Raw genomic sequence first — 67,162 nt, 5'->3', positions numbered from 1 at the left:
GATGCTGGCCGCCAGGGAGGTAACCCAGGAAAGCACCGGGTTTAGCCCAAACGAACTGGTTTTTGCGCACAACGTTAAGGGTCCGTTGGCTGTGGTAGCGCACGGGCTTAAAGAATCCGTTCCACCGACAAACTTGTTGGATTATGTAAATGGTTTCAGAAGACGCTTGTATCTGGCGCGGGATCTTGCTAAAGAGAAGCTGACTGAAGCGCAGAGGAAAATGAAAAGTCTGTTTGATCGCCGTGCTGAGGTTCGCTCATTTCTGCCTGGTGATCAAGTGTTAGCTTTGTGTCCAGTCACGACTTCTCCTTTTCAGGCGAGATTTACTGGTCCATATACGGTCCTGGAGAGGGTTTCCGACCAGAACTACTTAATATCAATGCCAGAGCAGAGAAAGAAAAGCCAGTTATGTCATGTTAACACGTTAAAACCATATTATGCTCATGACGTTTTATTTTAGCCTCATGGCGTTACCCCGGTGTGTACCGTAAACAGCCTTGATGGGGGCAGCGAGACTTTCAGCACCACGGATAGCGCAGTGTCACCTGTGAGGAATGACTGCGGTACAGATGAGTTGGACAACGCTCTGATTCATGGGCGTCTTAAAAACTCAGAAGCGTTGGTTAAATTGGACACGTTGTTGGCTCACTTACCTGTAGGTCATGCTAAACAGTTAGCAGACTTAATAGGTGAATTTCCTTGTTTGTTTTCAGACACGCCAGGTCGCACTCATCTCATTGAACACGATGTGGAGGTGGGAGACGCTAAGCCGATAAAACAACGGTTTTACAGAGTGAATCTGGAGAAGCGTAAGCATTTGGATGCAGAAGTAGATTACATGCTTCGAAATGGGATCGCAGAACAGAGTATGTCCAGTTGGGCATCTCCATGTATTCTGGTCCCAAAGCCTGATAACACCCTACGTTTCTGCTCGGATTTTCGCAAACTTAACGCTGTGACAAAACCAGATTGTTTCCCGTTGCCGAGAATGGATGATTGTGTTGACCAGGTGGGTTCTGCTAACTTTGTTAGTAAGTTTGACCTCCTGAAGGGTTATTGGCAGGTGCCTTTGACACAACGCGCACGTGAAGTGTCTGCATTTGTTACTCCAACAGGCTTGTTTTCTTACACGGTGATGCCGTTTGGCCTGAGAAATGCGCCAGCGACATTTCAAAGATTAATGAACAGAGTGGTTGGTGACATGACTGGGTGTGCAGTCTACTTGGACGACGTGGTGGTGTATTCTGATACGTGGGAAGAGCACGTGGAGCGCATCAGGGAGCTTTTCACTCGTTTGGCGGGAGCGAGGTTAACAATCAACCTGGCCAAATGTGAATTTGGAAGGGCAACTTCATTATATCTGCTCACGGCCTAAATACACCTAAATAGGTGTATTTAGGCCGTGTGGTTGGCCAAGGTGAGGTCCGCCCTGTTGCAGCGAAGGTTCAGGCAGTAGGGCAGTTTCCTGTTCCAGCTACAAAAAAGGAACTGATGCGTTTTCTTGGGCTGGTTGGATACTACAGATGTTTTTGTCAAAACTTTTCGTCTGTGGTGGCGCCGCTAACAAATTTGCTGCGTAAGGATGTAAAGTTTGAATGGTCTTCCCTTTGTCAACAGGCTTTTGTGCAGGTGAAAAGACTCCTTTGTGCTGCTCCTGTATTAGCTGCACCACGTCTTAACCGTCCGTTCCAGCTTTACGTGGATGCCAGTCACGTGGGAGCCGGAGCTGTCCTTACACAGACTGATGATCTGGGTATTGGCAGACCGGTGAGTTATTTTTCAAAGAAGTTCAATAAGCACCAATTGAACTACTCTGTAATTGAGAAAGAGACGTTTGCTTTGATCTTGGCACTGAAACATTTTGATGTTTATTTAAGTGGTGGCATTAATGTTGTGGTGTTTACAGATCATAACCCACTGACATTCTTGTCTTCCCTGAAATGTCCTAATCAGCGATTGATTCGCTGGTCATTGTTCCTGCAGTCCTACAACCTGGATATTCAATACATTAAAGGGAAAAACAATGTAGTAGCCGATGCGTTATCTCGCGCTCCAGTTTAGTAGTTTGTTTTGTGCTCGTTTTCTCTTTGCTTCCTTTTCTTATCCTTAAAAGAGCTTCTGAGTGCACCAGTTGCTGGTTTGGAGAGTGGAGTAAGGAGAAGAGAACCTGGGCATTGCATATCAACTTTGCTAAGTACGACTGGTGAACATCTTAAATGGTGGCTGTGTTTGTTTATGCACGGTGAGTTAGGCAGGAGCAGGGTTCCTTATAGGAACCTGCTTTTTATGGGTGGGGGTGTGACGGCCCTGGGCCTTGTAGGCTGGTCTTGTTGTCCCTCTTTGTGCTCCTCCCATTTGCAGGTGTCCCTAATCGGGTGATTGGAGTGCAGGATACTTAAACCTGGCTGTCTCCGTCTTTCAGGGCGCTGGGTGGCTCGTCGCTGGTCGTTGGTCACTGGTCGTTGGTGGTTTGTCGCCTGTGGCCCTCAGCGTCCACTCTGCAGAGGCAATGTTAGTTGCCAGGCCCCAGCTCCCCGTCTTTTGCACTTTTGAGTTTCTTTTGTTTTGATAGTTGTTTTTGTTAATAAACATTTACTTTTATTCACTTTAACCATGGTATGGTTTCATGTTTTTTGTTACGACCCTGAGCCAGTCGTAACAATTCTTATTTGTATATAACACTTAATCAAACAGAAGGTCAGGTCAGGAGAATCATACATAACAATCAGAATTGATTTGGGTCAGTCCCTCTGAGTGAAAATGTCATACTCTGTGATGTATTGAGAACCCAAAAGGAGGAATGAGGAATGTTTTAATAAGATGACTGAGTTCAAAGCTTACTGAAAGTTAGTCAGGTGGAATAACAATCAACACTCAGGAACATGAGGGACAAAGAGCTACAGGAGTTTGACGATCTGACAAATACACTAAGGAGGTGATTATTGGATAAAACATTTGAGTAAAGGAAAACAAATTACTAAGAATTACTAAATAGATACACACTGAGCAGAACACTAAATCAGTCTTTAGACAGAAATCTTTACTATAGTAAAAGGCCAAATAATTATCGAGTGATGAACAGAGGCACAAAAAGGTCCGCTTGTAACTAAAACTACATTTTCCTAAAATCAAAGACAAAAACAGTTTCTGGATTAATTATGTTATCACACAATGAGCATATTCACTCTTCCTTCCAGCATTATATTGGCCCATGTTGCTTTTGAAGGGCTCTGCTTTATGCTCTGTATCTTCCCAAGTGTTGTCTTTTCCCCACAAACATCTAACATTGGTGTATCATTCCATCTTCAGGCTATCCTCAGTCTCTTCCTCTTCGTTGTGTTACTAAAGTCTGACCAGTGGAGGTATGTACATGTCACAGCACTGTAGATTTGCTACGATTAAAAGCTTGCGTTTCCATTAATGAAGAGAATAAGTGGTGAAACTTGTCAAACCGTTAAAAAAATCTTATGAAGCCAGAACTAATGTTGTGGCTTAAGTCATGTGCAATAATGCCTGCAGGTATTAATATTATTTTGCGCTTGCTTGTATTCATCTTACCATGGCATTACTGAACAATCCAGTCACTTAAAGGTTTGCGCTACAAGGTTAGTGAGTTAGTTTTAGACATGCTAAGAATCTTGATTGAACTGAACAAATGCCAGAAACTTCTAGATAGAAGCTACCTACAGACTGTGCTTTTTAAAGGTCAGCTCCTCCTTGTACGCTATGTACGCTATGCCAAGTGGTCGCATGCCAAAGCAAAACAATTTTTATAAGATGAGGAATCATAAGGCAGCAAACAAGGCCGTTATTATTTTCATTGATCTAACTAACACAGCATTGTGGCCATGAGATGCCTGTCACTTAGTTTGGTTTGTTTGTAAAATCTTCTTTGCTACTGAAAACATTTTGCTTGTCAATTTACAAATACATTATGCACAGTACTGCATTATTATGCAGAAAAAAAGCTTGTTTTATTATAGTATTTTTCTCTTAGTTTCTGTAGCAGAGATGTTTTTCCTAGTCATTTCCTCAAGTTGTTAATCAGAAAGTTAAGTCAGGGGTCTTCAAGTCCAGGCTTGGAGGGTCGGTGTGTCTCCGGTCCAACACAACTCAATCACCTCCTCAGTGTCCAGTCAACCTCTCCAGAGTCCTGCTGATGACCTCATTATTTCACTATGGTCTGTTGAAGCAGAGATACATCTGAAAGCTGCAGGAAGCTGGATGCGAGGACCCCTGGTCCAAGTCAAGTCTCAAGTATTTCACTACAAGTCAGAGTCAAGCTTCAAGTCTCTAACGCCATTCTGTTATTACATTCACAACATTAGTGCACCTCCAAGTCTGTGGTTTAGGGTATCGAACCAGTTTGTCTTTAGGCCTACATCACCTCATGAACATTTGATAAATATTTTTTATATTTATTAAAATGTATATTTTGATAGCATTTTATTCACCATCCAAATTATCAGCTAAAAGCAAAGTGTTACTTTGAAAATTGCTCAGCTATGATATTTTTGTTCCTTGGCCTCTGACACACTTTGAGAATTTTTCTTTTGCATCAGTTTGAGCTTTTACTGATTTGATTATAGTCTATTTTCTTTTATCCTTTGCATATTTTGAGTATTCTGTGATGTATTCTATACAGCACTTTGTTGTTGTTTTGAAAGTGCTTTATAAATAACGTTGTATCACTACTACTGGGGAAATTATGTTGTTTTAGGGGCGCTCTGATTGCAGTTTTCTGGTCAATCACCAGTGACTGAGTTTTAAAATACCTGACTTGCCGATTCCGACCGATACTGATTTTTTTGTCTAAAATGTTGCTAAATATAGCAAGACATTCGGGTAGATGGCATCAGTGGGGTGATTATTATTAACTGTGAACATGCAGACATGACCTGGTGGACAGGTCAGTCAGTCAAATCTCTAACAGGAGAACAGAAGAGGACAGTGGCTTATTTTTAGACCTTTGCTGAGGAAGATCGGCTTCCCATTAGGGCTGATTTATCACTGCTATGTATTTTCTCTCATAATTGATTCAATCACTGAATTCAGTATTCACTTGTCAAGCTACAACTAACATGAACAGATTTCTATGAACCTTTAATTTCCATATTCTACCAGCGTTACTGTCCAATAACACCATCATCCTTTCACAGTAAAACATGCGCCAGATGAGCAGTCTACAGCTCACATATTGGCTTCATTTCAGTCTTCTTTACATGACATAAAAAGTTTTGGTCCGAGTCTTTATCTCAGACCAACAGTCAGAGTCAAGCCTCAAAAGTTTGCGAGTCTGAAATCTTTCATTTTTTTCCAACTTAAGGGCAACTCGAGTCAGTCTGAAACTCTTTTGTCTTTAATGTATGTAGACATTTCTGCTTAACAATAATCCAATATATGAACAGTAGTCACATATTTGATTTGATACAATTCAGTTCAACCACAATTTGTGTATGATTCAACAGAATGTGACCAAATGGAACACTTTTTTTGTTCTTACTTGCGCTGCCTCCTGAAACAGGAATAGAGTGTTTGAAACTAAACCGTTTTCAAGTCTCATCTGAACAAGTCAGTTTTTTTACAATTCAAGCAATACAAATTCAAAATTGGTCTTCACCGTTCATTGTTTTTGGTTATTTATTTTCTTTATTTCAGAAATGCTTTTTGCACATGAACAGCCAAATGCATACAATTCTTAAAACTGTACTTCCTTGACTAAAATGGCTTTAAATTGAAGAGACAAACTTATGCCCAAACATTGTATTGTAAACTTAACTAATAAGTTTCACTTTTAAGAAGTCCTCTTGAACTTGTTTGCTCATAAGAAACAAACACATGAAATGTAAATCAGAAAACTGTAAGGAATTTTGAAAATCAAGCATTGCTCACTCATATCTTTGTTTTGAGTAGTTTTGACATTTTCTGGAAATCAAAATGTGTGATGCTTTAAATGTGCCTTTAAAATGTTCTAATGACAGTTAATCTGAACATGATCATCAGATGCAGGACAAAAATATTGCTTACTGCAAGCCTGTAATTGGTTTGATGGTCAGTCTGTCTTCCTGTCTCTCTATCTGTACTTCCGTCTTGATTTGTGTTTTTCAGGGCGAGTTCTTCCAACTTTTGTAGTGGACAAAAGAGCTGGGAACTCTTTTGGCCACTACAAAAATTTGTAAAGAATGTTTGTGTTTTGCTCAATATGATTTCCTTTTAAAGTGTTGTTACAGTTTTCTTAAGAATCTAAACTAATATAGAGGATGTAGAGTGAAAATATGTTAAAATATGTTACTTAAAACATTTTGTTGTACAATGCAAAACCCCACTTCAACATAAATATTTTGTTTGGTCAGCAGTGTGCCACCTCCAGTTAGTTCAGTAATATAATGGCAACTGACAGCTTGTCCTGTCTCTGTCTGTCTGTGTTTGTCTCTCCATCTTTGTCCCTCCATCCATCTGTCTTTCTTTCAAAAATCCTTCTTTCACTCTGGAACATGTGTTATGTGTTTCGCATTGGGTTTCTTTGGGATTACTTTTATTGATTTTATACTTTATTTCATTTTAATATGTTTCTGACTCTAACAAATGGTTTATTCTTGCTGTATTTGATGTGCAATGCTGTCATAACATAACATCTATGAAAACATTATTATTTATCTGTGGTTTTCCATTCCAAACTGTTTGTATATAATTAACACCCTCACCTTCTGATATCTGTTGTGAATCATCTTCACCCTGATTTAACCATTACCTTTTGGCCTGTGCATGTCATGTAGTCACAGGTTATGAGAAGTCACGCAGCCTAAATAACATTTCCGGGATGACGGGGGGTCCACTGCGACTCACTCCAATCACCAACTCCACCTTCGAGACCTTTGAGCCGTCTGGCCTCAGGCGATGTCACTCCCCCATCCCATCCATCTTGTAGCTCACCCAAAAAGAAAAGACTACATGCAAATAACACAAAAGCAATAACAATGAAGAAGTGCTTATAAGCTTATAATAATTTATAAGCTGTTCTTTTGTCCTTCATTGCATTCTCTAAAACATTTTCTTCAGAAATCCTTAATTGTAGAGATTAGCTAAATCTAAGACAAAAAATTACATTTTGCAATTGTATTTGAAAATACAATTTCCACAAACACACTTTACCTACTAACGGTTCTTGGTTAGTTAATACTGAGAATAACTTAGTTGTCTAGTTACCCTATCCTTGCCTGTTGCTGATTGCCCTGTCACTTTAATGTGTTAACTAAATACTAAAAAGTAGCTGTGAAGAAAAATACTGCTAAAACTTCAGCAAACACAATAACTATGGTATGTAAACTGTGCGTTCTTGAAATTACTGCATATAGAATTCCCGTTAGTAAACTAAATAAAGTAAAAGCATTTAGTCATACATCCTCAAAACTCAGCACCTTAAAAACAGCTAGCTGGCAGAGTACATTTTTTCCTTGTAATATAAAACTGCTGTAAACTGAGAGGCCAGAGAGAGATTTGATCAACTTAAAAGCCTCCACCACAAACTTGAGCTCTGCTTCTACTTCCTCCCCATTTCCTCTGTAGATGTACTTGATAGCTGCTTCTCTAGAGTCCCAAACTCTGAGGGGTGTAAAATATCTCTGAGTTAGAAGTTATAGAAACTAATATATTGTTAGTCATGTGACGTTTTACAAAGATTCCATATTGAATCAAGCAATAAATGATTAATAAGCAAGGGTATTATGTTTTTTCTTCTAAAGGGTCACAAGACAATTGTTGTTGGGAATCACTGTCAAAAGGGATTAACACTGTAGAGCTGGTGCATGTAACATTCATTTTATTCACTTGGGGAAACGTGATCACAACATATGAACATGTTTAGCTCGGCCTTCATTGTAACAACAGATTTCTTCCAGAACTTCAGCCACCATCTGCTGTCCTCTCACCTGAGCTCTCCTCCATACACTGAGCTGTAAAACCTGCTGGTATTATTTCTTTGTAAACCTTGATTTGTCATACAATGATTAGTTTAGGTTTTAAAGAGTCAGGATGTCATCACCTGGATGGATCTTTCATACAGTATAAAGAGATGGTATTAGTCAATCTGCTGTTAATCCAAGATGTATTGCCATATGAAAAATCTTATAAAATCAAGTAATGTTTAAAGTTAATTGGTCAGTTTGTGAGTTTGGGGACAAAGTATAGTTTTGGTTAAAACAAGCAACAAGGAGATCAGTTTTCTCATGAAGTACTCTCTTACATCTTCTGTTTTGTGTTGTAGTTTAACACTTTCAGTGCCAGGCAGTGTAAGCAGAGTCTAGATTTGTGGTTCAGGACAGATCCTGTGTTGGAGCCATCAGCTTGAGGTTGGACGTTAACAACAGAAGCCAGTGGTTGCCCTGGTTACCCTTGACTTTAACTGACTTTATGTTATGTGTTCAGTACATGCAGCTCAGCATCAGGATGAGAAGCTGGGTTTTCCTCAGGTCTGAGTTGATTGACATTTCACTTACCGCCATTGCCATCCATAGCATTACTACTTGAATCTGCAAAAAGAATCAGTATTTTTAGTTTTCTCCCTTTTTGGCTTCTCTGTCTTTCCCTGTTTTTATCCCAAACTTTACCCCAAACCCTACCCTCCCTCTTTTGTCTGTCCATCTTGTCTTTTTTTTCGGCTGCGACCACTTAGTCGGAGGCACCATGAATGGCTACTGGAGTGACAGCCCATGGTAGAAGAGCAGACGCCAAATACCAGAAAAGAAGAAGGGAACAACGAGGAGGAATATTGAAAAATGGCTGAGATTAAAAGGATAGCAGAGTTTGCCCTGACCTGCATCTACCTCTCAACAATGATGCATCCATATTTTCCAACCTGGATTTGTTTCTTTTGCTTTTTTAGTCTTAAAGAAAGACACCAAGAGATAATTGTTTTCACGTTTACTTTGGCATTCATTGGGATTAATCTGTCTAGGTTACACTTTTTACACAAGATTGTTGTGCAGAAATTCTGCAACAGGCTATGAAGTAATGGTGATGGAAGGAAGCTGAGCTGCCCCGACTCCTGCTCTTACATTGATCACTCATGCTCTTATGCTGTTCTGGGAGAGAGAGAATAAGGAGGATTCCCGGTCCGGGTCTTTCTACATGGAGTTTGTATGTTCTCCCTGTGCATGCGTGGGTTTTCTCCGGGTACTCCGGTTTCCTCCCACAGTCCAAAAACATGACTGTCAGGTTAATTGGCCTCTCTAAATTGCCCCTAGGTGTGTGTGTGTGTGTGCATGGTTGTTTGTCCTGTTTGTCTCTGTGTTGCCCTGCGACAGGCTGGCCACCTGTCTAGGTCCAGGTGAACCCCGCCTCTCGCCCGGAACGTTAGCTGGAGATAGGCACCAGCAGCCCTCCCGACCCCACTAAGGGACAAGGGTGTAAAGAAAATGGATGGATATATATATATAACTCAAATTTTATGAAAACAGTTAAATAAATACAAATTTCTTCCTTATTGACACCTGAGTTTAGGATGATTTGATAAATGAAGAGCTTGAATGAATTTATTAAAGCAGAGCTTTTATTAAATGCATTTAAATGCAGATCTTTAAAATCCAGTTAAAGCTGCATACTGAGGTCAGAGCTACGGCTACAATGTGATTTCAACATGTGAAGAAAATGAGTTCATGTCTAATTATAAAGATACAACCTAAAAAAGCTACAGACTTTGTTGCAGAGGACAGTTAAATGTTAAAGGGCAACTAATTCAACACTGACTGACAAATAAATATTCCATTAGAAAACATGGAACTACAAGCAGAAACAGGGACCCCCCAATGCTGCATGCATTCATTAAAATAGCATCACAGCCAGTTGCATCATATGATTAAATAAGAGAAATTGTGCAAGAAAAAATGTAACTTTTTTATATACATTGTATGTTATAAACAGACATATACAATTCCCACTCTTCATTGTCTCTTTACGGTCAAATGTTCCTTATGACTGCATCAGTCACTTGACCTGAGGGTTCTGCTTGTCACAACCCTGTAAATATGTAGATAATTTGCATGGTCTTCCAACGCAAGCAGCAAGTACAGATATGTGAATAATGTATTTAAGTTTAAAACATAAGCAATGTATATAAAACATTTAGACTGCTCTAAGAGTGTGTGCGTCTGGACGCATACACATAGCATACGTTGGCATGCAGAACAAAGCTACAGTAATCTCAGTGAATGCAGGAGGAAACAGGAGGGGCTGAAATGATATATGTTGGTGGGAACAGATGAACCTCGCTACTGTAATGGGGATGGGTGAGGGAGGGACAGATTATTTTTTCAGGAAGGGAAGGGGAGCCATTTCTAGTAACTGCTATGAACCTGCTTTGTTATAGATGTTGAGATACTTCATTTTTATTTGCTTTTCTATTCAAGAGCTGTTGTGAAAGCTATGTATTTTTCAGATATATGCAAGTAGAAGCAGAAGTTAAACAAATTCAGTGAAACTAAAAAAAAAAAAAAATTATCTCAACTCCTCTGCTGCAAGTGTAAAAAGAAAACTCTCTCTTTCCAAGACTGGTTCTCACCAAAGTTTCTGTATTCATAGTTTGGACACATCATTCTAACAGTTATTCTGTAATGCCCTGGTGTCTGTGGTTTCACTTAAACTGCAGAAGATAAAAGCATCTGTAAGAAAAATTACATTTTTTATTATTTTAATGCAGAAAATACTGTATTAGTGTATGACTATTCACTAATATTTTGCCGCAATTGTAATTTAACTTTTAATTCATATTCCAGAAGTGAGTATGTATAAGAGACAGAATTTAACTAAGAAGACAAATTATGAAATGTTTTTGTTTGACATTAGTTTGTTGAGCTTCTTTCCCTTTCAGTTTTTTTTTTCATTCATTGACAACTCAGGTATCTATTTTCCAATAATTTCCTTGTGATTCCTTTCTGCGATGTTTTCCAACTTTATGTATGTATAGAAAAAAGACTGGAGAAGAAGAAATTAACTCTTTTGTGCATGTTTCTACCACATGCACACCTCGCTCCAAAATGCTATTTTACATTCACTATTCAACTATGTATCCTGGCTCCTTGCTCCTTGTGACGTCCCCTTGCCTTCACATCCCAAATAATAGAAAATCACTTTTGTGAGACACCAGCCTTTTATGCACATAGTGCATTTACATAAAATGGCTAAATGAACTACTTTTTGCATATGAATAGAAAAAACTGACTTAAAAGGGGATTTAACTGAGGAGGAGACAGGAAAAGAAAATAAACTGATGAAAAAAGTAGAGTGAAATGTTATTGAAGAGGTGTAAGTGCTTTAAATGATGTGTTCTGAGTAGTCTATCAACTGAGCAACATCGAAGAGAGGAGATGGAGAAGGAAAAGTTCTGGGCAAGACAGAAAAGTGTGATGAAATGATGGAGGACAGAAAGAAACAAAGGAAAATTCCCTTCATCATGTAAGAATGTGAACTCCACAGTTGTATTGTGCATTGTTTGTGTTGTTTGTCCTCACCCCGTGTTTGTGGTTGTGTATCGCTGTAACACTTTCTTTTCCGTTCATTTTGTTTTATGTTTCATAGTTCTTTTCTTTCTGATAGCCTCTGTTTGTTCCTCATCAGGGCCAAACTGCCTTTCCAAACTCCACTTCAGCTTTTTCCATCTCACACAGGTGCAGGGTGATTGATTGCAGAATGTCATGTGAGCAAACACTAACTGTAACAAAATCAAATTAATGATCACTGATGGATTGCAGCTAAAACTGTCTGTGAGGTCTGAACAAGAATTGTGGGAAACACCAACAGAGGTTCACTACTGTTTGTTTGTTTGTTTGTTTGTTTGTTTGTTTGTTTGTTTGTTCTTTCTTTTTTCTGGACTTCAACTTGGTCCTGGTTGGCTGCAGTCCTCTGGTTTAAAAATTAAACTCTGACAATTTAACAATTTTATGGATTGAACTTTATTGCCAATTGCTATTTGTTTCATCAGAGAACTGCGCAGCCTCCTCAATGACTTCTGCATTTGAATTCTTGTTGTGGGTTAACCAGACGTAATCTGTGTCATAGTCAAGCTTTGTTTATAGTGTACTTGCATGCTGGGTTTGCTGTGGGAGTGTCATACTAATGTCTCTAATTTTACTGTACTGACACAAAGGACACACACACACACACAGAGACAACTTTTACATTGGAAATTACATATTAAGAGGAATCAATTTTCTTTCTTGCAATCTTGCACAAATTTAGGGGAATTATTTGAAAGCTGAATGCCTGTGGTAAAGTAAAAATGTCTTTCTATAATTTTTAGCATTGTAAATATCACAATGGACTCTTTGCCAGCAGCATCTTTGAAGCCTAGCAACCACTGACCTGTGGCTTGCATTTCATTTGGTCATCCTTACAAAAGGAATTTAAAAAGAGTGTTATTGAATAAAGTAGATAAAGATGTGAAACAGCCTTAAAATAAATTAATATTTTGCTGTAGTTGCATAATATCAGCCTGTAGAAAAAAGAAGATTCCAACCTTTAATTACATTTATTGGGGGGAGGAAAGTAACTGGGAGGGGATCTGTGTTCAGAAATAATTGGTTTTAACATTTGATTAAAACCAAATATTTGTTTTGTACTCTAATATTTTCAGTGTAGAAACTGAAAGAAAGACCAAGAGGGAAAAAAAAGAGTTTTACTTTCTCAAGAAAACACTGAATCCCTTAAAAACATGTTACATGACCTACTTGCTTATTAATTGTTATTCTGGAACTCAGACACACACACGAGCAAGAGAACATAAGTGAATGTGTTGACAGTTACAATCTTTTACTTTGCAGCTAAAGATGCAGCTATTTTCTGCTTCATTTACAAGTAGTTACATTTAAAATCAGTATCAGCAAAAAAAAGTTGTTTTTTTAAAAAAAAAAGGATGCTTATTTATATTAAAGCAAGGCGAGTTCATTTCTAGCAACATTCATACACAGGGCAATCTGAGGAGGAGAAACCCGGACCACAGAGACCCCTCACTCTGAAAAAATGTTACTTCTCCTGTTTGGAAAAGGAAGTTTTTACAAAGTATCACTGTATTATTTGTTAATATAGGATTATTGTCACCACTAAACAAATGTACTCTTTCAAAAAGGTTGGATTCTTCCTTTGGGTGTTGAGATTATGCTGCTGCAATAAAAGATTCTAAATAAAATATTTTACTTTCATGCTTTTTCATGCATCTAAATTTGTCTACATCTATATATGGCAAGAAAACAAATCTAATTTAGTATTGTTGCTTTTGGCAAAAAGACTTGCATGTTATGTGGTTTCTTACTGGATATTAGTTTAACAGCAGGGGAAATAAAACAGTAAACTTCTTTATGTGAGGGTGGATAAAATAATTGCAATGTTGCTCACTGATTCTCCTAAATCCCCTGCTTTTTGGCTCTCTGGGTCTAAATGACAGTTGACCATGTTGCCAGTCAACTGTGGATTTAGGATTAGATGGAGTCATAGAAACATTGATTGGTGAAGGCTGCACCAGCTGCTTCAAACATCCTACATCTGGTAGGTAGAACAGAGCCGTTTCAGGCATTTAGTTTCATTTGCTCTCTGTGACTCAAGGCCAATTCGAGATTTTGGTTTCTATCCTTCTGTGTGCTTTTTGTTCCAATAGATATGAAACCTTAGGAAAACATAGCTCCAACATTGCTTTCCAATGCTCCTGATAGTGTTTAACTTTTAAAATAAAATGCTGTTATAAGTCACAATCTATTTGATATTAGTAAAGGTTGGTGCTGCCAACTCAACCATTTTAAGTCGCCATGTTAGTGAAAACAAACCAAAACATTATTTTACCCACCTGCATCATCACTAGTGACCTGACCTGACCTTTCTTTACACCAGACCTGGATGGTATTCATTCTGTGTAAAAAAAAATCCAATAAACAATAAAATGTATTAAATCATTTATAAAAAATATTAACTATTAGACTTTTGAACTATCAATGACTACCCATCCACTAAAAATGGCAATGGGAACCATAGTCTGGTGTTTGAAGGATCAAGCATTATTGCTTATAATCTTTGGATGCTGAAATATTTTTTCTCATCTTTCCTTGCAGTGCTGAGCTTCTAACTCAACCAACACTTTCTCATCATGAAGAGGACAACAGTAAATATCTCAAGTGCTGCTGTTCGACTTTTTTCCTAATATGTTCAGTGCAGAAACTGAAAAATTATCAAGGTGAAAAAATGGACTTTTACTTTCTCACTACTTCCATTATCATATTCTACAGAAAAGAGGTATGAGCCCTTCAAATCCTTCCTCCACTTTTAAAGCAAACGAAGCACAGAAGAAGCTTCACAAATGAATATCATGAGTGTTGGGTCTGGAGGTCACTATTTCCACAGCTCCATATATTTATTGCTTTACAGATTACATATTTTGTTTGAAGGATCCCCATCATATCTTTTTTTTTCTGTAGCTGTTGGATCAGTTCAGCTCCACTGAGGACAATAAAAGCTGAGCTAAGCTTCCTGCTGCTCCACTCCCAACTGATCTGTACTCAGCTACCGGACCTAGAAGAAAACGCTGAAGTCTAGTAGGTTTCAGAAAATACAAGCCATCTCTCCAAACTTGATATTTTGAATGTCTTCATGACATGTCCCTAAAGTCCTAATAATGTCCATTTTCAAAAAACTTTGACAAAATTTAACCAAAGAAAGACACTTGGATGGACAAATCAGATGGTACAAGCAGGAACTCATTCAAATTATCATAACAAGCAAGAGTCTTTCAATGAGGATTAAGATTTAACTGGATCATTTTTGCTTTTTCCAACATTATGATATCTTTCCATACCACCTCCACTATCTTCTCTGCAACTCAGCATTGAAGCTGCTCCTCATCTCCAGGAAATGTTGCATGGCATGAATTGAAACAATTTAAAACAGGAAAATGCAATCAGAGGAATGAATAAAATCCAGAGAATAGGTCAGTGGGTGAAATATTATATATTTTTCCACTTAGTAATTTTAGAAAAAAATGCATATTTTGCCTTGAACCCCACAACTTGCTGTTAGAATAAGAAAAAATATATATCCTACTGAAAACAGCACTTTCTGGAGACATAATGAATGAAGAAGCACTTCTGTGTCCTTTTTTTCAAATGAAGAGGAACAGAGATCTTGCAGACCATGCTCCTCCCGGAATGTGAAAGAAGATAAACTTTAAGACAGCAGGTTGTCAGCAATATTAGAACATCTCTGCTAAGCTATTCTAGAAACAGAAATGACAATGACTTTTCAAGACATTGTTTACCAGCATGAATATTTTGCATGACTCCTGCAAGCCACTCTGATCTCTCCTTATGAATAATAATTCTAAAAATTTAAGTGTGTTTACTTTAAACTGTGTTTAAATGCCACAGACTGTACTGACAAAACATTCATTTTTGGATGTAGTAAGATCCCTATACTCAAAAAATTCTGTGCTTGCTACAAAAATAGCTACATCATACATGAAAACCCTTTTAAAAAATGCAAATATATGTTCTGGTATATTAGAATATTCTAGTACCTTCTTCTGTTACTCATACTATTTCCAATATGGCTGCTTTTGTACTTCCTCCCCACAGCAGTTCTTCCTTTTTTCCTTCTTGTAGCTTTTACTCAAACTTTGGACTATACAATGGCAGCTGTATGTGCCTGTGCCAGTAACTGGATGCAAAGATATTATTTTAAACTAAACTGTGCTATCACTGATTCTGAGAATCTGAGCTGAAAGTGTCTGCTGTCCCATTATGTGGATCTTTCTGTCTGACCCTGCTATCTATGGTATTAACCTGTTCCATGCATTTCCGAAGGGAATTTTCCCACCACAACTTTTCTGTTTGTTTATTTGACTTTATATGTCTTTGTCAGGAACTGGGATTAATAACTTGAGTACAATAATAACAATAATATATGTTATGCAAGTAGCATAAGAAAAGACCCTGAATTAAGAACTAACACACAGATGTAGGCAATATTTTAGGCAAATCTAGGTCACAAAGCTGGCATAGTATTAACATTTGAAACTTTTAGTTCAAATACTTTTCCAGTCCTTCAGTTTCACTGCCAAAGTACACTGCTGGCCACAAAAAAACAATCACCACCTGCAAACAGGTCTAACTAAGCAAACAGATACGAGCCTCCTATAAGATAATTACTTCATGGGCAATTATGTTTCAGCTGGCAACAAGTTATTTACTGCTGCAATGAGTTGCTTCTCATTTCAAACTGGAGAGACTCACACAGAGAAAAATAGCAAATAGAACGTTTTATTGACTTAAATAAATTAAAGTTCCTTGGCGCTCGGACCCTGGCAGAAGACATTGTACTGTGAACTGCGATAAGCTTGAACGAGCATTAGCGATGATGATTTGAGACGTCTTCCCCCGGGGGCTCATACACTGGTGGTGGAGGTAGCCTGAAGGAACCAGGAGTAGAGAGGTGGAGAAGGGGTGGAGGTGGGCTGACCACGGCTGGAAAGCAGATGGTATCATGGATGAAGATCCTTATCAACGGATGACTGAATGATGACTGGCTATGACCAGGTGTGATTCTATGCTAATAGGCATAGAATCACGCCTATTAGCCTCATCCACCTGCAATGACCTGCAGGTCATCGCACAGGTGATGTCACAGGTGTCACCTGTGACATCACAGGTGACACCTGCAATGTCACCTGTGTCATCGCAGGTGGATGACACAGGTCATCCACCTGGTATTGGATGACACAGGTGAGGCTAAAGAGTTTTCCTGTTTGAATTTACATCTAGCCTTCATTTCTTAAACAACCTCGTCTAAAGACACATCCTGTGGTCGTGGAAAAGACGACTGTTTGAGAAGGGTCAAATCATGCATCACACAGCGAAAACATCTAAGGAGATTTCTTAAACTACTAAAACTGTGTTAAGAACTTTCCAACGCATTATTAAAAACTGGAAGGAAAATGGAGACCAGTTGTCTTCAAGGAAGAAATGTGGCTGGAAAAAAATCCTGAATGATTGTGATCGGCGATCACGTAAATGTTTTGGTGAAATGAAATCAAGGAAAAACAGTAAAACTCCGGCCTATGTAGTAAAAGTGAAAATATTTCCACACGTAGAATATGAAAGGAAGTCAAGGGACTGGGTCTGAACAGATCTATAGCCTTAAAAAAACCACTGATCAGTGAAGCTAACTGGAAAAAAAAGGCTTCAATCTGCTAGGGAGCATAAAGATTGGACTCTGGAGCAATGGAAGAAGGTCATGTGGTCTGATGAGTCCAAATTTACTCAGAGTTCCAGAGTGGTGGGTGCATCAGAGTAAGAAGTGAAGTAATTAACCATCATGCCTATTAATTACTGCACAAGCCTGTGGGGGCAGTTGCTGCAGTTGGTCAGGTCCAGGTTCAGCAACAGCATGTGCTCACAGAAGGAGGTCAGCTGACTACCTGAATGTACTGAATGACCAGGTTATTCTATCACCCCTGATGGGAGGGGCATATTCCAGGAAGGTAATGCCAGGACTTATGGGGGGCAAATTGTGAAAGAATAGTTCAGGGAGCATGAGACATCATTTCCACACAAGGATTGGCCACAACAGAGTCCAGACCTTAATCCCATGGAGATGTGCTGGAGAAGGCTTTGCACAGCAGTCAGACTCTACCATCATCAATGCAAGATCTTGGTGAAAACATTGTTGTAACACTGGATAGAAATACATCTTGTCACATTGCAGAAGCTTATCAAAACAATGCCGCAGTGGATATGTGCTGCAATCAAAGCTAAAGACGATCTGACCAAATATTAGAGTATGTGAATTTTTTTGGCCAGGCAGTGTATAAACTAGGGTCATTAACTTGTCTAGATATCCATACATACAAATAAAAAATATAACAAAAACCTTAGAAATGAACTCACGGCATTAAGTTATCCAATAAACAAATGTATTCCCAACATTCAGAGAAACTCCTTTATTTATTGTCAAACAAGCAGTTATATTGTAGTAAGGTTTCCATTCAAATTCAGATCTTGCTCTTAGGTTTTCCCTGAAAAAGGCATGAATTTCCTCAAGCTATGCATAACTTGCACAAGTGTATCATAAATACATTTTGTAAATAAGCAACGAGTCCAAAAACAGTACAAAATTTGTGTAAGAAGTCAACTGAAGAACCTGAGAATATTCTGTGTGCAAACAAAAACTCTCTGTCAGGAAGTGGGAGTGAAATGTTTTAGAGGAAATGGAAAATTCTAGCTTTGTTTTTTTTTTTGCTTTGTTACCATCTCAGAGTGGAAACCAATTGATTTGTTTTCATTGTGTTAAAAAGACAACAGTATATTTTCCTAAAATGAGTTGGGTCTGTTAGCTGCTAATTCACTGAAGTACAGCAATTAATAAGAAAATAAATTGTGCAATAATAATAGAGGCAGAAATGTTGAGTAAAAAACAAAACAAAAAAACTTGATAAGTTGAGAGGATATTGATTTGGCCAACTACCCACAGCATTTCATCAACCTTCTGGATAGATTGAGAACGATTTATTGAACAATAGATTGAGAGCCATTTATTTTTAGAATTATTTGATACTCTAATTTCACCTGAAGATTTGTATAATTTATATGTTCTGTATCATGTAGTGTTTGGTTTGTCTGAGGGTGCTGTGTGTGAGCTGTTCTGGAGTCATGATAGCAAATTTATCGGAAACTTTAAAGTGAAATAGAGAGTCCATGTCAACAATGAGGGTGCAGGTCTATTCATCTCTTTGCCTTTGCATAATGTGTAATTTTGGTCCTTTCATAAGAACGGGGTATCTACCACAGGACATTTCATACTATGCATTCATTTCTACCCATCATGGATAGAAATGAATGTCACCAATGGTTTCAAGTCATTGATGACTTGAAATCATAATCAAAGACTAGTCCTAATCTACTGTAAGAAAATACAAATATCTGTCTGCATGAAGTAATCTACTTTGATTTGATCAAAATATTGAAACATAATGATACTTCAATCAGCAAGCCCAAATGGGGATCAGAACTAGGTTTCTATTAAGGTTTCTTTAAGTCCTTGGAAAATAGATAAATACATTCAAATAAATGTAAAATTCTCTTTATAATTCACCAGAACATTTAACTACCTAGAAGTATAACCTGATACCCAATGGTTGTGTAAATGAAATGGTGTGCTGAGTGGTATGTCAGTGGTATGTCAGGTGACTGAGTCAAAATGGCACCTCGTGTATGGATTGAGGTATAAATTGGCAAAGGGGTAAATTGACCTGGAACCTGAAAATAGTCTCAGTATTCTGTTTTGTTTTTATTTGTTCTTTTATCATGTGTATATCTTTTATTTTGCACCAGATAAACTTTCAAAACATCTTACCTAAATTTTCCTCCCCAACGTCTTGCTTTCCTCTAAGGAAGTAAATAATTATTAAAAATCTCTCGACAGTAATACACAAGAAATTATGTTAAATATTTCTTTGCTAAGGGCTATAGAAGTCTTTCTAGAATTCTAGTACTTTTGGTAAACTTGCTATAAAAGTATTTCCTAATGTTTTGCAATGAAGGTTATACAAAATCTTCGCTTAAAATATTTAAATCAGGGTTGATTTTGGTTGGGTAAATACTAAGAAAACACTCAGTAATTTGTGTCCTTTGTGTATTTGAATAATTGCAAACCTGTTCATACATCTGCAAGCAAGATGAAACTTTGAGTTTCAGAAAGACACTGGAATGATTCCAGTTTGGAAACTGGAGTTCCATTAAGGTTTGCAAACTTTAAACTATATGATATCTGCTAAACATAAACAGTAACATTTACTTGATTTGCAACAAGTCTAACTAAATGAAGTGATAAAAGATTGATTTTGCTGGTTTTGCTGTTATTTTATTTTTGCTGTTATATTTGCATATTTCTTTGTATTATATGGAGGGTTATAACAAATGGCAATTAACTAAATCAACAGAGAACAACTCTCAGGAATATTTTGTATTAAAATCAGACATACAGTGTGAAATACTATGATGCTGCTGTATATATTTTCAAGATCATTGATGCTAACTTCAGATGAATATTCTGATTATTTCAAGCTGTTAATCTGGATCTGCCCAACTTTCTTGAAGTCTTGAGGGTAGATATTTCAGTCGAAGCTGTATCGAGCTGCCCCTTCAGACCGCTCCAATGTGCTTCACCTTCTAAAGGATCTAAAAGGAAGTTCCAACTTATTATGTTAAATTTATCAAGTGAATGTCTTCATTTCACAATACTGTTCTGTATTTTCTTCAAGCAGAAAAACATCTGAACATCAGTGACATCATTTTTGCTGCATGTAATTTTAAAACTGTGATCACAAATAGAACAATAAGTGCATCTATAAAGACTTTAAACAAAAGCATGCACTGAACATACTTAAAAGCCTATGCAAGAACTAAGTTTAGCTTTTGGTTATTGCTTTCCAAGAAACACCTGGTCATGTGTCAGAAATGTCTTGGTTAGTTCAGTAAGGTGGAAGAATTTCAGATTGTAGTGACTTACAAGTGCAGCCCTAGCTTCATTTATTGTTTTCTGTCAAAAAAAATGTTCAAAGTTTCAGAAGATAAAATCTTCTGTAACTTCGTCGGTTGTAAAAAGAGCCTCACCATCTGCTGTATCAGGGGATGTGAAAGGAAGGCAGATTTCAGAAGAGTAAGTTTGTTTACAAGATTCCCATCATGCTTGTGTTTTGTCCAACTTTTATACATTTCACATTTATGCTCAATGTATTTGTGTTTAGTTTTATGTGTTAAAATGTGTGTTTGTGCAAAAACATTTAAAAAGAATTCTCAGGAGGTAACCATTAGGTTGAATTAGATAAGCCATGAACTTTTACTTTGAGCTAACCTATAATATATGTTTGATTATAATTATCATAATGGAAAAATATTTAAATAATGGAACCTCATTATTTCCAAATCACTGTAAAGCATTTTTTATAGTTTATTCCTCACGTCAAGTGAATTTACCTTATGTTTGGTTTTCTGAAGAAATACAGTGAAGCTGTCCAAAAGTGTGTGTGACCCATGCAAGTTCTCTGACATCCTGATAATAATCTAATATATTAAATGATCACTGTTCATTTAGACTCAGAATTTTCAAGTCACTGGTCAGTTGTCATTGTTCATTTAAATCAACGTATCTGTGATAAAATGGACTTTTAGTTTTAAATTTTGCAATAAGTTCCAGCAGTAATCTCTCTTCTGTATGACTTCAAGTTGAAGGAAAGGCAAAATGTTTGACCTCATCCCCTTCATGTGTCCGTCTCTTGCTCCTGAGCCATAAGTTGCTATGTTTGAATTTGTTTTCTACAAAATGCATGTGCAGGACACTGACTGAACTGACCTTAATGTAAATGTTCTTTTGAAAGGAAGTCTTTCCTCTGCTGATAAAAAAGTTGTCTCTTCTTCTTTTCGTTGTCAGAGGAGAAAGCAATTTTATGGATTAACAGGAGTACACAGTGTCAGAAAAGTGTGCAAATGGATTGAGCTTCACAAGTTTTGTGGAGATTTTAATAGCAGATTGAAATGGAGCAGATGAATGTCTCAGTTTATGTTATACTTCAGCAGTGCTTTAAGTGGGACAAAAGACATGCTGTTAGGTAGATCTGTCTATTCACATATATATCAATGGTATTATTGTACAGAAATGAGAAAGAAACAAATTTCAAAGTGTAATGGAGCCACTTTGATTATCTTAAAGCCTCATGGTGTTAAACAAAAAAAACATTCAAGATATAAAATAAAAGCTTCTTAAAGACGTAAAGAAGTGAAAGACTTGAGTTTTTACTATTATGGGCATATAAAATTTATATTACCAATGGAAAAACTAAGACTCATTTAACATTTCCAAAATTCCCATTCCACTGTGGGGTAATATTTAAAAGTGCTTCTACTGCGTACTGATGCATGCCGGCCCACTTAAAGCACTGACTTTCAGAATAAAATTTGACATAGTCATGGTATTTTTTACCTGCTTCCTTGTCCTTATTTTTACAGTCCTGCTATTATAATTTTTAAATAAAATATAAATTGTATGTTTGCCCTGTTGTTTTGTGATCACAATAAAGAGACAGAAAATAAATTACCTTAATGATGAGAAGCTTCCTTCAACTAATGAATAAGTTTATGCAATAAAGATACTGAATCTGAGTATATTGTCAAAACACTCGAGAGAAAAAAGTACAAAGTATCTTCTTCCACTGTATACAATGTATTTTGATTGAATGTCTAGCCTGGTATTTACATTTTCTATTTTTAAACATGTAAAAATGAATACAAATGTTGAAAAGAGACTTATAAAAAGCTACGATGTAATAGAAAACACCAAGTTCTGACTGAATGCTGATTTACTTGATCAACTACCGTTTTAAAAAAATAGGAAGAAAAAAGGAAATTAAGTATACAATAATTAAAAAAAATGTTTGGAAAAAAATAGCACATTCAGTTGAATGAGAAAACTTCAGACAACAAATAAAAATATGACTAAGAAATTTTCTTTATTTGTTGAGAGCTTTTTTTCTTATTTATGTAGTTTTATAACCTCATCATGTCACTGAACTCTAGCATCATAACATCCACAAGTTTCATGTTTTCCTTTTCAGGAAGTCTTCTTTCATGTCTTCTGTCTGTGAACTATCTATGATTTCGCAGCTCAACATTCAATTTTCAACCTTATTAAATGTTTGATAGCTCCGAAATGCTGAGAAGTAGTGGAGCTGGCTGTTTCAAACTGGAATCATAGCTAAATCTTAAGTATCAAGAGATAAGCAGGCAAAAAGAAAAAAAAAAAGGCTTTAACTCAGCGAAAGAAGTGAAAAATTTACTATCTGTGAATTCGCAGCTCTACATTCAACTTTCAGCCACATTCAGTGGCTGAAAGTTGCTGTCCAACCTATTACAAGTTGGACAGCTCCTAAATGCTGAGAAGCAATAGCTCGACCTGTTTCAAACTGGAATCAGAGCTAAATCTTATTTTTCAAGAGATCAGCAGGTAAAAAGCCAAAAAAGCTTTAACTCAGCGAGAGAAATGAAAAATTTACAATCTGTGAATTCGCGGCTCTACATTAAATTTTCAGCCTTATTAGATGTTGGATAGCTCCGAAATCCTGAGAAGCAGTAGATCTGACTGTTTCAAACTTTACTCAGGTCTAAATCATACGTTGCAAGAGATCAGAAGGCAAGAAGCCAAAAACACTATCTCAGCGAAAGAAATGAAAAATTGACTATCTGTGAATTCACAGACTTACCTTCAACTTTCAACCGTAGACCTATTACATGTTGGACAGCTCCTAAATGCTGAGAAGCAGTAGATTGACCTGTTTCAAACTGGAATCAGAGCTAAATCTTATTTTTCAAGAGATCAGCAGGTAAAAAAGCCAAAAAAGCTTTAACTCAGCGAAAGAAGTGAAAAATGTACTATCTGTGAATTCGCGGCTCTGCATTCAATTTTCACCCGCTTCGAATGTTATCATCCCATAGAATGGCCATTATCAGTGGTTATCAGCCCCATAGAATAGCCTCAGTTGGTCCCTGCTCTGCCTACTAGCAGGCTCAGTAGGTTGTTATCAACCATTCGTATCGGTGTGATCAGCAGCTTGTCGCCAACAGAATTTTTTTTTTTTAGCTTTTTTTAAAAAAAAACTTTATTTACAATTTATGTGCTAGTTTGAACAGGATATTAAGAATATTTACAACAAATACATGTAAGACGCATCGGTCATAATTCGGTATTTTAAAATAACTTAGTAAAGTATAAAACCGGAGGGTTTTTGTTGTGGCTGCACTTGATTTAAAAGCCTTTTTTTTAATTTACCAACTTTTTATTGAGTATGATATCAATGATTTACCCCAAATAAATTTAAGAAAAAATTAAGATGTATTTTCTTTTGTGATTGCATGCTAAACAGTTCTGTAAACGTTTTAATATTTTTGATTGAAATAATAAAAATAAGGACGGATCCCGCAAAAACCCAAGAAGAAGAATAAGCTGACGTCATCATATGCGACACTTACACTCCGGTGAGTAAAAACCTGAACCTGTCAAAGTGTTTTTGTACTCTAAAACCAAAAATAACTCCAAAGTGTCACGTTATAAAGTTACTGATGGTAGTTTTAGGACTTAATGGCAGTAGGACTGTGATGCGAATGATTGAAGACACGTTTGTAACATTTTTTTCGCCGGAAAATATGCGGTGGAAGCTAGCTAAATTAGCCTCTAGGAGGCTAATTGTACCTGTACACTGTACCTGTTCTTAATACGTTTAATTAGCCATGATAGAGTCACATAATAGTTTTCATATTCATGCTTGTTGTTGCCACTTTGTAAAATTGGAGGGTTGCTAAAAACATCAGTGCCCCTAGGCTGTGATGATCTTTAAAGTTTTGTTTATGAACCCTGTCTGAATACACTGATTGCATTTAGGTCATTTACTTGAATTAAAAACGAACTTGCATTAGTACAGGCACATTTCTTTCCTCCTGTTTATGTTATTTATTGCTGTTACAAGCCAGATGAAGAGTAGTAAAGAGCTGAGAACCTGATCTTTGAACAGACAGAGACCATAGGTCAGGAGCAGCCTGCTTACTGCTTACTGAGGAGCATCCAATGATGACACCAGAGAACCAGGAAGATAATGTGATAGTGCTTGATCTGGATCTGTTTCTCCTCCTGTTGTCCCATCCTCTCAGTCTTTTCAGAAGAAGAAAAGACCCCAAAGCATCTCTCCAGCTGCCTCTCCTCCCACTTTGTCATCTGCATTCATGTCACCTGCTGACCATGCCGTCTCCTTAAGTCAGGGTGGCGTAAGTTTTGTTTTCTTTACATTCATCCATTTTCTTACACCTTTGTCCCTAGTGGCAACCCAGGACAGGTTGCCAGTTGCCTGTCGCAGGGCAACACAGAAACAGCCAGGACACACAACCGTGCACACACACACACACACACACACACGCACACACACTCACACCTAGGGAGAATTTAGAGAAACCAATTAACCTGATAGTCATGTTTCTGGACTGTGGGAGGAACCCGGAGAACCCGGAAAGAACCCACCATGCACAGGGAGAACATGCAAACTCCATGCAGAAAGACCCTTGGCCGGGAATCGAACACAGAAGAAAACTGAACTCGCGTCTAGCCCTAAAATGTCAAAATTCTCACAGAAACAGAAAACCTATAGAGACCGTTTATAAGCAAAGACAACTTGTTTTGGGCTTAGTTTCCATTTCTGTGGCCATTGTAAAGTGGTTAAAATGAATGTTAAACTAATTTGAGAAAATGTGTAAAGTTTAGAAGGATTATAAAATATGACAGTCACCACACTAGTTTTCAGTTCTCAAGTGTACACGCTTTGACTTTATTTCTTTTTTTTATTATTGTTTTTTTCCTTTTCTTGTTATTTAGGTTGGTGGAAATGTAGTACACAAAAACAATCCCTGGGCGTAGAACTAATGCGGTAAGTCAAAAAATTTAACTAATCCACCCTGTGACAGTATATCCCCACTCCAGTCAAACATGCCTAGGTACACTGAGAGACATTGCCACGCGTGAAGATGAGTAGGTGGGGGTGGGAGCGGTGATAAGTGGGGAGGTGGTCTGCAAAAAATAAGCACAATTAAAGCCACAAAGTTTACTCATAAACTTTGTGGCTTTAATTACTGACCTAATTAAAGCCACAATTAGAAACTTGGAGAAAATTACCAAGTTTCTCCGATAGTATTTTTCCACCTTTTTTTTTTTTTTTTTTTGCAAATACATTAGGACAAACAATATCCAGTTCCCTTTCTGAGGAGTACCACCAAATTCAGTTTGTTTGAACAATAAAAACCTTTTTTTCCCCTTGGGAACAAGAAAAAAAATATATTTGTCTTTATTTTTTTATGAGGACAAAAACGGGCATCACAACAGGAATCAGTAGTACTTATACCACATAAGTCACAACATCTTTGGGTGAAACAAATTCATACAAAAAAGTCAGCATTTGCACAGAAACATAGAAATATAGAGATAGAACTCCAAATATCATAATTAGGCCGCTTATCAGCAAAGGAATGCTGATTTTGATATTTGGACTTTTTAAAGGTGATTCAACACATTATTTAACACTGTGCCTTTTATAATTCACATAAGCTGGAAATTAAATCTGAAACTGTCACTTTTTTTCTGTTTTGATTTTTAGACTTTTCTAAGAAACTGAAGTACTACGAGAAATTTTTATTGTTTGTGTAGTGGTAAAAATGACTACAGTCAGTTTATCATTTAACACTTAATAAGTCAAGATAATATTGTATCTTTGGGACAAAACAAGATATAAGTACTAGCTGGCATTTGGGTGGATGTAGGCAGAGAAAATACTTTGGCTACATTATCTCCTTTTAAAGTCAGGTACACAACTTAGAAAGAGAGATTTGTGAACTTTACAGCACAAAAAAAATCCACATCCTAATTTTATTGCTGTTCTTTTCTAGCTGAAAAATCTGGGATGATACCTGGGAACCTGCAAGTAAATCCTCTCATGTTGCTGTCCCCCTACTGCCACTTCCTTCAGACAGCGAATAAGTCCTTCGATGATGTTACTTTTTCTTTTTTGTATTACACAGTATTAATTTCTTTTCCTTTTTTTACTGAAGTTTGACCATTTTACAAAGTTTTATGTGTAATATTGTTTTCGTCCATGCACTGAAATGAATGTGGTTGTAATATAGTACTTATGTAAACTTATGTTGGGCTGTTTACTGACACATTTTTGTCAAGTTCTGTTAAAGAGTAAGTGAGGCTGATTGAGTCACTGCATCAGTCAGGTATTGTGTCTGTATTAAGTCTTGAAATTTAGAACAGAATTGTTTGTAGATTTTGTTCAGTAAATATGACCTAAAGTCTTAAAAACTTAAAACATGGTATTGTACACATTTCTTTTTGAGTGTTTTTAATGTTGATGTGGATGTACAAAGTAAAGTCTATAACAGGGGTGTACAAAGTCGGCACTCATCCTGCATGTTTTAGTTTTCTCCCTGGTTTGACACACCTGCATCAAATGATGGCTCATTAGAGGCCTAAGGAGAACATTGACTTGCTCAGGAGGTTGTTGCAAGCACTGGGGAGAGAACTAAAACTTGCAGGATGTCGGCCCTCGAGGACCGACTTTGGACACCCCTGGTCTATAATAACAAAATAAGCACAACTTGATTTTAATATAACTAATTGGAAGTGTTTTTTATCTCAAAGCTATAATTTTAATATCTTTTTTGTTTCATGGATTTTGTCAATCAAGACTGTATTTGCAAAATAGTATAATAAAATTGCTTTCAAATGCAGTACATTTATTTTCAAACACAGCAACTTTAAGTAAAGTTATTGATGAAGAGCATGATAAAAATACATTGTAATGTCCAGATCAACTGACTGTATTAGAACAACACATTTTAATAAGCCTATGCCACAAATGCCATACATAATTTTGAAGAACACACAAAAATATAAATTTGCATATATAAATATATATATATATAAAGAGAGAGTGAGAGAGATCTATATCCATAGATAAGCTGGAATACATTATGGAAGATCAAGTCTGAAACATGACATATATATATATATATATATATATATATATATATATATATATATATCTCAGGTCATGTTTCAGACTTTATCTTCCATAATGTATTATCATAAACCACACAAAATATTATAAGCATTCCAGCTCCGCATAGTTAGTTCTAGAAATTATTGTACGGCTGCTCGGCGGGAATCTGAAGTGGAACGCAGCCATCCTACGGCAGACTGATTAAGAGAAGAAAGGAACACTGACAGCACGTTGTGGGAGGTGGAGGGTAATAAGGTTTTCAATAAGATGACAACCTTTTTTGTCTGTTGCCAAATAAGATCAAGGTCAACGATACACTCAGAAATGTTACTTCAAAATGTAGTGAAACTGGTCGATTGATACAGAAAGAGTCATCATAGGATTCATAAAGACTTTGTGCCTGACAAGCTGGCCATCATTGTAGGCTGGCCAAGGTAGCCCTGTGTGTTGTCTTTAAGGCATGACGCAAGGTTAAACTGTGTAACAGATTCGTTTCCTACACACTTGTAGAAGTGTGTGAAGCTATTTGCTATGTGTTGTGTTCAATGTAATCAGGATTTACACATAAAAAAAAATCACTAATCTCAAATTGAGTGGTAGAGATGGCTTCATCTTCAAATGCTTTATGAAAGTACTGGTTTAAAGATGCATTTTCTCTAGAATTGAGCTCTGTAGCCCAACTCTAAATCTGCTCTGGTGGGAAAAGATTGATTTGCCTGATGGTGTCTCAGGCCTCTGTGGTTTATTTCATCATTTCATAAGCTTGCAGAGAAAAGGCATAAAGAATTCTTTATGTTAAATTGTGTCCATCTAATTGTAGGTGAAATAGAGGTCTACACCTTTTGGTTTGTAAATGCATCCAAATGCCAAGTTAATGTTGTACATTTCATTAAGATTATTTCACTAAGTTGGGACCCTCTCTTTTAAAAAAGAAATCATGTCCAAATCTGAAGTATTTAAACTAAAAGACACCGACAGTAAGTTTTTCTACCAAACCTTAGTCGGCTTCCTTTTTCACCTGTCAACTGTTGAACATAGACATGTTTAAATAACACCAGGTCTTTGTAGGCAATTATAACTAATTTTCATATGTCCTTAAAGAGTACCTAAAAGCTGAACAACTTATTTCTCCTGATAATTTCTTGAAACCACTTATTTGTCCAACATGTTAATATGCTTCATTACTGACTTGTCATGAGCTGAAAGATACAGAAAATGTCCTGAAGAATCCACTAAATTAGATGTTTTGTTAGATGTTATGTCATTAAACAAAATCATACCTGAATGCCGCATTAAAAAAATCACTTTGACAAGCACTGAAATTTTATTTTACTTGTTTCTTTTTAATAAAGACATTGACAGACAAAGTGAACTGCATTCAATTGACCAAGGATAAGAAATTGTTCCACCAGTACACACTTTGTGCATTCTTTGGATTAAGAAATAAGTCAGAGCTGCACATATTAATAAAAAAATTAAATAAAATTAGAAGATCCAAAGATATGTCTTGGTTATGTTAATTACTACAGAATCACTGAGACTGCTTAACATAGTACTGTAGCCATTTAGCTGCTTAACATAAGCACAAGTGTTATTATTCCACTTGAAGTAAAAATAGTAAACTATTAAATTAACTACAATTTCTCTCATTACCTAGAATATACACTAGAAGTGCAGAACAATAAGTGAAAAAGAAACACACTCAATGAGATTCCTGTGGAAGTAATTACAGCTCTAGTGAGCCCTTTCAGAAAGTACAAAGGCACAAACAAATTAACTATTTAAAAAAAAGAATCAACAAGATAAAACACTGCCCATTTGGAAACACGAAAGCACAAGAACAAATTGTAAGGTGTCTCTTTGTAACTTATGAGCAAATTATATATATATATATATAAAATAAAAAAAAACAAATTCCCTTCTCACCCTCCGCGGGTGGTCTGTTTCATCCTCTGAGCTCGGGTCCTCTACCAGAGGCCTGGGAGCTTGAGGGTTCTGCGCAGTATCTTGGCTGTGCCTAGAACTGCACATTTCTGGACTGAGATGTCTGATGTTGTTCCTGGGATCTGTTTGAGCCACTGCTCCAGTTTGGGGGTGACTGCCCCGAGGGCCCCGATGACCACAGGCACCACTGTGGTCTTCACCTTCCAGGTCTTTTCCAGTTCCTCCCTGAGGCCCTGGTATTTCTCCAATTTCTCATGCTCCTTTTTCCTGATGTTGTAGTCACTTGGTATTGCTACATCCACCACAACGGCTTTTCTCTGTTCTTTATCCACCACCACAATGTCCGGTTGGTTCGCCATTACCATCTTGTCTGTCTGGATCTGGAAGTCCCACAGGATCTTAGCTCGGTCATTCTCCACCACTTTTGGGGGTGTTCCCCACTTTGATCTCGGGGCTTCCAGTCCATATTCTGCACAGATGTTCCTGTACACTATGCCCGCCACTTGGTTATGTCGTTCCATGTACGCTTTCCCTGCCAGCATCTTGCACCCTGCTATTATGTGCTGGACTGTCTCAGGGGCCTCCTTGCACAACCTACACCTTGGGTCTTCTCTGGTGTGGTAGATCTGAGCCTCTATTGCTCTGGTGTTTAGGGCCTGTTCCTGGGCGGCCAGGATGAGAGCCTCTGTGCTGTCCTTGAGTCCAGCTTTCTCCAGCCATTGGTAGGTTTTCCTGACATCAGCCACTTCAGTTATTTGTCGGTGGTACATCCCATGTAGGGGCTTGTCCTCCCATGATGGTACTTCCAGCACCTTGTCTTCTGTTCCCCATTGCCTGAGACATTCGCTGAGGCTTTGTCCTTGATGTATTTATGGATCTTGGATGTTTCATCCTGGACAGTGGCTCTCACACTCACTAGTCCTCTGCCTCCTTCCTTACGGCTCGTGTACAGTCTCAGGGTGCTGGATTTGGGGTGGAACCCTCCATGCATGGTTAGTAGCTTCCTAGTCTTAACATCCGTGGCCTTCATCTCTTCCATTGGCCAGCTAATTATTCCGGCAGGGTATCTGATTACTGGTAAGGCATAGCTGTTTATTGCACGGATCTTGTTCTTGCTATTGAGCTGGCTTCTCAGGACTTGCCTTATTCGTTGGAGGTATTTGGCTGTGGCTCCTTTCCTTGTGACCTCATCGAGGTTGCCATTTGCTTGTGGTATTCCCAGGTACTTGTAGCTGTGCTCTATGTCTGCTATTGTTCCTTCTGGGAGTGAGACCCCTTCTGTGTGGGCGACCTTCCCTCTCTTTGTAACCATCCGACCACACTTCTCTAGTCCGAATGACATCCCAATGTCAGTGCTGTAGATCCTGGTGGTGTGGATCAGTGAGTCGATGTCTCGCTCGCTCTTGGCGTACAGCTTGATGTCATCCATGTAGAGGAGGTGACTGATCGTGGCCCCATTCTTGAGTCGGTATCCGTAGCCAGTCTTGTTGATGATTTGGCTGAGAGGGTTCAGGCCTATGCAGAACAGCAGTGGGGACAGAGCATCTCCTTGGTATATGCCACATTTGATGGACACTTGTGCAAGTGGTTTGCAGTTGGCTTCAAGGGTGGTTTTCCACAGCCCCATCGAGTTTGCAATGAAGGCTCTTAGAGTCCTATTGATGTTGTACATCTCTAAGCATTCAATGATCCAAGTGTGTGGCATTGAGTCATAGGCTTTCTTGTAATCAATCCAAGCGGTACACAGGTTGGTGTGTCGGGTTTTGCAGTCTCGGGCGACTGTGTGGTCTACAAGGAGTTGGTGTTTGGCTCCTCTGCTATTTATGCCTATGCCCTTCTGTGCCTTGCTCATGTATTTATCCATGTGCCCGCTTAGCCCCGGTAACCATCACTGTGGCAGATGTCCAAGACAGAGTCTCGGGTATGAAAAACTGGACAGCACCAGGACCTGACATGATCCATGCCTACTGGCTTAAGAAACTCACTGCCCTCCATGAGCGACTGGCAGCTCAACTGAACCAGCTGCTACAAAATGGGACTCACCCTGAATGGTTAACTGAAGGGCGCACAATCCTGATACAGAAGGAACCCTCGAAGGGTTCAGTCCCATCCAACTATCGGCCAATAACCTGTCTCTCTACAACATGGAAGCTCATGTCAGGCATCATAGCGGCTAAGATAAGCGGGCACATGGATAAATACATGAGCAAGGCACAGAAGGGCATAGGCATAAATAGCAGAGGAGCCAAACACCAACTCCTTGTAGACCACACAGTCGCCCGAGACTGCAAAACCCGACACACCAACCTGTGTACCGCTTGGATTGATTACAAGAAAGCCTATGACTCAATGCCACACACTTGGATCATTGAATGCTTAGAGATGTACAACATCAATAGGACTCTAAGAGCCTTCATTGCAAACTCGATGGGGCTGTGGAAAACCACCCTTGAAGCCAACTGCAAACCACTTGCACTATACCACTATATATATATATATATATATATATATATATATATATATATATATATATATATATATATATATATATATATATATATATATATATATATATATATTTATATATATGTCACTGACAAAGATCTCCACTCTCACACCAGTGTAGATCTTAGCAGAAATGATTACAGACTATTTATTATCAGTCACTACTGAAGTCGTCGCCAAAGGTAACACTCTCTGCTCCTGACAAAGTCTGTAGATCGGGGTGTCCAAAGTTTATCCTAGTGGCCCGGCATCCTGCATGTTTTAGTTCAATCCCTGGTGGTAATAACAACCTTTTCATCTTGTCAACGTTCTTCTTAGGCCTTATGATGGAGCCATCATTTGATGCAGGTGTGTTAAACCAGGAAGAGAACTAAAACATGCAGGATGCCGGGCCTCCAGGACCAACTTTGGGCTCCCCTGCTGTAGATAACACTCTGTTGCCTGCAGCTTCATCTGTTGGTGCTGCAGCTCTCTGAGGATGATGCTCTGGAGACCTCTTGGACTTTTGTCAGTTAGGGCACAGGACAAACCTTTAAAGTTGAACATAAATAAAAATAAAAATACAAAATTTTGATGCTTTAACTTTTTGTATGTTTATGCATTACTTAAAAACCTACTTTTAAATGTACCTACCGATAACAGGCGGGAAACTCCTTTAGATTGTCTTCATAGGATGACAGAGATTTCCAATGATGGTCCAGCAACAAGGATCCTCTTTTCCTCTTCCAGTCTCTTTACTATCATGATGTTATCGATTGCCCTTGTTTTTGTGTGAAGACTGAGAGTCTGAAATGAATTTATGAAAAGGACAAATCAACTCAGTAAAAGTTTAAATTTGTAAGTTTTGGTCAACGCCTGGAGTATCTAGTCACATTATCTGTCAAGTATGACAGTATAAAACATATTAGTGTATGTTTACTTACCACTGTGTGATTGCTGCCACGGCAATGTTGTGTCACCGGACAGGATTTCTTCCAAAGACAGAACTTCTGTGTCTGTATCAGTCTTCAAGTGACCAACATCTTCTAAAGCCGATGCCAAGATGTTTTCTCCTTTCTGATCTTGCAATGAGCCTTGGCACAAGCTTTGTGTCCATCTGTGTCTGCACAAACATGCACAAACAACATCAACTGTGTCAAAGATCTTTATTCAGTATGTACCAGCAAGGTTATTCAATGCCTGGTCAGTGTTCCTTACATACATTCATGGGCTTTGCCATGGAAAATTGAGAGAAATGGCTTCATTTTAAGCAGGTGTTGGAGCTCAGGACAGCTTTTTGTTAGTTTTCAAGTTATGTCCAGTACTTGCATGTTACATACATGGAAAAAAATTGATTGTCTGTTGGCCAGCCTTTGTTGAAAAGAACAAGGGTTATGTAAAATCTCATACCCTATCTAAGAGCACTAAGCAGCACTCCATGTATACACACCGCTAGCTCCAAGCCTCCTCATCCAGTTTGCTGTTGGATCTGTGAGAAATTTCCCTGGCTGCTGACCATTGCCCACCACAAAATCTAGAATGCATACAATTCAGTCAGGCATGCTGTTATTATAGGCTAAAAGGTTACTGTTATTATACATTTACAATCTGCAGTCTTACATTTTTGGTTGATTTATGTATACAGTCCACAAATTTTTCTACGTTTTCATCCTTGGCTATGAAAAGGTCCTGAAATATAGCCTGTTCGTCCAATCTGAAAAACAAGCAATAAAATACACTTCATGAGGTGTTATAGTCCAAAGGTAGTGAACATCACTAACATATACAAAGAATTGTTATATTGTACACATTTTACAATACCTTGCTGGATTCTTTAAATGGTAATACTTGCAATTTCCATCCACTGAAACTGAAAGCACATCTGGGTTACAAACTTGACACTTGAAGGGATCCTTCGTCAACATTTTAACTTAAACTTTCTCTTCTTATCGGCCACCATGACTTAAGGAGATGGGATGGTCAGCAGGTGACATGAATGCAGATGTGGCTGATCTTTTGGGGGAGACAGTGGGAGGAGAGGCAGCTGGAGAGGTGTTTCTGGGTCTTTTCTTCTTCTGAAAAGACTGAGAGGATGGGACAACAGGAGGAGAAACAAGAACCAGATCAAGCACTATCACAGTATCTTCCTGGTTCTCTGGTGTAATCATTGGATGCTCCTCAGTAAGCATCCCAGGCTGCTCCTGACATTTCTGTTCAAAGATCAGGTTCTCAGCTCTTTACTTCTCTTCATCTGGCTTGTAACAGCAATAAATAACATAGACAGGAGGAAAGAAATGTGCCTGCACTGATGCAAGTTCATTTTTAATTCAAGTAAATGACCTAGCTGCAATCAGTGTATTCAGACAGGGTTCATAAACAAAACTTTAAAGATCATCACAGCCTAGGGGCACTGATGTTTTTAGCAACCCTCCAATTTTACAAAGTGGCAACAACAAGCATGAATATGAAAACTATTATGTGACTCTATCATGGCTAATTAAACATATTAAGAACAGGTACAGTGTACAGGTACAATTAGCCTCCCAGAGGCTAATTTAGCTAGCTTCCACCGTATATTTTCCGGCGAAAAAAATGTTACAAGCGTGTCTTCAACCAATCGCATCACAGTCCTACTGCCATTAAGTCCTAAAACTACCATCAGTAACTTTATAACATGAAACTCTGGAGTTATTTTTGGCTTCAGAGTACAAAAACATTTTGACAGGTTCAGGTTTCTACTCACCGGAGTGTAAGTGTCGCATAGGATGACGTCAGCTTATTCTTCTTCTTGGATTTTTGCGGGATCCGTCCTTATTTTTATTATTTCAATCAAAAATATTAAAACGTTCACAGAACTGTTTGGCATGCAATCACAAAAGAAAATACATCTTAATTTTTTCTTAAATTTATTTGGAGTAAATCATTGATATTGTAGCAGGAAGAAGCCTGCCCCAGTATTCAAAACACCTGGCCCCTAATCACCTCATGAGGGGTGGAGAGTATAAAGGCAGACTCTCTCACCTTGTTGCTTATGCTGGCATTTGGTCGCGTCATTGGGAAGGTCACTTGGGTAGCGTGCATGTTTTAAAGCTCTACATCAGTAAGTAATGTTTCTCCTTCAGCATAAGACCTACAAATTCAATATTTGACTTAAATTGTTTACATCTAGAAAACCACTGGAAGCTCCTGCTTGGTACTGGGGTGTGGCTGTGATTCACCCTCCCCAGTGCAGTTTTCACATAAAACGGGTATGTATTGTTTTATTGCACCCATACAGCTCCATAACACCAAAAATAACAATTATTTATATATAGCACATATTGGAAAGCTGATCCTCCTGCTGTGGGCTGGAAAGGATCCTCTGGTTTGGGGTAAAGTCATCCAGCTCTGGTAGGTGACAATGGTTTCCTCTGCCTTCCATTGTCTGAAAATCACCTACTAACCTTTTGATTTAATTCCAGCTCTGTCACTGCTGCAGCTCACTGGAGACCCTGCTGTTTTGTTTCAGTATTTTCTTTCATTTTTTTTGGTTACTTTATCTTGCTTCATTGGTTAGCTGTTTTATTGTCGCAACTGCTTTGTTAATTTGTTTGGTTTCTTTAGTTTTGGGTCTTCTTTGGTTTGAATTTGTTACTTTGGAACATTCTATTGTTTTGTGTACCCTCCAGCTTCACTGCAGGAAGCAGCCATGGATTGTTTTAAACTATTCTATTAAAACATTGATTATTTTAATTGGTTAGGTTGGAGGTAACCTCATTTTAGTCTTTGGCCAAGTGTAAATTGTAGTAATTGTGTTTTTTTTGTATTTGCTTGTTTGACCCCAACCCCTTGTCTCCAGGCTGAGAGCTGACGGTAGTGGGAGGGGCCTCCTGGGAGACTGGAACTGTGTTGTGCGAGTGGCCGGTGTTGGGGTTTCTTCACGATTGAATGCCTGTTCACAAGTGTTTGGGGTGATTTATTTTGGATTTATACATTTATTTTAGGAACCAGTTCCCATTTGGACCGTCCTCCCCCTGCTGGTAGGCCTCAGTACTGTACACCCCCTTCCTATTGTGTTCCTTATGTTGTGATTGTCTACTTTTTAACATGAAATAATAAATGTAATCCCATTTTTTTGGAAAAGTCTTGTTCTCTGTGGTCACGAACCTCGAGCCTACTGGCAGTATATTTCCTTGGGTGCAATTCCCAAGGTGGCGTTGTTGACAACTTCTGGTTACCCTGCTGTGAGGAGCAGAGTACCAGACTCCTACCCTAGTGTTGCCACAATCTGGCGTTGTTGGCAGGATTCCTTTGAGAACAGACATTCCACTTGTGTTTTTTTTTTTTCTCTTCTCCTTCTTCGGTTTGTATTTATTGTTTGAAACAAAGCAGCAGTGTTTCCCATACGTGGGTCCAGAACTCCTGGGCATCTCTTGTGTAAAATTGTAGCTATGGAAGAAGAGTTGCAGGAGTTAAAGGAGGTAATCTTGCAGCTAAGGGCAGAGAATGAGAGGCTGAGATGTGGACAAGCTTCACTTGCACCTGGTGCAAGTGCTGAGCCTCCCACTCCATCTGCGTCGTCTTCTAATGCTGGTGTCCAACCGATGGAGAGGTTGGTGCTTGTTCCCCGGGATAGAAAATGTCCCTTTTTCAGAGGAAGAAAAGGTATCGGTTTGGTGGAGTGGTTAGAGGAAGTGCAGGCTTGTATGAGAGCCCGTCACCTATCAGAGTTGGATCAGGCCTTTTTCTTATTTGACCACCTAGAGGGAGAGCCACATGAGGAAATTAAATTCCGTCCCAGGGCAGAAAGAGAGGATCCAGCCAAAATAATTGCTGTGCTTGAGGAGCTGTATGGATGTTCAGACTCGTATGTTGCCCTGCAGGAGGCTTTCTTTTCTCGGCGGCAGCAAGAAGGAGAAACATTACAAGAGTTTTCTCTTGCATTAATGAGTTTAATGGCCGCTGTTAAGCAGCAAGCCCCAGGTGACATTCCTAATGCTGAAGTGTTACTGCGTGACCAATTTGTTGAGCATGTCATCGATGGCTCACTACGTCGTGAGTTAAAGCAGTTTGTGCGTGTAAAACCGACAGCCACATTGTTAGATGTCCGGGCTGAAGCAATCAGGTGGGAGCGTGAGGGGATGTCTGGAGGTGTTAGGGGCCGCAGTCACTCTGTTCCATCAGTTCTTGGATTGCAATATGGGGTGCAGTGCCCCCAGCAGATGACTAACTCGCATTTAACATCAGAGTTGACTGAAATAAGGGAGATGATGAAGCTACAGCAAGAGCAGCTAAACAAACTCACCCAAAGTGTCTCATCACTGCAAGGTCATCGGCAGACCCGTTCCACTTTATACCAGGGCCCTGCCATTTGCAGACGTTGCCAGCAGCCGGGTCACTTTGCTAGAGAATGTGATGGTGTTCGTGTTGCCCCTCCCCAGTCCACTCCACAAACCCAACTGTCTGCCAGGCAATCCCATCGTGGCCCACAGTCGGAAAACTAATGCCCGCCGAATTGCAGAGCCACAGTTTTGGCGGTGGACTTTCTGGCTCGGAGGCTTCCAAGCTTATGTCATCTTGTCCCCAGTTGGAAGTGAAAATGGGAGGAGTATTGGTTCCTTGTTTGTTGGATACTGGTTCCATGGTGTCTACGATCACTGAAAGCTTCTTTCACCAACATTTTGAACCATGGGGTATAGATAAGCTTCAAACATGTAACTGGCTACAGCTTAGGGCTGCTAATGGATTAGCTATACCATATATTGGCTACCTAGAACTTGAGGTTGAACTTTTGATAAAACTATGATGCACTGTGGTGTGTTGGTGGTTAAAACACCCCAGTGGGTGGTTCATCTCACCTTCCTGGTGTCTTGGGAATGAATGTTATCAGCAAATGCTACAGAAAACTTTTTGGACAACATGGTTTGGCTTTATTTGACCTGCCAGTGTTATCTCAGGCCTCTGAGCCTGTTCGGCAGGCCTTGCATCAGTGCCACCTGACTAGTGTGAAGGCCTCAGGTGGAGCTCCTGGAATTGCCAGAGTGGGTGGTAAAAGGGCTTGTCGGATCCCTGGTGGCATGATGAAACTGGTTGCAGCAACCTGCTCTCAAAAATATGCAGGCACGAGTGCATTGTTTGAGCCTTTGGAGTCTGGCTTACCAGCCGGATTGCTTGCCTCACCTGCTCTGGTTAGGGTGGAGAATGGCATTGCTGACATTCTGGTCATCAATGTGGGTTGTGCCGATGTGCTTCTTTATCCCCGAACCAGGGTTGGTACCCTGGTTGAAGTCACTATGGCAAGCTTGCCAGCTGGTGTAACAGAGGTGTCGCCCTGTGCTGTAACCATGGCCTCCCAGTCCGTTTCCGAGGTGGCACTGGATCTGCTGAAGGATGTGGACGTGTCAAGTTTGTCAGCAGATAACCAGGAGAAGGTGAGGTCTCTTCTTAAACAGTATACATCAGTTTTCTCAGCCCATGATGGAGATTTAGGTTGCACTAACCTGATTGCTCATGAGATTCCTCTCATGGATGATGCCCCTGTTCGCCAGCGCTTCAGACGGATTCCTCCATCTGATTATGATGTGGTAAAGGAACATATTAACCAACTTCTGAACACTCGGGTAATCAGAGAAAGTTGCAGCCCATATGCATCCCCAATAGTCTTGGTAAGAAAAAAAGATGGGAACCTTAGAATGTGTGTTGACTATAGGCAACTTAATAGTAAAACAAGGAAAGATGCCTTCCCTCTTCCTCGGATTGAAGAATCTTTAGATGCACTGACAGGCGCATGTTGGTTTTCCACCCTGGATTTAGCCAGCGGCTATAACCAGGTCCCAGTGGCTGAACAAGATCGAGGTAAAACTGCTTTTTGCACCCCTTTTGGGTTGTTTGAGTGGAACCGCATGCCATTTGGCCTGTGTAATGCTCCTAGCACTTTTCAGCGACTGATGCAAAGAATCTTTGGCGATCAGCAGTGCCAGTCTCTGCTGCTTTACTTGGATGACATTGTGGTGTTCTCCGCTACCATAGATGAGCACTTGGATAGGCTGAAGGTGGTGCTGGGGAGGCTGCAGAAAGAGAATCTTAAGGTAAAGTTGTCAAAGTGTGCCTTTTTCCAACAAGAGGTCCATTACCTGGGTCATGTCATTTCTGATAAGGGTGTCTCCACAGATCCAAGTAAGGTAGAAGTGGTGGCCAATTGGCAACCCCCAAGTACCATCTCAGAGCTGCGTTCGTTTTTGGGTTTCGCCAGTTACTATCGTCGGTTTGTGGAGGGATTTGCCAAGTTGGCTGCACCACTTCATAAACTAGTAGCTGAAAGTGGAAGTACCAAGCTCAAGAAGAAACGGGACCAAGGGGTCCTGGATCATTGGACTGAGGTTTGTCAAAACAGTTTTGAGGCGCTGAAGAAAAAGCTTACCACTGCACCTGTCCTAGCTTATGCTGACTTCTCTATCCCATTTATACTGGAAGTTGATGCGAGCCATGGTGGGCTAGGGGCTGTGCTTTCACAGGAGAAAGAAGGTAAAGTGAGACCAATAGCTTATGCTAGCAGAGGACTGAGACCTCCGGAACGGAATATGGCCAATTATAGCTCTATGAAACTAGAGTTTTTGGCACTCAAATGGGCCATGACCGAAAAGTTTCGTGAGTATTTGTTGGGTCATAAGTGTATTGTCTACACGGACAATAACCCACTTAGCCACCTCTCCTCTGCTAAGCTTGGTGCTACAGAGCAGCGCTGGGCAGCGCAGCTAGCGTCTTTTGACTTTGACATAAAATACCGTTCAGGTAAAAGTAATAAGAATGCAGATGCACTGTCTCGCCTGCACTCTCCTGGGGTACAAGATCTGGAAGCTATGCTTCCAGGTACTTTGCTTCCTAAGCCTTTGCAGCAAGCTTTGGGGAAAAAGGACTCTGAGGTAACTCAGGCCACCATTACAGCTTTCCCTCAGTATACGCGTCCTGATCTTTGTGCTCTCCAGCAGAATGACCCTGTATTGCAGGAAATCTTGAACTTCTGGAGGCAGAAAAGGCGTCCAACTCATCAGGAACGCAAGAATTTGTCGCCGCCTGCTTTAGTTCTACTGAGGCAATGGGATCGGCTGGTGGAACGTGATGGAGTTCTGTACCGCCAGGTTTTCCTCCCTAGAACCACAGAGGGAACACTGCAGGTATTGCTGCCTGCTGCTTTACATGAGGAGGTTCTAACAGAGGTCCACCAGAGACATGGACATCAGGGTGTCGAGAGAACGTTGGAGTTGCTCCGGCTCCGCTGTTATTGGCCAGGCATGTCTGGTAAGGTGGCACTGTGGTGCCGTAACTGTGAGAGATGTCAAGTTGCAAAGGATGTTCAGCCAGCTGTATATAGTTTCATGGGGCATTTGTTGGCTTCACGGCCAAATGAGATCCTGGCCATGGACTACACGGTGTTGGAGCCTTCTCGTAATGGTTTGGAGAATGTTCTTGTTTTGACGGATGTTTTCAGCAAGTATACATTAGCAGTCCCCACACGTGACCAACATGCATCCACGGTGGCACAGGTTTTGGTGACGGAGTGGTTCTCAAAGTTTTGCGTCCCAGCTCGTATTCACTCAGATCAGGGACGAAACTTTGAGAGCACCTTGATCCGACAGTTGTGTGGCCTCTATGGTATTGAGAAGTCCCGCACCACACCATACCATCCTGCCGGTAATGGGCAGTGTGAACGATTTAATCGGACGCTACACAATTTGTTGCGCACCCTACCGGTGTCCCGTAAACGGGACTGGTGTTCTTGTTTACCACAACTTCTATATTCTTACAATACCACACCTCATCAGGCCACAGGAGAGTCCCCATTTTTCTTGATGTTCGGCCAGGAGCCGAGATTACCAGTTGACTTTCTGTTGGGGAGGGTTCAGGATCCTGTAGGTGGCAGTGTCCATGAATGGATCCAGGAGCACCAAAGCCGGTTACAGGTTGCTTTTGAGGGTGCTAGGGAACGTTTGAAGGAGGCTGCCAAGCGTAGAGGAGAGAAGAATGATCGGTGTGTGAAAGATGCTCCATTGAAAGAGGGGCAGTTTGTATTACTGCGACAGCTCGGCGTAAGGGGGCGCCACAAGATCCACGACATATGGGGTTCTGTAGTGCATAAGGTTCTCAAGGCACCTAAGGAAAGGGGCTCTGTGTACACTATTGCACCAGTGGATGATGAGTCAAAGGTTAAAAATGTTCACCGTACCATGTTGAAACCAGTGGTTTGGACTGGGTCTCCAGTTGGGTCCGTCCTTAGCTCGCCCTTACCTGATCGTTTGCCATCAGAGGAAGATCTGTCAGGGGAAGATGATTTCTTGGTTGTGCTTGCAGAGTTATCTCCCCCAGTACAGGATGCTGCAGTGACCCAACAAACTCCTCATCCATTGGCTACAGTTCAACAAGATCAAGAACTGCCTGGTCCTTCTAGGATGCAGGGCCCCTTGGAGATGGCGCTGCCATCGTCCTCCCAGCCAGCTACTGATAGGGGAAGTGTGCGGCGAACCCAGAGGTCAACTGCAGGTCAGCACTCAAATGTGCATCATCTCCCTAGACCAGTAAGGGGTCCTGAACAGCAAGTTGGGAACCCACCTGATCCAGTGTTAAATGTGGTAACGGCTGTTTTTAGACCTTGGTGTTAGCTGGCTTTTGGCTTAATCGTCGGGGCGACGATTCTTTTGGGGGGGGTGGAATGTAGCAGGAAGAAGCCTGCCCCAGTATTCAAAACACCTGGCCCCTAATCACCTCATGAGGGGTGGAGAGTATAAAGGCAGACTCTCTCACCTTGTTGCTTATGCTGGCATTTGGTCGTGTCATTGGGAAGGTCACTTGGGTAGCGTGCATGTTTTAAAGCTCTACATCAGTAAGTAATGTTTCTCCTTCAGCATAAGACCTACAAATTCAATATTTGACTTAAATTGTTTACATCTAGAAAACCACTGGAAGCTCCTGCTTGGTACTGGGGTGTGGCTGTGATTCACCCTCCCCAGTGCAGTTTTCACATAAAACGGGTATGTATTGTTTTATTGCACCCATACAGCTCCATAACACCAAAATAACAATTATTTATATATAGCACATATTGGAAAGCTGATCCTCCTGCTGTGGGCTGGAAAGGATCCTCTGGTTTGGGGTAAAGTCATCCAGCTCTGGTAGGTGACAATGGTTTCCTCTGCCTTCCATTGTCTGAAAATCACCTACTAACCTTTTGATTTAATTCCAGCTCTGTCACTGCTGCAGCTCACTGGAGACCCTGCTGTTTTGTTTCAGTATTTTCTTTCATTTTTTTGGTTACTTTATCTTGCTTCATTGGTTAGCTGTTTTATTGTCGCAACTGCTTTGTTAATTTGTTTGGTTTCTTTAGTTTTGGGTTTTCTTTGGTTTGAATTTGTTACTTTGGAACATTCTATTTTGTGTACCCTCCAGCTTCACTGCAGGAAGCAGCCATGGATTGTTTTAAACTATTCTATTAAAACATTGATTATTTTAATTGGTTAGGTTGGAGGTAACCTCATTTTAGTCTTTGGCCAAGTGTAAATTGTAGTAATTGTGTTTTTTTTGTATTTGCTTGTTTGACCCCAACCCCTTGTCTCCAGGCTGAGAGCTGACGGTAGTGGGAGGGGCCTCCTGGGAGACTGGAACTGTGTTGTGCGAGTGGCCGGTGTTGGGGTTTCTTCACGATTGAATGCCTGTTCACAAGTGTTTGGGGTGATTTATTTTGGATTTATACATTTATTTTAGGAACCAGTTCCCATTTGGACCGTCCTCCCCCTGCTGGTAGGCCTCAGTACTGTACACCCCCTTCCTATTGTGTTCCTTATGTTGTGATTGTCTACTTTTTAACATGAAATAATAAATGTAATCCCATTTTTTTGGAAAAGTCTTGTTCTCTGTGGTCACGAACCTCGGGCCTACTGGCAGTATATTTCCTTGGGTGCAATTCCCAAGGTGGCGTTGTTGACAACTTCTGGTTACCCTGCTGTGAAGAGCAGAGTACCAGACTCCTACCCTAGTGTTGCCACAATATCATACTCAAAAAAAGTTGGTAAATTAAAAAAAAGGCTTTTAAATCAAGTTACAGCCACAACAAAAACCCTCCGGTTTTATACTTTACTAAGTTATTTTTAAATACCGAATGATGACCGATGCCTCTGACATTTATTTGTAGTAAATATTCTTCATATCTTGTTCAAACTAGCTCATAAATTGTAAATAAAGGTTTTTTTTAAAAAGCTAAAAAAAATTGTAAAAGAAAGTTCTATCGGCGACAAGCTGCTGTGATCACCGATATGAATGGTTGATAACAACCTACTGAGCCTGCTAGCAGGCAGAGCAGGGACAAACTAAGACCATTCAATGGGGCTGATAACCACTGATAATGGCCATTCTATGGGATGATAACATTCAAAGCGGGTGCAATTTTCAGCCTTATTAGATGTTAGATAGTTCCGACATGCTGAGAAGCAGTAGATCTGGCTGTTTCCAACTGGAATCAGAGCTAAATCTTATTTTTCAAGAGATCAGAAGGTAGAAAGCCAAAAAAGCTTTAACTCAGCGAAAGAAGTGAAAAATTTACTTTCTGTGATTTCACAGCTCTACATTCAATTTCAGCTGTATTAGATAGTGGATAGTTATGAAATGCTGAGAAGCAGTAGATCTGGCATTTTCAAACTGGAATCAGGTCTTAATCCTATATTTCAAGAGCGCAGAATTGAAGAAGCCAAAAACACTTTATCTCAGCGAAAGAAGTGGAAAATGGACTACCTGTGATCTCGCAGTTTTACTATCAGTTTTCAACCTTATTAGATGTTGGATAGTTCCGAAATGCTAAAAAGCAGTAGATCTGGCAGATAAAAACTGGAATTAGTTTTTAATCTTATTTTTCAAAAGAGTAGCAGGCAAGAAGCCAAAAACGCTTTATCTCATTGAGAGAAGTGAAAAATCTGTGATGTTGAAGCTCCTCATTCAATTTTAAGCTGTATTACATGTCGGATGGTTCCGACATGCTGAGAAGCAGAAGATCTGTCTGTTTCAAACTGGAATCAGGTCTTAAACTTATGTTTAAGAGAGCAGCAGGCAAAAACCTAAAACGCTTTATCTCAGCGAGAGAAGTGAAAAATGGACTATCTGTGATTTCGCAGCTCCACATTAAATTTCAGGACCCTGGGGGAGCTTAAACCGAACCATAGCCCAAACCGGCCATTTCCATTAAATAGCCCATGCTTCCGTATGTCTGGGCCCACTTCTCCAGCACCGGGACCACTCACGGAGCTTCCGAGCCTAGGCATCGGCTCCGGGTTCCCGGCCTTACCCCGGTCAAAAGTCCCCGTGGCTCTAAGACCCTGGGGGAGGTTAAACCCACCCCTAGCCCAAACCGGCTATTTCCATTAATAGCCCATGCTTCCGTAGGTCCGGGCCAGGTTCTCCAGAACCGGGACCACTCACGGAGGTTCCGAGCCCAGGGTTCGGTTCCGGGTACCCGGCCTTACCCTGGTCAAAAATCCCCGTGGCTCTAGAACCCTGGCGGAGTTTAAACCCAACCCTAGCCCAAACTGGCAATTTCTATGAAATAGCCCATGCTTCCGTAATTCCAGGCGCGCTTCTCCAGATCCGGGACCGCTCATGGAGGTTCCGAGCCCATGGATCGTTTCCGGTGACCCCGCCTTTCCCCGACCTGGGGGAGCTTAAACCCAACCCTAGCCCAAACCGGCCATTTCCATTAAATAGCCCATGCTTCTGTATGTCCGGGCCCGGTTCTCCAGAACCAGGACAGCTCACAGAGGTTTCGAGCATAGGTATATCGTTTCCAGGGACCCGCGTTACCCAGGTCAACAAACCCTGTGGCTCTAGGACCCTGTGGGAGCTTAAACCCAACCTTAGCTCAAACCACCCATTTCCATTATATAGCCCATGCTTCCGTAGGTCCGGGACCGCTTCTCAAGAACCGGGACCACTCACGGAGGTTCCGAGCACAGGGTTTGTTTCCAGTGACCACGCCTTACCCCGGTCAAAAACCCCGTGGCTCTATGACCAAGGGGGAGCTTAAACACAACCTTTGCCCAGACCGGCCATTTCCCTTAATAGACGATGCTTACGTAGGTCCGGGCCAGGTTCTCCAGAACCGGGACCACTCACTGAGGTTCCGAGACCAGGGTTCGGTTCTGGGAACCAGGCCTCACCCTGGTCAAAAATACCAGTGGCTCTAGGACCATGAGGGAGTTTAAACCCAACCCTAGCCCAAACCGGCCTTTCCATGAAATAGCCTATGCTTCTGTAGATCCGGGCGCACTTCTCCAGAACCGGGACCGCTCACGGAGGTTCCGAGCCCAGGGTTCGTTCCGCTGACCCTCCTTTCCTCAGTCTGGGGGAGCTTAAACCCAACCCTTGCCCAAACGGCCATTTCCATAAAATAGTCCATGCTTCCATATGTCCGGGCCTGGTTCTAGGGAACCGGGACCACTCACTGAGGTTCCGAGCCCAGGGTTTGTTTCCGGGTACCCGCCTTACCCCGGTCAACAAACACCTTGCCTCTGGGATCCTGGGGGAGCTTAAACCCAAACCTAGCCCAAACCGGCCATTTCCATTAATAGCCCATGCTTCTGTAGGTCTGGGTCAGGTTCTCCAGAACCAGGACCACTCACGGAGGTTCCGAGCCCAGGGTTCGGTTCTGGGAACCAGGCCTCACCCTGGTCAAAAATACCAGTGGCTCTAGGACCATGAGGGAGATTAAACCCAACCCTAGTCCAATCCGGCCATTTCCATGAAATAGCCCATGCTTCCGTAGGTCAAGGCCAGGTTCTCCAGAACCGGGACCGCTCACGGTTGTTCCGAGCCCAGGGTTCATTTCCGGGGACCCCACCTTACTCAGGTCAACAAACCTCTTGGCTCTAGGATCCTGATGGAGCATAACCCATTCCTAGCCCAAACTGGCCATTTCCATGAAAAAAGTAAATAAAGGACTTCTTGGGTTTATGACTGTCCACAGTTAATTTTAAGTTTAGTTAGATGTTGGACAGCTCCGAAATGCTGAGAAGCAGTATATCTGGGTGTTTTAAACTGGAATCAAGTCTAATTCTTATGTTTCGATAGAGTTGAAGCCAAAATCGCTTTATCTCACCGAAAGAAGCCAAAAATGGACTTTTTGGGTTTACGAAGCTCCACAGTTAATTTTCAGTTTAGTTAGATGTTAGACAGCTCCGAAATGCTGAGAAGCAGTATATCTGGCAGTTTTAAACTGGAATCATGTCTAATTCTTATGTTTCAATAGAGTTGAAGCCAAAATCGCTTTATCTCAGCGAAAGAAGTAATAAATGGACTTCTTAGGTTTATGACGCTTGTTACGGTCACTGACCTCTAGGGGCTCTCTTTTTTTTGAGAGAGCTCTGTGTTTTTTGTTTCAGCTCTGCCTGATTGCTGCAGGTGAAGTGTGTTGGGGCTCGTCAGCCGCTATATATAAGCAGCAAGCTGGAGATGCCAGACGTCTCTCTCTCTCTCTCTCCTTTTGTTTGACCTGGGCCATGAGCTGTGACTCTGCTTGAGAGCTTTGTGTGTGTGGACCGACTTAAGTTTGCTGTGAGCAACTCTGTAACTTAACCAAGAAGGTGGAAGCTGGTAGGGGTTCTCTGCCATTTTTGTTGTAACCCGTTTTCTCCTGTTTTTGTGTTAGTAAGGGAGTTTAGGTTTTGTATTTTCTTTTAGTTCTCTGTAGAAAGTGGTTGTTTTATTTTATAGTTGTAAGGGGGTGTTTTGTTTATTATTTTGGCCTTGGAGACCCTGAAGATTAAAGCTCCCCTGTGTTTTTTCTTTTTTCCTCCTGTACTTGTTTTAGCGGACTTGTAAAATAAATTATATTTTTGTTACTCATCAACTGTTCGGATTACTTTTTGTTTTATGTTAAAGCCCAGTGCCACAATTTACTTTAGGAATTTTAGGGTGGGGTTGTAACATAAGTGGGGGCTCCTCCGGATTATTTTTGAACATGGCACAGTTTAATTTGGAAGAATTTTTGAGTAATCCTACTGTACAACAGTTTGATGTCTGTAGAAAATATGATTTATATGAAATTGCTTCATACTTGGGTATCCATGTGTCTAAGTCTCTGATCAAACGTGACTTAAAATCTCTTGTCTTTAGTAGCTTAGTTGAGAAAGGAGTACTCGCAGTGGATGTGGACAAAGAAGAGACTACCTTTCCTGGAAGTCCTGATCATTCTGAGGTTTGTGTTGAGGAGGAAGGAGGAAAGACGCCACCTGCTGCTACCAAGCCAGGGGGGGATAAACCACCAGCCTCTCTCCCACGGTTTGAGCCCTTCTCTATTGAATCCTCAAATCCCAGTGTTGAGGCACGTTTGAAGGTACGTCTAGTTCGTCTAGAACTTGAAGCTAAGGAACGGGAACGGAAGGATGAATTTGAGTTCCAGCTTAAATGCAGACAAATTGAAGCTGAAACTGCCATTAAAATGCGTCAACTGGAGCTACAGTCTCAGAAACCAACCCATGTTCTCACTACAGATTCTGGTAGAGATGAAGACAATGTCGGTATTTCACCAGATGAACCTTGCTCTTCTTTAGCACCTTCTACATTTGACATTAGCAAAAATATTGCCCTGGTTCCACCATTCCGAGAGACAGAGGTGGAAGCCTATTTTAATGCGTTTGAACGTATTGCTGTTGCCCTTCACTGGCCCACAGACGTTTGGTCCCTTTTGTTGCAGTGCAAACTGAGTGGTAAGGCACAGGAAGTATGTGCAGCACTCACAATAGAAGACAGTCTTGTGTATAACAAAGTTAAAGCTGCCATACTCCGGGCATATGAGCTGGTACCTGAGGCATACAGGCAGCGGTTCAGAGCCTTAAGAAAATCAACTGCACAAACATTTGTTGAATTTGCAAGAGAAAAAGGAATGCTATTTGACAGATGGTGCCAGGCAACTAAAGCTACTGACTTTAGTTTACTACGTGAGTTGGTATTGTTGGAGGAGTTCAAAAACTGCCTTCCAGATCGTACAGTGTTGTACCTGAATGAGCAAAAAGCTACTACCTTACAAGAGGCTGCTGTTCTGGCTGAAGAATTTGCCCTTACTCACAAAAATGTTTTTGTGTGTAAATCTGACCAACCTTCTCGTGACAAGACATGGAAAGATGTGCCACAATCTCAGGTTAAGAACGCTCCAACTTCCAAATCGGAGAGACAATGTTTTTATTGCCATAAAATGGGGCACATTGTTTCTGACTGTTTGGCCCTGAAACGTAAACAGGCACCCCAACCACCAAAACCAGCAAAAGGGGTTGGGCTAGTCAAAACCCTGAGATCCTCCCCAGATCTCTCAAACCTGAGTGAACCTGATGACTGTTTTAAGCCCTTCATTTTTGATGGTCTTGTCTCCCTAACAGGATTTCCAGAGGATGAGAAACCAGTGAGGATACTGAGGGACACTGGCGGTTCCCAGTCATTTATTCTGTCCAGCCTTCTGCCATTCAACGCTGACACCTCCTGTAATGCAAGTACAATAGTACAAGGAATTGGAATGGCGTATGTACCGGCACCTCTACATCATGTTTACCTAAAATCCAAGTTGGCCTCTGGATTCTTCAAAGTTGCGGTGAGAAACTCATTCCCTGTTCAGGGAGTTGAATTTATAATGGGGAATGATCTTGCTGGAGACAAGGTACTTCCTATTCCTGAGGTGGTGGATAATCCCAGTTGCATGATGGGTGAAGATGAGATGTTGAAGTCCCATCCTGATGTGTTTGCTGTCAGTGCTCTTACCAGGTCTCAAGCTCGCAAGCTGAAGGAAGTAAGCTTGGATGACTCTGTTCTTGGTTTTGCTTTGATGGAGGACAAGCTGCCGGCAGAGGACTTTTCAGAATCGGCGCCTTTCAAGGACAACTTCACTCCAAAGACTGAGGTTTTTCTCCCGCTATCAATATCACGTGAGAGTTTGAGCCAAGATCAGAAAAGTGATGAAACGCTCACTAAATGTTTTGAAGGGGTGAGTGATTCAATAAATAGTGATAAAACCCATAGGTTTTATGTGGAGAATGGATTACTTATGAGAAAATGGATCTCAAGGCCTGCCTTGCAACAGCAGGGTATTGAGGAAGATTGGGGAGTAGTACAGCAAATTGTCATTCCTCAAGGTTATCGGGAACAAATACTGCAGTTGGCACATGACCACTCATGGTCGGGTCACTTGGGAATCACTAAAACCCATGACCGTATTCTACAACATTTCTTTTGGCCAGGCCTGAAGAAAGATGTTGCCAGGTTCTGTAGAACATGTAAAGTTTGCCAAATAGTGGGTAAACCTAATCAGAAGGTGCCACCTGTTCCCCTTAAGCCCATTCCTGCAGTTGGTGAGCCTTTTGAGCGTGTCCTGGTGGACTGTGTGGGTCCCCTGCCCAGAACAAAGGCTGGTAACCAGTTTCTCTTGACTGTCATGTGTGCTGCCACTCGTTTCCCTGAAGCCATTCCACTAAGAAAAATCACAGCGCCTACCATAACAAAAGCCCTTTTGAAGTTTTTTGCAACTTTTGGTCTGCCTAAAGTTATACAAACTGACCAAGGCAGCAACTTTCTGTCCAAAATTTTCCAGCAGACACTACGGTCTTTTGGCATTAAACACATTCCCTCTAGTCCTTACCATCCCCAGTCACAAGGCGCTCTAGAAAGATGGCATCAGACTATCAAGGCCATGATGCGCAAATATTGTCATGATACGGACAAAAGCTGGGATGAAGGACTCCCTTTTCTGCTGTTTGCAGCCAGAGAGGCTAAACAGGAGTCTATAGGTTTTAGCCCTGCTGAGCTGGTTTTTGGGCATAGTGTCAGAGGACCACTGAAGGTTCTGAAAGAACAACTCCTGTCTGCTGAGACGCAGCCGCAATCCAACGTTCTTGAGTTTGTCACACAGTGTCGGGAACGTCTATATGCTTGTTCGATAGCAAGAGAGTCTTTGTCGGCTGCCCAAGGGAAAATGAAACATCTATATGACAAAAAGACTGCACAGCGGTCGTTTGAACCAGGTGACAAAGTGCTCATGTTGGTGCCCACAACTGGGCCGTCTCTTTCAGCCCAGTTTGCTGGCCCATATGTGGTAAAAAGCAAAGTCAGTGACACGGACTACATTGTTCATACTCCTGATAGGAGGCGCCAAACGCGTATGTGTCATATCAATATGTTGAAGTTGTTTCATTCCAGAGAAAATGATTGCAAGGACACGTGTGGTGAGAACTCTACAAAACCTGCATCAATTACTCTTGTGCTTGGAGATGTCCACCATGACGGTTTGAAAAAGTGTGAAGGCCACTGTGGTAGGTTTTCAAACTCTATCATTCTTGAGTCCTTGGATGCATACCTGTCCTATCTTCCCAGGGGTGAGAAGGAGGAGGTGAAAGGACTGATCCAGCTGTACCCTGCGCTTTTTGGAGATGTGCCCTCTAAGACCTCAGTACTGGAGCATGACATTGACGTGGGTGATGCATCCCCCATTAAGCAGCATGCGTACCGCTGTCCCCCAGTCAAGAGGGAAATGATGAAAAAGGAGGTTCAGTATTTACTGGAAAATGGTTTGGCTAAGCAAAGTCATAGCTCCTGGAGTTCTCCATGTCTTCTGACACCAAAGTCAGATGGTTCCCAACGCTTCTGTACAGACTTTCGAAGAGTAAATGCCGTTACAGTCCCTGATTCGCATCCATTGCCTCGTATGGAAGACAGCATAGACAGCATTGGTGCAGCAACCTATATAACCAAATTAGATCTGCTCAAGGGGTACTGGCAAGTTCCCCTGACTGCCAGAGCTTCTGACATTTCAGCTTTTGTCACACCAGACTACTTCCTACAATATACAGTGATGGCATTTGGAATGCGAAATGCACCAGCTACTTTCCAGCGGCTGATGAACACTATTTTAGGAGACATTAAGAACTGTAACGTCTACCTGGATGACGTCGTAATTTATTCATCATCCTGGACTGATCATATTAACACCTTGAAAACTGTGTTTGCTCGTCTAGCTCAAGCCTCACTCACCTTGAACCTGGCAAAATGTGAGTTTGCCAAAGCAGTGGTGACCTACCTTGGAAAGGAAGTGGGCCATGGCCAGGTACGTCCAGTAAATGCAAAGGTGGAGGCTATCCTAAGCTACCCTGTGCCCACCACCAGACGTGAGCTCCGGCGGTTCTTGGGTTTAGTTGGCTATTATAGGCGTTTCTGCAGGAACTTCTCAATGGTGGTGGCTCCTTTGACAAATCTGTGTAGTCCAAAGGAACCATTTGTGTGGACTACTGAATGTAAACATGCATTTGACTGTGCAAAGTCCTTTTTATGCAGTGCTCCTGTATTAGCAGCTCCAGATTTCAACAAGCCCTTCAAATTGGAAGTGGATGCCAGCGCCACTGGGGCTGGAGCGGTGTTGCTCCAAGATGGACCAGATGAAATCAGTCATCCAGTTTCCTACTACTCAGCTAAGTTCAAATCTCATCAATTGAACTATTCCACAATCGAGAAAGAAACATTGGCCATGCTACTAGCTTTGCAGCATTTTGAAGTATATGTGTGCTCAACCAGTCCTGTTATAGTCTATACGGACCACAACCCCCTAGTCTTCCTGAATCGCATGTATAACCACAACCAGCGGTTAATGCGATGGGCTTTGTTGGCCCAAGAATATAACCTGGACATCAGGCATAAGAAAGGGTCTGAAAACATAATTGCTGATGTACTTTCCAGGATGTAAGGCTGCTTATCTCACTGCATTACAGATGTAACTTAAAGAAATGTCTTCATTTCATGAAGGATTTTATGGGGGAGGGTGTTATGGTCACTGACCTCTAGGGGCTCTCTTTTTTTTGAGAGAGCTCTGTGTTTTTTGTTTCAGCTCTGCCTGATTGCTGCAGGTGAAGTGTGTTGGGGCTCGTCAGCCGCTATATATAAGCAGCAAGCTGGAGATGCCAGACGTCTCTCTCTCTCTCTCTCCTTTTGTTTGACCTGGGCCATGAGCTGTGACTCTGCTTGAGAGCTTTGTGTGTGTGGACCGACTTAAGTTTGCTGTGAGCAACTCTGTAACTTAACCAAGAAGGTGGAAGCTGGTAGGGGTTCTCTGCCATTTTTGTTGTAACCCGTTTTCTCCTGTTTTTGTGTTAGTAAGGGAGTTTAGGTTTTGTATTTTCTTTTAGTTCTCTGTAGAAAGTGGTTGTTTTATTTTATAGTTGTAAGGGGGTGTTTTGTTTATTATTTTGGCCTTGGAGACCCTGAAGATTAAAGCTCCCCTGTGTTTTTTCTTTTTTCCTCCTGTACTTGTTTTAGCGGACTTGTAAAATAAATTATATTTTTGTTTTGTTTTATGTTAAAGCCCAGTGCCACAATTTACTTTAGGAATTTTAGGGTGGGGTTGTAACAACGCTCCACAGTTTATCAGTGTAGTTAGATGTTGGACAGCTCCAAAATGCTGAGTAGCAGTATATCTGGCTGTTTTAAACTGGAATCAAGTCTAATTCTTATGTTTCAATGGATGTTTTGGTGAACTGCTAGGTAACCACTCCCCTCTGTGACTCCCCTGCAACTTTCTGCAGCTCCTTTCTGCCTGTCGGTAAGGAGAACCAGGTGGACTCAATCTTCAATCTCCTAGCAATCAGAGTGCAGCTACTTTTGGTGTGACTGACTTGTCAGTCCTGGTTTGAGAGCATGAGATGCAAACAGTGCTGGAGCATTTAAGCTCAGAACTGTGGGAAAGTTTCAACAAGCTGTGAGAGACAGCCGGTAAGGCTCAATGCTGCTGCTCATGCTGAATTGTTTGTTGTATTAAGTTGTTTAGTCTTGTTGAGGTCAAGTTACTAGGTTGAAAAGAAAAATAAAAAGAAGGTAAATACACTTGGTGTTTATTGGTTAAAGTAGAAAAAGGAAATGTTGGTTGTAATGTTTGTGAGGGTATTTAACAAATATTGATAAAAATGCTAATTTATTTATTCTTGCTGAATTTACTATAAAATATTTTCTATTTATTATTCTTTTGATATAATTGGTCTGAAAGGGTAGAAGTTTGATTTCACAATGTATTTACCTTGATAAATTCAGAATGTAATGTGTTTCTGTTTCTTTTGAGGTTTTTCACCTATGGGCTATGGGCTATGGGCTCTAGAGCTATTGAGATTTGAGCTATGTGGACCATCATGAAAATAAAGATGAGTCAATGAAATTAAAGTCTCTGAGTGAAATCCAGTTCAAAGATTACAGCGGAAACGATCCCTTTCAAGTGGGGATCTCACAGTAAACCAAACCAGAAAAAAAAAAAAAAAAAAAACTTGACAGTGAAAAACCGTAGTCAAAAGACTGGAGGGACATTAAGAGTTTGTTGGTTGGACCAAAAGGGTCCACGAAGAGACAAATCAAGATTAATTCTTTTGCCCTGCTGCTAAAATCAAAATGGCTGACTCAGTAGTGGTGGAGCAGCTGAAGAGCATTAGAACAACGGTGAAGCGTCAATTCTCCCGTTTAGCCAATAGTGTACTACGAATGCACACAATGATGTCTGAGGAAGAGCTCAGGGACAACTTTGCAAAGCTCACAGCAGAAGCCAGTAAAGTTCTTGAAGCCAATGATGATGTTGCAGAACAATATACTGCAGAAAATTCACATCCAGGGGTGTTAAGTGAACAACAAAAGGCTGATTTGGATAAAACAACTATAGAATGTGAGAAAAAGATGCAAGAGCTAAAAAACCTAATACAAAAGACATTGTGGGAAAATTTTGGGGAATATGAAGTGACACAAGCAATTACAACTGCAGAGTCACATGCAGATCATGTGGACACCGTGAACCCAAGTAAAAATGCAGATGCATATGGGTTCATGATAGAACATCTGCAAAATCTAGTAAAGACTGCAAAGGCAGTGCATAAACATTGGAGGTGCTGGGCTCCTCATGCAGAGCAACATGAGTTTCAGAGTCGGATCAGAGCTCTTGAGACCATATTGCCAAAATTAACATTAAGAAAAGCTGAATTTATTGGAGAGCAAACCAAAGATGAGACCAAAAGGTTAAGCACTTCTATGAGTTTTCCTGTGGCACCAGCCATTAGATTAAAGCCTGCTGCTCTACCAAAGTTCACTGGAGTTCGTAGAGAGTTTCATCAGTGGAAAAAAGATTGGGAAGCACTCCAGATGCAGGGAGAACCTACAGGATCAAAAGAGATTAAAAAATATCATCTTCTCGACAGTGTGGATGAGAAAATAGTACGAGACCAACGTCTCACAACTTATACAACAGCTGATGAGATATTCCGGGTTTTAGAGAATCGCTTTGGAAACAAAACAACTATTGCCCTTGAGATAGTGGAGGAGCTTCAAAAGGTTCCACCAGTTAAAGGGAACCAGCCCAAGAAGATTGTTGAGCTAATTCAAACTGTAGAAAAAGCTCTGATAGATCTCAAAGAACTTGGTGCAACTGATGCTATAAAGAACCCTCTTATAACCAAAGCAATAGAAAGCAAACTTCCAGACAGCCTAAAGAAGGAATGGCTTCTCCATATAGCCAGCAGAGGGACTGAGGCTGAACAAGACAAACGATTTGACTACCTCCTGAAATTTCTTCAAGGTCAAGAAGCGATTTATGAAGAGCTGGATCAATTGAAGAATGAGGAGTCAAAACCAAGGTCTGAACCTCGTCAAGCCCGAACCAGAACTGCTATTCAGCTAACAGACATATCTCAAGGATGCGTGGTTTGTGGAGACGGGAAGCATAAGAAAAGGTTGTATTTCTGTAAAAAGTTCCGTATGCTCAAGTTGTCAGAAAAGAAGGAAGCTGTTAAAAAACTGGGAGCCTGCAAAAAATGTCTGGAGATTCACAACGAGAATGAGTACTGTAAAACTGAATTTCTGTGCAGAAGGCCAGACTGCAAGGAGCAACGCAATGCAGAGCACCATTATTATCTCTGTCCAAGAGCTGATGTGTCCAGAGAGCCTTCAATCCAGAGGCGCAAAGACACTGCAGTGGGAGGGGATGTAGCAGGCCGCTACACCCAAGCCCAAGAAGATTTCATTAAAGGCCTCTCTTCTGAACAGGCAGAAAAGTGTCGTCATGTCTTCTGTAATGCAGTGGCTAAAACATCTGAGTCCAGTCAGCCCAACCTTCTGGGAAAGAATGGTTTGGAGGAGTGGCCTGTCATCATGATGCTATTAGAGGTCACAGCCAATGCAGGACAAAAGATTGGGACTCTAATTGATCTAGCATCAGATACCAACTATATAACACATGAGGCAGCTGATCAGTTAAACCTGAGGAGTGAAGCCATAACCCTGGTTGTCCACGGTGTGGGAGGAATGAAAGTTCAAGTTACCACAAGACGGTACCTCCTAAAGATCCGGGTCAAGACAGAAAAGGGAAGCTTCAGGTCCCACCAACTCCTCTGCTATGGTTTGGACAGCATTACAGACATCCATCAACATGTAACTGAGAAAGCGCTTCAGAGGTTCTTCCCAGAAGTCCCCCTCAGTGAACTTGTGAGACCAAAAAAGATACAGCTGTTAATAAGTCATAAAGAAGGTCGACTGGTTCCACAGAAGATACGTGCTGTTGGAGATCTTGTATTATGGGATGGACCATTGGGAAAGACAGTAGCAGGAACACACCCTGGGCTGTTTGAAGATGCTACATTCACAGCACACCAATCTAGAACCCACTTCGCCAGATCAATGAGAACCGCTGCAGTGATGTATGAAGAGCATGTATGCTCCTCATCTACCATAAAGCATTTCAGCTCTGCTGTGACCACTCATGATTTTCTTGAATGGTGGAAGTGGGACAGCATTGGTGCAGCTTGCACCCCAAAATGTGGAGACTGCCGCTGTGGCAACTGCCAGCCTGGTGGTAAAGAAATGACCTTGGCAGAAGAAAGGGAATTAGAAGTGGTGAAGAGTGGACTGACATATGCTGGTGCTGATGACCACAGTGACAGCCATCATTGGCATGCAAGCTATCCATGGCTTGAGGACCCCTCCACATTGCCAAATAACAAAAAGGCAGTGGAGGCGACCTTTCTCAGAACAGAGAGACGACTGGCCAAGGAACCACAATGGAAAAAGGTTTACAGTGCTCAAGTTCATGAAATGGTTGACCGTCAGGCTGCGAAAAAGCTGACTGAAGAGGATTTAAGTACCTGGAAAGGACCTGTCTGGTACATAAGCCATCTCATCGCTCCTAACCCGCACTCTGTTACAACTCCTGTGAGACTCGTCTGGAACAGCAGTCAAAAGTATAAAGGTCAAAGTCTGAATGATCTGCTTTTGAAGGGTCCTGATGTTCTCAATTCCATCCGAGCTGTCCTCCTCAAGTTCCGTCAGGGCACTTTTGCTGCTCTGGGAGACATCAGAAAAATGTATAATTCTGTATGGCTTGAGGAGCGAGAGGTCCATCTGCACCGCTTCCTGTGGCGCGATTCAGAGGACAAGGAGCTGGAAGAGTTTGCAATTACACGGGTAAATATTGGGGACAAACCAGCAGGTTGTATAGCCCAACTTGCCATGAGAGAGACGGCCAATCTTCCTCAGTTCAGCCACATGAAAGATGAGTGTCAAGTATTACATGAGCACAGCTATGTTGACGACATATTGACATCCCACAAATCCCGCGAAAAACTTAAGGACATCACAAAGAATGTAGAGTTGATTCTAAAAGCAGGAGGATTTGAGTTGAAGCCGTGGGTCTTCTCTGGCCAAAATAAAGAAGAGAAACTAGAGACATCACCACAGATGATTGTTCTGCCGAATCAACTGAAGGAGGAAAACAATAAGGCACTTGGCCTTGGTTACATTGCAAATGAAGACAAGTTGCACGTCATGGTGAGAATCAATTTCTCCAAGAGAAAGAAAAAATTAGACTGGGCCAAGATTTGTTGCTAGAAGAAGTACGGCTCAAAACACCAGACCCATTGTCACGGCGTGAGCTGTTGAGTCAAGTAGCTGGTTTATATGACCCAATCGGCCTGACAACACCAGCAAAGCAAAAAGGGGCCATTTTGGTCCGAAGAGCATTCCAGGAAGCAAAACCAAAGTGTAACATTGTCAAAGACACATGGGACCTCGCCTTATCTGATGAGCTCCACAGAGCTGCAGTTGATCTATTTGAAGAGTACGTACAGCTAAGTAAAATTGCATTTCCAAGAGCCCTTACTCCTCCAGATGTCACTACTGAACCCATTGCAGTCACCTTTTCAGATGGCAGTGAAAACTCATACGGTGCTGTCCTCTACCTACGATGGAACTGCTGCAAACAAATAACAGTTCGGCTAGTAGAGTCAAAAGCAAAGTTGACGCCTCTAGACCAAAAAGGAGATGCAGTCAAAGCAGAGCTTTGTGGTGCGGTCTTTGCAAGTCGTCTTAAAAAATACTTTGAGCAGCATGCCCAGATCAAGATCAGCCAGTGGTACCATTTATTGGATAGCCAAACAATTCTTGGAGCCATTCAGCGTGAGAGTTATGGATTTCGAACTTTCTTCGCTAATAGGATAGGAGAAATTCAAAGCAGTACACGGCTACAAGACTGGTGGTGGATCCCTGGACAACTCAACATAGCCGACATTATCACTCGAGGAGCTGGGCCAAAAGAACTTGATATTAATTCAGAGTGGCAAGAAGGACCAAAGTTCCTGCACCTCCCCGAGTGTGAGTGGCCCATTATGTCTGCAAAAGAGGTGTCTACTGCAGCTCGAGAAAGCATTAATAATATGCAAAAGAAGTCATTTGTAGCAGCACTGACCAGAGCCCAAACCAAGAAAGATCAAAGTTCTGAGCGGAGACCTCCTGCTGGGGCAGCTGTAAAAAACTTGGTGGATGAGAGGCGCTTCAGTAGCCTAGTGTGTCTGGTCAAGACTGTTTCTTTTATATGGAGAGCTGCCAGAAAATTTATATCTGGAAACAAGTCCATAAAGACACCAAAGTGGGAGGCAGTGCCAACAAGTGGAGTCATCACTGCCTTTGAACGTCAAGATGCTTTTAGAGACATCTGTCTTGCTGCTCAAGAGGGAATGACCCTTCCAGCCACCACTACAGACCGCTTGGTGGTGTACAGAGAGGTAGAGACTGGACTACTAGTCTGTGGGGGGAGAATCCATGGTTTTAGAGAAGACTGCATGGCGGTCCCCCTTCTACCATCCTATGCATGGGTCTCTAATTTGTTGGCTCGAGAGGCACACAATGAGGGTCATGAAGGTGTGGCTGCAACCCTGCTAAAAATGAGAAGGAAAGCCTGGGTCATTCAAGGGAGGAGAGTTGCCAAAAGAGAAGTGGAAAACTGTCTCATCTGCAAAAAGTACAAAGCAAGAAGGTGCCAACAAATAATGGGGGATTTGCCTCCTGAGAGAGCCAAACCTGCAGCCCCATTTGAGTTCACAACAGTTGATCTCTTTGGACCATACCTCGTCAAAGATATCATCAAGAAAAGGGTCTCCACGAAGGTGTGGGGTGTTGTTTTCAGCTGCATGGCCAGCAGGGCTGTTCATGTAGATCTGGCAGACACAATGTCAACAGAGAGTTTTTTGATGACTTACCAGCGATTCACAGCAATTAGAGGACATCCAAGAAAGATATGGTCTGATCCAGGAACAAATTTCATCGGTGCCAAGTCTGCATTAAGAGAGCTGTACCAGTTCCTGGATTCTCAAGACAAAGGTGCAATAGTGGAGATGTCAGCGCAAAAAGGCACCCATTGGGAGTGGATAATTAATCCAGCTGACTCACCTCATCGCAATGGAGCTGCTGAAGCTGCCGTCCGCATCATTAAGAAGGCTCTCCAGAGCTTGGGTGTCAATACTGGCCTCAATTACAATGAGCTACAGACAACTTTCCAACTTGCTGCTAATCTTGCCAACGAGCGTCCTATTGATGCTCAGGTGCAGAGTCGTGAAGATGGCATCCTGTATGTATCACCCAACACACTCCTCTTAGGACGGGCTTCTCCAAGTGGTGACATCAGAACATTTAACTTTGAAAGCTACCCTTATAAAAGACTCAGAGAGATGCAGCATCATGTCAACAGATTCTGGAGATCATGGAGCCAGCTTTCCGGCCCAAATTTATTTGTGAGAAGCAAATGGCACACGTCACATCGAAATGTCGCAGTTGGCGATATTGTTTGGCTATGTGACCAAAATGCGGTGCGGGGCCAATTCAAGTTGGGACGGATTGTGAGTGTTAACCCAGATGCTAAGGGCATTGTGCGGGATGTGAATGTCAAAGTTGTCCAAAGCTCCTGTGTTCCTGTGACCAGACTCAAACCAAGCCAGCCTTTAACTGAAGTCCTGAAAGAACCTGCACAAACAACTGTCCTGCACAGAGACGTTCGGCGCCTGGTGGTTCTACTGCCGGTGGAGGAACAAGTACAAAACTGAAAGGCAGTTCACTTGATTCGGCGATCTCTCCAATTCTGTGGGAAGATCGAGTGGGAGGTGTTTTGGTGAACTGCTAGGTAACCACTCCCCTGCAACTTTCTGCAGCTCCTTTCTGCCTGTCGGTAAGGAGAACCAGGTGGACTCAATCTTCAATCTCCTAGCAATCAGAGTGCAGCTACTTTTGGTGTGACTGACTTGTCAGTCCTGGTTTGAGAGCATGAGATGCAAACAGTGCTGGAGCATTTAAGCTCAGAACTGTGGGAAAGTTTCAACAAGCTGTGAGAGACAGCCGGTAAGGCTCAATGCTGCTGCTCATGCTGAATTGTTTGTTGTATTAAGTTGTTTAGTCTTGTTGAGGTCAAGTTACTAGGTTGAAAAGAAAAATAAAAAGAAGGTAAATACACTTGGTGTTTATTGGTTAAAGTAGAAAGAAAAAGGAAATGTTGGTTGTAATGTTTGTGAGGGTATTTAACAAATATTGATAAAAATGCTAATTTATTTATTCTTGCTGAATTTACTATAAAATATTTTCTATTTATTATTCTTTTGATATAATTGGTCTGAAAGGGTAGAAGTTTGATTTCACAATGTATTTACCTTGATAAATTCAGAATGTAATAGATGTGTTTCTGTTTCTTTTGAGGTTTTTCACCTATGGGCTATGGGCTATGGGCTCTAGAGCTATTGAGATTTGAGCTATGTGGACCATCATGAAAATAAAGATGAGTCAATGAAATTAAAGTCTCTGAGTGAAATCCAGTTCAAAGATCACAGCGGAAACGATCCCTTTCAAGTGGGGATCTCACAGTAAACCAAACCAGAAAAAAAAAAAAAAAAAAAACTTGACAATGGAGTTGAAGCCAAAATAGCTTTATCTCAGCGATATAAGTAATAAATGGACTTCTTGGGTTTACGAAGCTCTACAGTTATTTTTCAGTTTGGTTAGATGTTGGAAAGCTCCGAAATGCTGAGTAGCAGTATATCTGGCTGTTATAAACTGGAATTAAGTCTATTTCTTATGTTTCAATGGAGTTGAAGCCAAAATCGCTTTATCTCAGCGAAAGAAGTAATTAATGGACTTCTTGGGTTTACGAAGCTCCACAGTTAATTTTCTGTTTAGTTAGATGTTAGACAGCTTCGAAATGCTGGGAAGCAGTATATCTGGCAGTTTTAAACTGGAATCATGTCTAATTATTATGTTTCAATAGAGTTGAAGCCAAAATCGCTTTATCTCATCGAAAGTAGTAATAAATGGACTTCTTGGGTTTACGAAGCTCTACAGTTATTTTTCAGTTTGGTTAGATGTTAGACAGCTTCGAAATGCTGGGAAGCAGTATATCTGGCAGTTTTAAACTGGAATCATGTCTAATTATTATGTTTCATAGAGTTGAAGCCAAAATCACTTTATCTCAGCGAAAGAAGTAATAAATGGACTTCTTAGGTTTATGTCGCTCCACAGTTTATTATCAGTGTAGTTAGATGTTGGACAGCTCCAAAATGCTGAGTAGCAGTATATCTGGCTGTTTTAAACTGGAATCAAGTCTAATTCTTATGTTTCAATAGAGTTGAAGCCAAAATCGATATATCTCGAAAGCAGTAATAAATTGACTTCTTGGGGTTTACGAAGCTCCACAGTTACTTTTCAGCTTGGTTAGACGTTGCACAGCTCGAAAGTGCTGAAAAGTAGTATATTTGGCTGTTTTAAATGAACAGCCAGATACCTAAATGAAAGAAGTCAAAAAAGGACATCTTGGCTTTACGGAACTCCACAATTAATTTTCAGTTTAGTTAGATGTTGGTAAGCTCGGAAATGCTGAGAAGTAGTATTTCAGGGTGTTTAAAATTGGAATCCGGTCTAATTCTTATGTTTCTATAAAGTTGATGCAAAAATCGCTTTATCTCAGTGAAAGGAGTAATAAATGGACTTTTTGGGTTTACAAAGCTGCACAGTTAATTTTCTGTTTATTTAGATGTAGTACAGCTCCGAAAAGCTGAGAATCAGCATATCTGGATGTTTTAAACTGGAATCAAGTCTAATTCTTATGTTTCAATGGAGTTGAAGCCAAAATCGCTTTATCTCAGCGATATAAGTAATGAATGGACTTCTTGGGTTTACGAAGCTCTACAGTTATTTTTCAGTTTGGTTAGATGTTGGAAAGCTCCGAAATGCTGAGTAGCAGTATATCTGGCTGTTATAAACTGGAATTAAGTCTATTTCTTATGTTTCAATAGAGTTGAAGCCAAAATCGCTTTATCTCAGCGAAAGAAGTCAAACATTGACTTCTTTTGTTTACGAAACTCCACAGTTAATTTTTACTTTAGTTAGATGTTGGACAGCTCCCAAATGCTGAGAAGTAGTACTTTTGGGTGTTTTAATTTGGAATCCGGTCTAATTCTTATGTTTCAAAACATTTGATGCCAAAATCGCTTTATCTCAGTGAAAGAAGTCAGAAATGGACTTTTTGGGTTTACAAAGCTCCACAGTTAATTTTCATCTCAGTTAGATGTTGGACAGCTTTGAAATGCTGAGAAGTAGTATTTCTGGGTGTTTTAAACTGGAATCAAGTCTAATTCTTATGTCTCATTAGAGTTGAAGAAATAAATCGCTTTTTCTCAGCGAAAGAATTCAAAAATGGACAACTTGGGTTTACGAAGCTCCACATTTAATTTTCAGCTTAGTTAGACGTTGGACAGATCCGAAATGCTGAGAAGTATTATATCTGGCTGTTTTAACCTGGAATCAAGTCTAATTCTTATGTTTCAATGGAGTTGAAGCCAAATTCGCTTTATCTCAGCGAAAGAAGTAAAAAATGGACAACTTGGGTTTACGGTGCTCCACAATTATTTTTCAGTTTAGTTAGATGTTGGACAGATCCGAAATGCTGAGAAGAAGTCTATCTGGCTGTTTTAAACTGGAATCAAATCTATTTCTTATGTTTCAATAAAGTTGAAGCCAAAATCGCTTTATCTCAGAGAGAGAAGCCAAAAATTGGCTTCTTTTGTTTACGAAAATCCAAAGTTAATTTTCAATTTTGTTAGATGTTTGACAGCTCCCAAATGCTGAGAAGCAGTATTTCTGGGTGTTTTAAATTGGAATCAGGTCTAATTCTTATGTTTCAATACAGTTGATGCCAAAATCGCTTTATCTCAGTGATAGAAGTCAAAAATTGATTTTTTGGATTTACAAAGCTGCACAGATAATTTTCAGTTTATTTAGATGTAGTCCAGCTCCGAAAAGCTGAGAATCAGTATATCTGGATGTTTTAAACTGGAATCAGGTCTAATTCTTTTGTTTTAATAGAGTTGAAGCCAAAATCGCTTTATCTCAGCGAAAGAAGTCAAACATTGACTTCTTTTGTTTACGAAACTCCACAGTTAATTTTTACTTTAGTTAGATGTTGGACAGCTCCCAAATGCTGAGAAGTAGTACTTTTGGGTGTTTTAATTTGGAATCCGGTCTAATTCTTATGTTTCAAAACATTTGATGCCAAAATCGCTTTATCTCAGTGAAAGAAGTCAGAAATGGACTTTTTGGGTTTACAAAGCTCCACAGTTAATTTTCATCTCAGTTAGATGTTGGACAGCTTTGAAATGCTGAGAAGTAGTATTTCTGGGTGTTTTAAACTGGAATCAAGTCTAATTCTTATGTCTCATTAGAGTTGAAGAAATAAATCGCTTTTTCTCAGCGAAAGAATTCAAAAATGGACAACTTGGGTTTACGAAGCTCCACATTTAATTTTCAGCTTAGTTAGACGTTGGACAGATCCGAAATGCTGAGAAGTATTATATCTGGCTGTTTTAACCTGGAATCAAGTCTAATTCTTATGTTTCAATGGAGTTGAAGCCAAATTCGCTTTATCTCAGCGAAAGAAGTAAAAAATGGACAACTTGGGTTTACGGTGCTCCACAATTATTTTTCAGTTTAGTTAGATGTTGGACAGATCCGAAATGCTGAGAAGAAGTCTATCTGGCTGTTTTAAACTGGAATCAAATCTATTTCTTATGTTTCAATAAAGTTGAAGCCAAAATCGCTTTATCTCAGAGAGAGAAGCCAAAAATTGGCTTCTTTTGTTTACGAAAATCCAAAGTTAATTTTCAATTTTGTTAGATGTTTGACAGCTCCCAAATGCTGAGAAGCAGTATTTCTGGGTGTTTTAAATTGGAATCAGGTCTAATTCTTATGTTTCAATACAGTTGATGCCAAAATCGCTTTATCTCAGTGATAGAAGTCAAAAATTGATTTTTTGGATTTACAAAGCTGCACAGATAATTTTCAGTTTATTTAGATGTAGTCCAGCTCCGAAAAGCTGAGAATCAGTATATCTGGATGTTTTAAACTGGAATCAGGTCTAATTCTTATGTTTTAATAAAGTTGAAGCCAAAATCGCTTTATCTCATCGAAAGTAGTAATAAATGGACTTATTGAGTTTACGAAGCTCCACAGTTAAGTTCCAATTTAGTTAGATGTTGAAAAGCTTCATAATGCTGAAAAGCAGTACATCTGGCTGTTTTAATCTGGAATCAGGTCTAATTCTTTTGTTTTAATAGAGTTGAAGCCAAAATCGCTTTATCTCAGCGAAAGAGGTAAAAAATGGACATCTTGAGTTTACGAACCTCCACAGTTAAGTTCCAATTTAGGTAGATGTTTTAAACTGGAATCAGGTCTAATTCTTATGTTTTAATAGAGTTGAAGCCAAAATCGCTTTATCTCAGCGAAAGAAGTAATAAATGGACTTATTGAGTTTACGAAGCTCCACAGTTAAGTTCCAATTTAGTTACATGTTGAACAGTTCCGAAATGCTGAAAAGCAGTATATCTGGCTGTTTTAAACTGGAATCAGGTCAAATTCCTTTGTTTTAATAGAGTTGAAGCCAAAATCGCTTTATCTCAGCGAAAGAAGTAATAAATGGACTTATTGGGTTTACGAAGCTCCACAGTCAATTTTCAGTTTAGTTAGATGTTGGACAGCTTTCAAATGCTAAGAAGTAGTATTTCTGTGTGTTTTAAACAGGAATCATGTCTAATTCTTTTGTTTCAATGGAGTTGAAGCCAAAATGGCTTTATCTCAGCGAAAGAAGTCAAAAATTTACTTCTTGGGTTTTCGAAGCTCCACAGTTAATTTTCAGTTTAGTTAGATGTTGGACAGCTTCCAAATGCTAAGAAGTAGTATTTCTGTGTGTTTTAAATAGGAATCATGTCTAATTCTTTTGTTTCAATGGAGTTGAAGCCAAAATAGCTTTATCTCAGTGAAAGAAGTCAATAATGGACTACTTGGGTTTACGGAGCTCCACAATTATTCTTCAGTTTAGTTAGATGTTGGACAGCTCCGAAATGCTGAGAAGCAGCATTTCTGGATGTTTTAAACTGGAATCCGGTCTAATTCTTATGTTTCAATAGAGTTGAAGCCAAAATCGCTTTATCTCAGCGAAAGAAGTCAAACATTGACTTCTTTTGTTTACGAAACTCCACAGTTAATTTTTAGTTTAGTTAGATGTTGGACAGCTCCCAAATGCTGAGAAGTAGTACTTTTGGGTGTTTTAATTTGGAATCCGGTCTAATTCTTATGTTTCAAAACATTTGATGCCAAAATCGCTTTATCTCAGTGAAAGAAGTCAGAAATGGACTTTTTGGGTTTACAAAGCTCCACAGTTAATTTTCATCTCAGTTAGATGTTGGACAGCTTTGAAATGCTGAGAAGTAGTATTTCTGGGTGTTTTAAACTGGAATCAAGTCTAATTCTTTTGTTTCAATGGAGTTGAAGCCAAAATAGCTTTATCTCAGCGAAAGAAGTCAATAATGGACTACTTGGGTTTACGGAGCTCCACAATTATTCTTCAGTTTAGTTAGATGTTGGACAGCTTCCAAATGCTAAGAAGTAGTATTTCTGTGTGTTTTAAACAGGAATCATGTCTAATTCTTTTGTTTCAATGGAGTTGATGCAAAAATCGCTTTATCTCAGTGAAAGGAGTAATAAATTTACTTTTTGGGTTTACAAAGCTGCATAGTTAATTTTCTGTTTATTTAGATGTAGTACAGCTCCGAAAAGCTGAGAATCAGCATATCTGGATGTTTTAAACTGGAATCATGTCTAATTCTTAAGTTTCAATAGAGTTGAAGCCAAAATCGCTTTACCTAAATGAAAGAAGTCAAAAAAGGACATCTTGGCTTTACGGAGCTCCACAATTAAACTTCAGTTTAGTTAGATGTTGGTAAGCTCGGAAATGCTGAGAAGTAGTATATCAGGGTGTTTAAAATTGGAATCCGGTCTAATTCCCTATGTTTCAATACAGTTGATGCCAAAATCGCTTTATCTCAGTGAAAGAAGTCAAAAATGGACAACTTGGGTTTACGGTCCTCCACAATTATTTTTCAGTTTAGTTAGATGTTGGACAGATCCGAAATGCTGAGAAGCAGTATTTCTGGCTGTTTTAAAATGGAACCAAGTCTAATTCTTATGTTTCAATAGAGTTGAAGCCAAAATAGCTTTTTCTCAGCGAAAGAAGTCAATAATGGACTACTTGGGTTTACGGAGCTCCACAATTATTCTTCAGTTTAGTTAGATGTTGGACAGCTTCCAAATGCTAAGAAGTAGTATTTCTGTGTGTTTTAAACAGGAATCATGTCTAATTCTTTTGTTTCAATGGAGTTGATGCAAAAATCGCTTTATCTCAGTGAAAGGAGTAATAAATTTACTTTTTGGGTTTACAAAGCTGCATAGTTAATTTTCTGTTTATTTAGATGTAGTACAGCTCCGAAAAGCTGAGAATCAGCATATCTGGATGTTTTAAACTGGAATCATGTCTAATTCTTAAGTTTCAATAGAGTTGAAGCCAAAATCGCTTTACCTAAATGAAAGAAGTCAAAAAAGGACATCTTGGCTTTACGGAGCTCCACAATTAAACTTCAGTTTAGTTAGATGTTGGTAAGCTCGGAAATGCTGAGAAGTATTATATCTGGCTGTTTTAACCTGGAATCAAGTCTAATTCTTATGTTTCAATGGAGTTGAAGCCAAATTCGCTTTATCTCAGCGAAAGAAGTAAAAAATGGACAACTTGGGTTTACGGTGCTCCACAATTATTTTTCAGTTTAGTTAGATGTTGGACAGATCCGAAATGCTGAGAAGAAGTCTATCTGGCTGTTTTAAACTGGAATCAAATCTAATTCTTATGTTTCAATAGAGTTGAAGCCAAAATCGCTTTATCTGAGAGAGAGAAGCCAAAAATTGGCTTCTTTTGTTTACGAAAATCCAAAGTTAATTTTCAATTTTGTTAGATGTTTGACAGCTCCCAAATGCTGAGAAGCAGTATTTCTGGGTGTTTTAAATTGGAATCAGGTCTAATTCTTATGTTTCAATACAGTTGATGCCAAAATCGCTTTATCTCAGTGATAGAAGTCAAAAATTGATTTTTTGGATTTACAAAGCTGCACAGATAATTTTCAGTTTATTTAGATGTAGTCCAGCTCCGAAAAGCTGAGAATCAGTATATCTGGATGTTTTAAACTGGAATCAGGTCTAATTCTTATGTTTTAATAAAGTTGAAGCCAAAATCGCTTTATCTCATCGAAAGTAGTAATAAATGGACTTATTGAGTTTACGAAGCTCCACAGTTAAGTTCCAATTTAGTTAGATGTTGAAAAGCTTCATAATGCTGAAAAGCAGTACATCTGGCTGTTTTAATCTGGAATCAGGTCTAATTCTTTTGTTTTAATAGAGTTGAAGCCAAAATCGCTTTATCTCAGC

General features: G+C 40.3%; 2 long non-coding RNA genes across 4 annotated transcripts; one reads left to right on the top strand and one right to left on the bottom strand.

Annotated features, from left to right (window-relative positions):
• The first annotated feature begins 6,665 nt into the window (after positions 1 to 6,665).
• Positions 6,666 to 26,605, top strand: LOC145550500 (uncharacterized). Of its 2 annotated transcripts, XR_014086389.1 has the most exons (4): positions 6,669 to 11,448; positions 14,091 to 24,836; positions 25,438 to 25,489; positions 26,502 to 26,605. It is a non-coding gene; the product is annotated as an uncharacterized LOC145550500 (long non-coding RNA). The 2 variants fall into 2 exon arrangements; XR_014086388.1 differs by having other exon boundaries at positions 6,666 to 11,448; positions 14,091 to 25,489.
• Positions 26,606 to 32,141: 5,536 nt separating this feature from the next.
• LOC145550501 (uncharacterized) lies at positions 32,142 to 34,642 on the bottom strand. Of its 2 annotated transcripts, XR_014086390.1 has the most exons (7): positions 33,869 to 34,642; positions 33,668 to 33,761; positions 33,498 to 33,581; positions 33,270 to 33,418; positions 32,992 to 33,170; positions 32,702 to 32,854; positions 32,142 to 32,598 (listed from the first exon to the last, which is right to left on the bottom strand). It is a non-coding gene; the product is annotated as an uncharacterized LOC145550501 (long non-coding RNA). The 2 variants fall into 2 exon arrangements; XR_014086391.1 differs by lacking the exon at positions 33,270 to 33,418.
• Between the last annotated feature and the right edge of the window lie 32,520 nt (positions 34,643 to 67,162).

This window comes from Poecilia reticulata, unplaced genomic scaffold, assembly GCF_904066995.2.
Source record: "Poecilia reticulata unplaced genomic scaffold, P_reticulata-male-v2 Scaffold_59, whole genome shotgun sequence".
Lineage (NCBI taxonomy): Eukaryota > Metazoa > Chordata > Actinopteri > Cyprinodontiformes > Poeciliidae > Poecilia > Poecilia reticulata.
This window is presented reverse-complemented; position numbering and strand designations above follow the sequence as displayed.